Source organism: Vigna umbellata, chromosome 11 (assembly GCF_029865625.1).
Source record: "Vigna umbellata cultivar VRB3 chromosome 11, Vumbellata_1.0, whole genome shotgun sequence".
Classification (NCBI taxonomy): domain Eukaryota; kingdom Viridiplantae; phylum Streptophyta; class Magnoliopsida; order Fabales; family Fabaceae; genus Vigna; species Vigna umbellata.
In genome coordinates, this window is record NC_142175.1 from 21357282 (window position 1) to 21429370 (window position 72089).

Here is a 72089-nt window from a genome sequence, read left to right on the forward strand (position 1 = left end):
CGAGAGCCATCAAATGGTTGACAATGTGTGTGAACCTTTTTTGCACATCATAGATGGTTTCTCTGGCCTTCATCCTGAACATTTCATACTCTTGTACCAATGAATTCTTTCTGGAATGCTTTACTTCATCAGTTCCCTCGTGTGTCACTTCAAGAACCTCCCACATTTCCTTTGCTGTCTTACATTGAGAAAGCCGAAAAAATTCATTCATTGTGAGAGAAGAAGCAATTATATTACGAGCTTTAACATCATACTGTGCTCTCCGGTTTTCCTCTTGAGTCCACTCAGAAAAAAATTTCAAAACAATTTTTCCATTTGTAATGCGAGTGGGTTCAAATGGACCATTGAGTGTTGCATCCCATACACCTTTATCTACTGATTCAAGAAAAATTTGCATTCTTATTTTCCAGAAAGCATAATTTTCACTAGCAAAGAGAGATGGTCTATTTGTTGATGCACCTTCACCAAATGTCTGAGAAACATAAGCAATCACAGGATCAAATAATCGATTTGACAAAAAGTTAATCGATTTATTTTTTAAATATCTTTTGAAAACCAGCTCTGGTGCCAATTGTTAAAAAAGATGTTCTTCTTTTCTCACACCAAGAGGGGGAGGGGGGGGTGAATTGGTGTTGTATAAAAATGATTGCTTTTGAAATCTTTTTCGCAAAACTACAAGTCTTTAAACTTTTCTTGAATCGCAAGTAAAAAATGCATGCAATGTGACAGTATGCGTATTTGAATACAAGTAATATGCAATTGATTAAATGCAAAGAGTTAGGGAGAAGAAGATTCAAACTCTGAGTTTTTATACTGGTTAGGTCAAGCCTACATCCAGTGTCCTTCCGATCAACCTTAGACCGAAAGCCAATTGCACTATAAGATCTGAATTTTTACAACAAGGTTTTTACAGCGACCTCACTCGTCAAAATGTAAACAACCTCTCTAACTCACTAATCTAAAATAGCCAATTACAATAGACTAGCAGCAAGAACAATCCTTTCCTACAATGAACCCCTTTGAAATCCCCCTCCAAGTCAAGAACCACACATTCTTCTTCATGTATACACCATAGGGAAACAACAACACTAAAGTGTTTGCAAGAGCTTCCTAATCCAGTAGTATGCACCTCTGTTTTGAAAAATGATAAGACAATTTGAATCAATCAATCCAGCTTCTCATGAAAACATCAAGTCTTGTTCACCACGGCAGTTCTTGTCTCTTGGAGCGTTTTTCTCTTCTGCAAAAATTCAAAGCATTTATCTGAAACAGATATGAAAGTGTTAAAATCAATTCTTCTTCTTCTTATAGAATTTTAAATCATGCGTTTATATAGCATAAGTCAAATCAGACGCATTTAAACCGATTATGTTATTAATCTAATCAATTTCATCTCACAGTTATAACAGATTAACAATAGTCAAAGTCATTAATTGAATGCAGAATTAATGTAGTTGATTTGCAATTAATGCTTGGTCAACATATTTAAAAATATGACCATTGTGACAATTATGTCAAGTAATGAAATAGTTTTCAAATCTTTAACAAACTTAACTGAATACAAGATGCATGTAATCGATTAAGTTTTAACACTTAGTATACTGTTGAAAACTTTTCTTCTAAAAATCCATCACAGCACACTTGAAAAAGATTTGTGCAAACTCACGAGTTTTAATCGATTTAACCACTAACATAATCGATTTAAAACCTGTTGTTTTGCCATAGTTTAAAGCTTAAGCTGCCTGATGACCTTAATTGATTATCCCATCATTGGAATCGATTAAGTCATGCAGATATGCTTGGTGCATGTGGTTTTTCCATTTCAAAATTATACATACTACTCACATATAATCACATTTCCAACACAGTAGTATGCAAGAATCAACATGATATGTTCACAGTTATGCTTGTACAAATCTCATAGTAAGCATATAAGCATATTACACATAGAACACAATACATATACATGTGTTTTTATTAACTATGTGTTGTCATCATCAAAAACAGATATCACCGAGATTGTGGGTTCAGCTAAACCTGTGCTCCCCCTATTAACAATTTCAACAATTGTGAAATATGATTTAAACCTAGAAATAAAATTGAACACCTAATGGATGGAATTGAGATGTTTGTGAATGCATGAGAATGAAGTGGATGAACTCTAGTCTTAACAAATTGTAAATACTCTATGTTAAATTCCTTGCACACAAACTGTTTGATAAAAATACCAAAAAAAGTTTCTTGTGTTTTTATGCACTTTGATTACTAATTGAGTTATGAAAGGAATAGTTGTCATGTGTTGCACAAGTCCCTTAAGAGAGAACCATATTTATCACTTGTTACATTGCGACCAGTGCACTTGTCGTTGGTTTTGCAGTCAACGCTTACATCTGTGGAAATTGATCCTCCTTTATAGTATGTGATAGTTTCCTTCATATAACAAATATAATACCCACAATCATTGTCGTTGGGTTGTTTTGGAAACTAGAAAACCAAAAGTAGAAAACATCAATATAATTGGTATGAACATCAATTGATCATGGAACCTAAAGGAGTAGATTTTCCTATAAATCAGAGCATCACTTATGACTCTAGCTATAACTTTATCACATAAATTCTACACCACAAAACACAATTTCAAGGAAAAAAAATAGCCCTTCAACCAATCAAAGAGTTTAGGATATTCGCCAAACCAACAAGCAAGATTAACTTATAATTATGGTAATCACACTAGGACAAAACCTCACCAAAGAGGTTAGAAAATCTAAACCAAAAAAGAAGTATTACATGATTGTACTTGTTGATCCAATTTCACAATTAAGAGAAGTATAACACATACAATTGGACAACCAAAATTCACCGCGAGGTCAACCAAACAACATGAAGGAGTGAACAATTTACACCACCAGAAACAGTAGAGAAAAAAGATACTTATCACAACATTATGAGCATGCACATTCACCCATGGATATCACAAAATAAAACACATATACAATGACAAGGAAGGAAAATACACATGCTGCCAAAACCAACAACCAGCAACCAACAAGTAGAAAGAACAAGCGCCCTATTATGCTTCCAAAGTGATGGAAACCTCCTTGGATAGGTTGGGCCAAAGCTAGGAGATGTGCATGGAGGAGTGTTCCTTGGATGATGAGCTAATGTATGAATGGTGTAGAAGCTCAAAGAGTTTAGGAGATATGGTGGTGGTGGTGTAGTGTTTGGTGGCTCCAAGAGAGGTTAGGCCAACTCAAGGAGGAAGGTGACTAAAGGGGCCTATGGGTTGCTCTAGTGTTGATCTAAGATGAGTAGTATGCCCAAAAATGGGCAGCATAACATTACTCAACATCAAAGATGAAATACAAGGGTGGAGACACCTCTATTTATAGGCCAAGGGTGTCTCCTTCTAACCCTAAAAGCATGACCTTCCACCTTTGCTCTCATTGGCAAAAAACGAGGCCTTTTAAGGAGTGGACAAGTGTCCACAAATCCTCTCCAATGATGGGAGGACATGTGGCCACTCACAAAATGAAATCCTCTCCATTCGTAGAGTGCCATGTGGCTACTACTAAAAGAAAAAAACTCTCCACTCCCAAGGTGCCATGTGGGTACCTTTTAAAAAGTAAATCCTCTCTCATGGAAGCATGACACACTTTTCACTTGGTTTGGATGTCTAACTTTTAAGGAAAATCCTATGCTACTTAGGCCTTAATACAAGCCTTAAACAAACCTACACTACATGGCTTAATACAATGGCCTAAATTCCTACACTACTCTTCAATCCATGCTTCATGATGGCTCCAAAGGTGGTCCACAAGGTAGAGTTGACACCATCTTCAAGGATGACTTTAACTTTCTTGAAACAAGGTGCTCAAACAAAAGTTGGTTACATATGATACATGCATGTGCTTTTACTTTTACTTTTTGCTTTTGCTTTTGTACTTTTTGTCTACTTTTCTTTTGTACCTTTTATTTCTTCCTTTTTTTTTTTGAAATTTTTAGCACAAACACATACCAAATCAGATTTCAAATCTAGAATGTTACAAGGAGTTTCAAGTTCATACAAGCTTATAGCACCAAAATGAAGAAAACCTCCTAGAATCAAATATAACATGAAACACAAAAAGTGACATATATGATCTAACAACAAGTATGAACTCAAATATATAAAATAAAAGCACTCAAAGGCACAAATACAAATCAGTTTTTGGACATGACCTCAACATATATTTTTGATGATTTTCAAAGTTTCAACTAGGAAATAGAGACATCAAAAGGACTAAACATGACTCTAGACAACATGGATTGATTTGAAAGTTAAAATGACTCAAGCAAACATATATTGACCAAAAAAACAGTAAGTAATGACTAAAAAAAAGAAAAGACACAAAAACGTAGCTAAAACTACCAAAAACGAACTTGAAAAACGCTAATGACAACATCCTGGCAGCTTTGACCTTTTCTAAATGTTTTACTCATAACTTTCTCCACAGAACTCCAAATGAAATGATTCCTTTTTCGTTGGAAACTAGACTCAAAGGGATTTCGTTTGAATATTTTTACGCATTTTTTGGACAACTGAGGTAGATGCAGTTTAAGTTTGAAAATCGTCACAGTTTGTTGCCAGAACAAATGATAAATGAAAAGAAAAAGCATAACAAGACAAGTAAGGAAATAACATCAACAACATGGAAGAATAAAGGATAGATAAGGACCAAAATACTTAGCTTTTGAAGAACCAAAGCTCTTGATACCAAATGATGGAAAATCCCTTAGCCATGGTCAAGCACTTTCAAGAGAGTTAAAGTCATCCTTGAAGATGGTGTCAACTCTACCTTGTGGACCACCTTTGGAGCCATCATGAAGCATGGATTGAAGAGTAGTGTAGGAATTTAGGCCATTGTATTAAGCCATGTAGTGTAGGTTTGTTTAAGACTTGTATTAAGGCCTAAGTAGCATAGGATTTTCCTTAAAAGTTAGACATCCAAACCAAGTGGAAAGTGTGTCATGCTTCCATTGGAGAGGATGTACTTTTTAAAAGGTAGTCACATGGCACCTTAGGAGTGGAGAGTTTTTGTCTTTTAGTAGTAGCCACATGACACTCTAGGAATGGAGAGGATTGTGTTTTGTGAATGGCCACATGTCCTTCCATCATTGGAGAGGATTTGTGGACACTTGTCCACTCCTTAGAAGGCCTCGTTTTTGGCCAATGAGAGCAAAGGTGGAAGGTCATGCTTTTAGGGTTAGAAGGAGACACCCTTGGCCTATAAATAAAGGTGTCTCCACCCTTGTATTTCATATTTGATGTTGAGTAATGTTATGCTGCCAAAATATGGCCATACTCTTCCTTGACCAAGACTAGAACAACCTTAGAGGTCTTTCTAGTCACCTTCCTCCTTGAGTTGGCCTAACTCTCTTGGAACCACCAAACACTACACCACCACCACCATATCTCCTAGAGGCTTTGAGCTTCTACCCCATCCACATCTTTCCTCATCATACAACTCACCAAAACCATGAACTATCAACACTTTCACCACCACAAAATTCCGCAATCTTCATCCCTGAACTTATGGCTTGATTTGCTTCTAGATTTGGCTTGTCCTAGCTAGAGCATTTCCATCACAAAGGCCACTTCTTACACCAACAACCAGCCAAAACCAAGACTCCAACAGTCCTCAACTCTTTAAATCACATGTTGCAAATTTGTCTAGTCAAAACAACCACTACTAAATGCTAGAAGCAGTTCACAGTTAAGTATTCATAAGAAACCAATTACATGTTTATGACCTTTCTTTATTAATTATATGGATTAGGCTAGACACTTTAGTGCACTCCAATTAATTTTACCCATTAAAACTTGTTTAACACAAACACGTAACTAGGTGGCTAAAATAGTCTTCTAAATGCAAAGTAGAAACAACACTAAATAACAGACCTCTCTTGTTAATACAAATCACTAAATATTTTAGGTAAACATGATTTATGACCAACAACATTGACTTTCCATGTATTAGCACTACAATTAATTTATACTGAAAGAAACTCATTAAGGTTCTTGAGTAAGGTCTTCATAAAGGTGACACGAATTTTTAGAGGTGTCCTTGAGTAAGGTCTTCATAAAGATGTTTTAGACTCTCATTCTAACACACGAAAACATATCTGTTTGCTTTGAACTGTGAAAAGTGTGATCTAGGATTTGTGAAACCCTTGTGCTTTGGGTTTGAGAACTTGGTATTGGTAAGAGCGAGAACTTTCACTAGGAGTGTGACTGAGTGTTGTTGTTGTTGCTAAGTGAAGCCTGTCATCCTTTATGAAAAGATTCAAAGAAAGTGCTTATCCTTCGTGAAACATTCGGAGGAGATGTTCATCCCTTGTGGCCTTTAGGGGAACTAAGCTTCATCTCTTGTGCTAACAAGAGAGGTGTTTTCTAAGCCCTTAAATTTGTCTTTGTGTGTGATTGTATTAGTTTATTAGTTTTGTGATAATGTAATGTTAATCTCCGTTTGCGATTAGGAACTGAACATAGGATCCTTGTGATCTAAACCAGTATAAAATTATCTATGCAATTTGCTCTCTTCCTTACTCTTTATTATTGTTTTAATTATTCTCTAAGGAAATTAAAATTAAGAGAAAAGTATTAAAGACTCTCCTTTGCGATAAGAAATCAATTCACCGTTTTGACAAAACGGACACACACAAGCCAGGTTTAGGTTGTACAACATGCGTAGCGCATTCAACCAATTCGAAATCATATTTTAATAAAGTAGGCTTTCATTTCATCAAACCGGTAAAAATAATTCTGACTTGACAGTAAGAAATAGAGTCAAACAATAATCAAAACACCATACAAGACCTAACTCAATACACATCATAACATGATCAGTTTTATACCAATGTAGTCAGTCATAACATGAACTAAAAGTCACATAATGTCATTTAGCAATTTAATTTTCATAGCTAAGACTATATTACGCATAAAACATACTAGAGTAAAATGAAATAGGAAAAATTGATACCAACCTGCTACCTCTTTTTCGTATAATTGCAAACCCCAAAACAAAATAACGAAAACACCAAATATCCAAAAATTACAAGAATTATAGTTCAAACTACAATTCATTTCTAGAATAAAAGCGAAAAGCGAAAACCTTCCAGTATCCATACCTAGGCATTAATTCAGAATTCATGGGTTATTCAATATGACAGTGTTCACCATATCACGCACATTCAAGAAATAACAATATGTCACATAATGAAAAAGGTTTTAATTCAAGACAACATAATTGGTCACGACCAACAGTCAGTATAGATCACCCACCACCTCAACCAGAAAGGAAAACGACACTTCTTCCAATATCAGAAGCCACACATGTGCACCCAACAAAACTATAGTTACACTAGTACAAAATAGGTTTTTTATGTCTGTTATTTTGAGTTTTTTAAATCTGTTTTAGAACAAACTTAGATTTAGGAGACTTAAATTTTAAATCTGTTATTAAGTAACAGACTTAAATTTTAAATCTCGTATTAAGTAATAGACTTAAATTTCAAATCTGTTGTGAATCAACAAACTTAAACTTTTCACCCAAAATTGCAAAATCTACTCATATATTCCATTGACACGTCTTCAAGAGATTAACCTGTTACCCCAATCAACCACAATAAAACCACAACAAAATTCATCTTTCAGTTCTCCAATTCAATTTATCTTCACAACTAAAGAAATACAACAAGAACCCATAAATCAAATCACATCCTTTATAGAACATAATACAAATCAGAAATAGTGGAAGAGAAATTGCAGCCATTAATAATCACTCCCAAAAGAATCCTAAAATCCCAAAAATTGTTAACCCTAAAAATTACTATAACAAAAAGATTAAAATCTAAAACCTTAAATATAAAGGTAGTGGCGGAGGCGCGAGAGGCAGCGACAATGCGAGTGGCAGTGGTAATGCGAGAGGCAGCGACAATGCGAGAGGAGGTAGTGGCGACACAACGCGAGAGGAGGCAACGACGACACATCGTGAGAGGCAACGATAGCACAACGTGATAGGCGACGCGGAACGTGAGTGGCCATGGCGGCAGCGACAACGTGAGAGGTCATGGTAGTAGTGGCGCGGAAGGGGGTAGCGAGACATGGCCTACGAGGCAGCGACTATGACATATGTGTCCTTGGAAGCAGAGGCAGGGAGATATGTGAAGAAAGTGGAAAAAGAAGTGTTATTTAAAAAAGTATTCTTTTGGGTTAAACATGGATCTGATATAAAACTAAAATCTCTTTTCATTAAAAAAAAACTTAAAATATTAATTTAAGTGGTAGAAAACTCAAGAGATAAAAAATTTAAGTTATAAAACTAAAATCTCTTTTCATTAAAAAAAAAGCTTAAAATATTAATTTAAGTATGGTAGAAAACTCAAGAGATAAAAAATTTAGGTCTGTTTAAATTTTAACAAATGTAAAACTGAAATTTAAGTCTGTTATGAAATTAACAAATTTAAAATATGAACTTTCATTTACAAAATTACCACACACATTTATTAAGTTAATTATTTTGAAAATAACTAAGAGACTTAAAAAAACTCTTTTTGTACTAGTGTTATGAAAACAACTATCAGAACTAGTTACATGCTCATCAAACCATAATTCTATTTCAATAAAAGAATTAATGCATAGATCATGTATTCGCAGCAAGCAAAATTATATTCTAACAACTATAAAACACCCCTTTTTTGTCAACCAAAATTATATTCTAACAACTAAAAAAAATATAGGTTTAATACGTATTTTGGTCCCTCTTTTCGTAGGGTCTGTTCAAATTGGTCCTACTTTTTTTCAAAAGTTCACTAAGATCCCACTTTTCGCAAAAACGATGCACGTTAGTCCTTTTTGGTTACGGCGTTAAAAAGACTAACGGCACAACTGCCCAGCTGGCACAAAACTGATGAGCTGTACATTTTTTTGTTGAGGTGACACTGTGATATGTGTTAAAATTAATTAATTTAAATTAATTTAATTTAAAAGGTAGGGCTAAAAAAATTTGACAATTACATTTGGGGTAAAATCTGCATGCGATTTAGGGGCGATTTAGGGTTCAACAATCTCCTTTCCAAGAGTGCAGATTCTGATTTTTGGTGAAATCAACTTCAAGGTTAGTGATCGCATTACTGTTCTTATGTTGTTGTTATAGTAATTGATGGCATTATTGTTGTTACTATGTTGTTGTCTTGAATGGGTGGATTCTGTTTTTGCTTTTTCTTTAATGGGTGGATTCTGTTTTTGCTTTTTGTTTAATGGGTGGATTCTATATTTGTTGTGTTTAAAATATGATTATATTTGTGGCATAGTGGGGGGTTTATGGAAAAAGTACTGTCGTTGGGTGTTGGAATTGGTCCCATGGTCTGTTAAATTAAGTTAATGAGTGGTCCCCCTTTTCCATTTGCAGTGTAGGGATGTCTAACGATAGTTTTGAGGTAGTGGTCCACCACGGTGGGACCTTGATACAGGAAGTGCCCTTTAAATATATAGGTGGGGAAAAATGTTATTGGGACATTGACCCCGATACATGGAGCTATTTTGGAGTAGTAGGTTCACTTAAGGATTTGGGTTATATTGAAGTACATGAGTTATATTACGATATTGACCATGTTTTATATAAGCTATATGACGATAAAGGTGCTTTGAACATGATGAATGTGGGAAAATTGTTGGGGAAAGTCAACTTGTATGTTGTACATAAAGTGAGCGAAGCAGTGGTTGTAGAAAATGAGGATGAAATTCTTTACCTTTGCCAAGGACCTGCTGTCAACACCCAATTTCGTCCGGATGAATAAATAATATAGGTCTTTCTTTTTTATTGCATCTTATTTTATTTTATGTTTTTTTATGAATTTTATTATTATTTTATTTTGTTTTTTTATTAGTTCATTTGATTTTCCATATAAGTATTTTAAAAATAAAAAAAGAAAAAAAGAAAAAAGAAAAAAGAAAGCAGAACCCGCCACGTACACTGCACCGAATTCAGAAAGAAAAGATTGGGAAAAACGGTTCCTCCCTCACGCACACTGGCAGATGCTCCATAGCTCTCCACTCCTCTGCTCCTCTAACCCGTAACCACCCAACAACATTTCCTTTCACTCCCAATTCCCCACCTCCAAGAGATCCATCACCTCTGACCAATCTCCAACAATGAATACCACGGCCTAACCTCCAAACGGCCCATCAATCTTCATCACTTCATGGCACTGACCCCTCTCTACTCATGATCCCCATCTTCATCTAACCATTCTCCATCACCTCCAACAACCATCATCTTCATAAAACTCTTCATTCATCTCCAACCCCACGGCCACTCCAATAACATCCCAGACACCACGCCTCAGTGCTAAAAAAAAACACCATTCCCCCAATCTTCATCACCTTCATCTCAAACACCATCTCCAACATCATCAACACGTCCACGGCCAAACACCCATCCTCCATACTCACACTCACCGCCCATATCCCTCACATCATCCTTATTACCATACGGCCCATCATTTTGATTTTCTTCTCCTTCATTTTCATCACTCACGGTTATTGGAAATTCCCCAACCATGGCCTAATTTCAAACTCCTCTCTACCCTTCCCCATACTCTGTCAACACCGAAAGAACCCCTTATCACCTCCAATCCCATTATCATCATCAACCCTGACTTCTAATACCAAAATCCCCCAAATACCTTTTTCCTGCAAAGAAAAGAGAATCAATCCAAGCACTCAATCAATACACAGAGCAGAATAGACCCATATGCGCACAACACACCATAATCGTTCCCAATCCAGTAGACAAAATATCAGACAATACTGAACCAATCAATAGTTGATAAAAAAAAAAAGGGATGGGAAGAAAGAATGATGCCGCGACGGCCTGCGGTGGTTGGCCTCACTGAGGGTGGCGTCGAGGGGCGAGAGTCTCTCTCGCACGCGAAGAGGCGGAGAAGAGAAGGAGTTGGCGGAGCGGAGTTTGGGCTGACGCTGGCTCCGGCGTGCGCGTGGTTACCGGCGACGCCACGAAGGCGGTTCACGGTGGTCTGGTTCGAGGAAGCTTGGCGCGACAACTAGTGGAGTCTGTGTCGGCGATCAGCGCACTGGTGGCGTCCTAGTTTGCGGCTGGCGGCGGCCGATTTGGCGGAGGCGGCAGTGTGCGTGCGGAGGTGACGCCCCTTCATCGGAGTTCTTGGCTGGGAGAAGAGAGATTTGGTTCGTAGTGGGCATATGGAAAATGGAAGAATGAAGAAGGTATGAACAGACCCCTAATGGGATTTTGAATAAAGAGTCTTTGGACCTAGCTATTGGGCCGCGTCCTTTTCCTCCTGCCACATGCACAATTCCATTCACACCCCCACTGCCCACTCGCACCCCTGTTCCGTTTTGGGCTTCAGCCTATTCTGTTTCTGCAAACAAAAATAAAAGAAGAATTGGGCCTGTGCACACTATTTCGGGATGCGCCTCCAGTTTCACCCTTACACCCCTGACAGATACAAAGTTGGAGAAAAAGGTTTTGGCCCAAACTAAAGAGCCTCAACTTTACGTCGCACCTCTGGTTTTTAATCTCTACACCCCTATTCTTGTTGGGCTGTTTCTCTTGCTTCATTTTTATGCTTTTGTTTCTTTATTTTTATTAGCATTTGTTTGGTTATTAGTTTTTACTGTATGTAACCCCTTTATATGATAACCCCACTCCTAGATCTTGTCTTTTATTTTTTATTTTGGTTTATTTGCTGCATTTTTAAACACGAAAAAGACGATAATAAAAAATAATAATAAATAATATTAATAACAAAAAAATATGTTTTGAAGGTTAAGCACACGTGTGATCGCTCGCATCGTCCTTGTGCTAAAAACCTTTCCTCTTTCTTAAATAAAAATTACAAAAATCTGTTTCAAAAGTTAAGCACACGTGTGATCGCTCGCATCGTCCTTGTGCTAAAAAAAAAACCTTTTCTTTTCTTAAATAAAAATTACAAAAAGTATGTTTCAAAGGTTAAGCACACGTGTGATCGCTCGCATCGTCCTTGTGCTAAAAACCTTTCTCTCTTATTTAAATAATTAAATAATGATATAAGTACTCGTGCGATCGTTCGCATCAGCCTAGTACTTAATATCTTCAATCTAAAAAATTTAAATAATGATATAAGTACTCGTGCGATCGTCCGCATCAGCCTAGTACTTAATATCTTCAATCTAAAAAATTAAATAATGGTATGAGTGCTCGTGCGATCGTCCGCATCAGCCTAGCACTCAATACTCTTAAGTCTTCCTAAATAAGTAGATAACGGTATGAGTGCTCGTGTGATCGTTCGCATCGTCCTAGTGCTTAATATCGTTATTTCTCTTTTAAAAAATAATTAAAAATATTTAAATACCATTCTAAAGGTATGAGTACTCGTGTGACCGTTCGCGTCGGCCTAGTACTCATTACCTTCTTTTTCTCGAAAATGTCAAAAACAAAGATATAAAATTTTCAAAAACTAAAAACATCAATACTCTCAAACAAACAAACAATCTTTCCGCTAGAACTACGTAACCCTGATTTCTCATTTTGAATGAGAATACGTAGGAGCAAGGTCAATCCTTGTCGGGCCCAAAAAACTAAAAAATATATTTTGTTTATTTATAATTTTATTTTAGGGGATAATTAAACATTTTGAAAAACCACATCATATTCGTGCATTTAGTTAAAGGTACTGCCTTAGGGTAGGCGTTGTGGGGTGCTAACACCTTCCCCACGCGTAACCGACTCCCGAACCCAATCTTTGGTTTTCGTGGACCGTGCTTTATCGTTTTGAGGTTTTTCCATAGTTTTCCATAATAAACTATGGTGGCGACTCCAAATCTCTTTTTAAAACCCGTTTCTTTTTGGATCGTCGTCCCGTCGCGATTCCGGTTGCGACAGATGGCGACTCCACTGGGGACTGCTAGAGAGTCGAGCCATTTAATTAGATGCGCGAATTCGATGTGGTTTTGCTTTGTGTTTTTCTTTCCCTTTTCTCTATCTATGCTCGATATTTGGAATATCTGCAATAACTGTTGAATATTGAACCCTAGGGTAGAAACCATGTTTATATCTGCCTGGGAATTTTTCTGGTTGTTTTGCAGGTGAGGGTTTGGGTATGCATTGCATTCTCCCTTCACACACGCACTTTCGGCATATCATGAGTGGGGCCCTATACCCGGGTCTGAGCGTAACTTAGAATTAGAGGAGTTGTGTAGCGGTGTCACTCTGGGATGTACTTCCTGTTTGGCTATCGTGAGAACTCCAGCTAGAGTCTGTTCTCTTCATATGTGTTTCCACACCTAGTTGATTACTCGACTGTTGTGGAGATACTATAAAGGGGGCCATAGCTCTAGTGGCCGTTGATCTTTAGGTTCAGGTAACCATCCTTGTGAGATTCCATATACTTAACCTTAGATCTTAAGTGTTCGACCTTCATTAGGGCACAAAGGGAGATGTGTGCAGTCTTATAACCCTCATTTTTGCTTAATAAAATCAAGCACCTTGTACATATCTTTATACCGTTTTTATACACCTTTTTCTTTTCTTTCTTTCTTTTTCTCATGCATTTTTATGGTCTTGTCACTGGTTCTAGTCAGGAAATTATAAATTTGTGACTAAGCCTTTGAGATAAAATGGAAATTAACATGAGATCTGAAGTCAAGGGGGGTTCAAGTTCAGACATTTTAAAGGAAATGATAGCCATTGAAGTAAGGGAGGGTAATATGGATGGCCTGAGAGGACTGCTGAAGAAAATGGAGACAACCCAAAAGGATGCATTCAGGAAGGAGTATGGGAATTTGTTGAGCCTGTCAGAGGTGGAAGTTCAAACATCGACCATTACTGCTTTAGCCCAATACTATGAACCACCACTGAGATGTTTCACTTTCTGGGATTTCCAATTGGTGCCTATGGTAGAAGAATTTGAGCAAATCTTAGAATTACTTCTCGAGGGCAAAGCTCTATACAAATACCTTGGGCAGTTTACCCATGTCTTGCAGCTAGCGAGAATTATAAAAGTACACCATGTGAAGTTGGAGAGAGAGAGTTCATGCTTAAGGGTAAAGCGAGGAGCCTTCCTCGGAGTTTACCTGGAGTGGTACTTGTATCGTTCGACTAAGGAGGAAAGGTGGGAAACAATTACGAATGTACTAGCTCTTATCCTCTATGGTGTCATGCTCTTTTCTAATATCATGGATTTTGTCAGCTACGTCGTCATAAATGTATTTGTGGGATACAAAGTTTGCTCTAAAAAAATCCAGTCACTATTGTCCTAACTGAAGTTTCCAAGACCCTTAGTCAAGGTTATGATCCATCTAGAAAGAAGATCTCTCGCATGAGTAAGGCCATTTTGAATGCCACATGTCATGTGGAGGAGTTGTTGCGGTGTAAAACAGAAATTGAAGGAGCAAATGAATGGGTGCAGCTTTGCGCAAGCTTATAAAGAGAACATTAACGGCGTGTCCCTTGGCAGCATAGATCGCAGATTATATATCATTGCAGGAGCTAAAAACGAGCTTGGAAGAGTCTCCAACAAATTATAGAGATGAATCAACCACAAGGCACGCAGAAACGCTCGTCACACATGCAGAAACGTTCGGCGCAAGAGTGACGCCCAGCGAACGTTCGTCTAGCTCTCTGAAGACGACGCTCGTCCTGGAGCAGAAGAGGACGCTCGTTTTGAAGACGACGCTCGTCCTGAAGCAGAAGAGGACGCTCGTTTTGAAGACGCTCGTCATGATGACGTGAGAAGAGGACGTTCGTCCAGGACTCTTAGAGAGGACGATCGTCCAGGCAGAAATGGACGCTCGTCCTGGAGCAGAAGAGGACGCTCGTTTTGAAGACGACGCTCGTCCTGAAGCAGAAGATGACGCTCGTTTTGAAGACGCTCGTCCAGATGACGTGAGAAGAGGACGTTCGTCTAGGACTCTTAGAGAAGACGATCGTCCAGGCAGAAATGGACGCTCGTCCTGGAGCAGAAGAGGACGCTCGTTTTGAAGACGACGCTCGTCCTGGAGCAGAAGAGGACGCTCGTTTTGAAGACGACGCTCGTCCTTGAGCAGAAGAGGATGCTCGTTTTGAAGACGACGCTCGTCCTGAAGCAGAAGAGGACGCTCGTTTTGAAGACGCTCGTCCAGATGACGTGAGAAGAGGACGTTCGTCCAGGACTCTTAGAATGGACGATCGGCCAGTAGAAGAGGACGCTCGTCCAGTGGGATAAGAGGGCGCTCGTCCAAGATTTAGGACGTTCGTCCAAGCCAGAGAATAGGACGCTCGTCCAAATTTCAGTGAACGCTCGTCTGCTTTCGATTTTTCCACGGGCGCAACTTTTTCTGATGTGTCTATTTAATCCAGAAATACGAAGGGCTTACGGTCTTTGGTTCTTTGGAGATGCATCTCACTTAGAGGAGAGCTTGGAAGGCTGCTAGGACTCGTGGGAACACTCCCTTTTCCCTCTTGGTTTCTTCATCTTCTTTCATGGCCATTTTATGTTGTGAGGAATGAACTTTTGCTAAAATGCTTCATCAAGTTAAGAACGCTTGGGGCAATGTTGTTCGCTTCAAGAGAGACCCAAGATCGCGGACTTTTAATAAATAGCCAATGAATCGCAGAGATGGTTAAGACAATCAAGTTGTCATTCAAGTTAATTTCTCCTTACCCAAGCTATGAAAAACAACTTCATAATGCTGAGCAGCGGATGAAAGCAGCAGTTGAGAAACTGGAAAAAGAATGTTAGCATCAAGCTAAAAAGGAGACATCCATAAAAAATGATTCAGATGAAAGAGTATGTCATTGAACAAGGACAAGTTACAAAGAATTGGAAGTGACGTCTCTCACAGCTAGCTTCCCTTGCCGATGAAGCCATTGAAAACGTCCCTAAGTTCTTAGCTGATGCTGAGTCTGTAATGTCAATCATCAACCCGCTTAAGGGGATTGAAACATTCCTCAATTGCTGCAGGGAACTTATCAGAGAAGTGAAGAATGTTATGGCTAAAGCCTGAGATGGTTGACCAATACGTCCTATGTCTCACGTCTTGGGAACTTCTGAATGATGAACCACCTTATTGACTTTGTTTCATGTTAATTTCCAAATTATACCGGGGCAATATTTTCACAGCTTTATAATTTCTGACTAGAGAATTTGAACTATGTTGTCTTTTCTTTTTCTTTTCCTTTTTATTTTCTTAATTTGTTTCGCAAAAAAAAAATATATTTTAAAATACAGCTTAACATCTAAGATACCCTAAAGGACTTGAACCAGTTATCAAATCTTGGAGAACCAAGGGAAAGTTCAAGAAGGGATGAAAGTCAGTGTCCAACAATTGAATGAGCAAATGAGCTGAATCCTAAAGGTCTTGAATGCGTTACAAAACCCTGGAGATTTGCCCACACCACATCCACAACAAAGAGTTTTAGGGGCACCAATTTTCCCTCGATATGTCCTCTTCCGAATTACACTACACCCTTGGGAGTGAACTCGGGACAACTTTGCATTCAAAAGGCCAAAATAATACAGTAAAGGAGGCAACAAGCTTAAGGCAACCACTTTCATGGTTCCTATAGAAGTGATTCAACCCAGTGTAGTGAGCAAGACAATGACGAAGGAACCCAAGTTGAAATCTGCTCCTCATGTTGTTACGCCAATGGATTTTGAGGCTGAGAGGCGTAAATTGGAAATGTTGGAAAAGGGCGAGAGTCAGGAAGTTGGAGGAAGCCTTAAGTTTGAAAATATTGTAGGGCTATGCTTAGTCCCAAGTGGTGATACCTCCGAAAGTATAGATGACAAGGAGAGACCACTTGTCTTAAGGCTCATCTCATAACACATGGGAAGAAAATGTTTGTTCATGCATGTGATGGGAAGTTGCTAATTCATTTGTTCCAAGAATTTGGTTGGCATGGCACCAAACTGGGGCACTCATCTTGAATCTTCGTGCATCCAGTCTTGGGGAGATTTGGTGGATGTTGTCTTGAGGTAGTACAGATATATCAGGGATGTGGCACCTGCTAGATTACAACTGCAGACCTTGGTGAAGGAGTCCAAATTGTTCAAAGAGTATGCCTAAAGGTGGAAAGAGATTGCTGCTCAAGTAGGGTATCCTATGAGTGACAAGGAGATGGTTGTCATGTTCTTAAAAACTCTACAATCACCCTCCTATGAGCATATGGTGAGTAGTGTTTCCTCAAACTTTGCAGACTTGAGGATACTCCAAGAAAGAATTGAAATTGGTGTGAAGACTAAAAAGATCGCACAAGGTCCTACCATAACAACAAATGTGAACAAGTCTGGTCTAAGCCTGGGATAAGGAGAGAAGAAAGAGCTCAATCATATCCCACCGCTCAAATACCGTTGGCCTACCCTTTGAAACCGTTTTGAGGAAGATTGGAGACTAGACCCAAACTCAACTTCCTACCAAGCTGTCAGGTAGAAAAATGTTTGATCAAGAGAAAAGGCCTATGAGTTTCACTCCTATCCATATGACTTATGCAACATTTCTTCCAAGTCTCTGCATAAAAAGGCTTGGTCTCTACTTGTTACATGAAGCCTTTAAAGCCTCAATACCTCAAGACTCATGATACATCATACACAAAAGGTGATTACCATGGAGTGGCTATCGGTCATTCCACCAAAAATGCTGGTGGTTCAAGCGCAAAGGCAAACTTTGATTCATTCAAGATGATTAAATTGTGAAGAAAGTCAATCCAACATTGAGGCAAGGCTTGAGAATGCCTCCACAAATGCCATGAGGAAATGAAGTGGGCTTTAAGACCACACAAGAAATCATAAGTCATTGTACAAGTGAATTTGATGTTGTGGGGTGTCTTGCTACGGGGAAGTATGCTCATTGGTATCACGTCTTCATCCATGACTTTGGATGCGAGCATTCACTACAGGTTTTCTCCAAGTAGTGCTGGAAATCGAGTCCTGAGAGGGTATCGAAAAAAAAAAAAGGAAAACAAAATTGAAAAAAAAAATGAAATAAAGTCAATCTTGAGTCACTTATCTTTCTTGCAAATCGTCAAACTTTTGTTTTTCGAAAATAGAAAAGAGCAAAAAAAATGATGAATAATCAAAAGGAAAATTGGGATGTCAAGTTTTTCGAAGGTCAAGTGTTTAATCAAAAAATAACAATTTGACGCTTTCTCCCGAGACGTTTGTGCGCATTTTGCTTGAAAACCTTCACCCTTCACTGTTCCAAAATAAAGGATGTTCCCCAACAAACACTGTCACTGCCCTTAGTAATGATGTAAGCCTTTACACTGGGGCAGATTGGCCTGGCCAAAATTTTCCTTGCTTGCGCTAGTTGGGTGATCCCTGAACCCATTGAGACAAATAAAAGAATTTTCAAAAGGAGAATAAGTCCACTAGATTGAAAACCCAAAAGGGCGGTCTAGAAAGAAAAGGAAAGGGAAAAATCACTCATGTTGAGGTCATCTAGTCGTAGAATTAATCTTTTGAAAAGAAAGCAATCAGAATTTGAAATGATGTGTGGCCATTTTTTCTTTACCAAAAAACAAAATATATCCATTGTCACCCCGTTTTGAGCCAAAAATAAATCCTTTTTCAAAATTATTCCCAAGCAAGGGTTGTCATCAGTATGAGTCAACTTAGGAAGCAGTTGAAGAGCACTCAATGATCAAACGGAGGAATCCTTCAAAAGGGTAACCAAAAACAAAAAAAACAATAAAAAACAAAAAAAATCACAAAGTGATGATGAAAAAATAAAAATGGAGTTCAAGAAAAGCAAAGTGCTCAAAAGGTCAAATAGTTGACACAATGCCAGATGACAACCCTTGCTTCAAAAAATGTATCCGATAAGCATTCATTTGGGCCTTTAACCCTTTCTTTCGATACCTTCTAGCCCTAGCCACATTACAAGCCTAATAAAGCCCACGCAGATTGAATAATGTTTGCTCAAATTTTCATAAAGCTTAATTTTGCGATAAGACAAAATGACTTGCAATGTGTCCAAAAAGAAAAAAGAACAAAAAAAAAAACAAACAAAAAAACAAAAAAAAACAAAAACAAAAACAAAAACTTTGAAAACGAAAAAAAAAAGAAAAAAAAGTAATGTCTCAGGAATAAGGGATCTCTTTGCCAACTAAGCAAAAGTATGCAAAAGCAAATCAGACCAATTGGGGGCACCCTTTTAGCTTATCTTTTTCATGCCCACTACCTCTTCCAAACATAATCTCGTGCCAAAAACTGGGGTAGCTTTGTGAGTCTCCCAAGAGTTTTTTTATCAACCCATAATTTCAAGACTGGGGCAGCTTTGTGAATCTCATTTGAATTTTTCACCCGAATTTTCAAAGATCCATACCCCATGCTCATTTTCCCAAGCACCAAACTGGGCAACTTTCGGGATATCCCGTTTCACTTTAACATTCACATATCACATCTCCGTCGAGGAGTATATGGGGAATAATGTGCCCACGTGGTTGTCCTAGTCTTCTCCAAACCATCCTAAACATCTGTCATTATTCTTCACTTGCCAGTAAATTCAAGCATGCATGCACTGATGTCACGAAAGAAAAGTCAAAATGTAATCATATCAAACATTAGACCTTGAATGTATGACATTCCTCACTTTCACAAGACATTGAAAATAAAATTTGTTTGATGATGTTTGCAAGAAAGATGACTGACTCAAGCAAAAAAACAGGCGAAACACGAAACAAAGCAAATGTTTTCCATATGTGTGCATTCATCCATCAAAAAAAAAAAAATCTCTCAGATCGAAACCCTCTTCATTGATATGAATGGTTGTCGAATCCTTCTTCAAAAATACAAAAAGAATAACATTATGGTTTTCTCTTTCAAGTCATGTTGTTTCATGTTGATCATTGTTTTTTCTCTCATTTTAGGGTTGACACCCACATCTTTACACTCTATTCACCGCCTTTAAGTTAGTGTTTCAACATTCTACCATGGTCTTTATACTTTGTTTCTCTTATCCTCATATTAGGACCTTCTCTTTGGAAATGGTCACTGATACCTTTTCAAAAATCAAAATTTTGTCAAAGAAAAAAAAAACCATTTCACAAAACTACAACTTTCAAGAATTTCCAAATCCTAAAGCCCATTTTTCACATGGCCCACAAGCCCAGTTTCCACACTGGCCCAAAAGCCCAGTTTTCACACTGGCCCACAAGCCCAGTTTCCACACTGGCCCAAAAGCCCAGTTTTCACACTGGCCCACAAGCCCAGTTTTCACACTGGCCCAAAAGCCCAATTTTCACATTGGCCCCCAAGCCCAGTTTCCACACTGGCCCAAAAGCCCAATTTTCACATTGGCCCCCAAGCCCAGTTTCCACACTAGACCAAAAGCCCAATTTTCACATTGGCCCCCAAGCCCAGTTTTCACACTGGCCCTCAAAGCCCAGTTTTCACACTGGCCCCCAAGCCCAGTTTCTACACTGGCCCCCAAAGCCCAGTTTTCATACTAGCCCCCATAAGCCCAGTTTTGCATGGCACCCTAAACTCAAGTTTTTCTTTTTGTAACGGCCCTCTGCTTGGCAATGGTCGGATTTAAATTTCTGTTCTGTGAGTTTGGCCCTCTGCGAGGCAGTGGTCAAATCCAGGTTTTAGTTTTCTGTTATTGACCCTCTGCATGGCAATGGTCAGATTTTAAATTTCTGTTCTGTGAGTTTGGCCCTCTGCGAGGCAATGGTCAAATCCAGGTTTTAGTTTTCTGTTATCGACCCTCTGCATGGCAATGGTCGGATTTAAATTTCTGTTCTGTGAGTTTGGCCCTCTGCGAGGCAATGGTCAAATCCAGGTTTTAGTTTTCTGTTATCGACCCTCTGCATGGCAATGGTCGGATTTAAATTCCTGTTCTGTGAGTTTGGCCCTCTGCGAGGCAATGGTCAAATCCAGGTTTTAGTTTTCTGTTATCGACCCTCTGCGTGGCAATGGTCGATTTTAAATTTTTGTTCTGTGAGTTTGGCCCTCTGCGAGGCAATGGTCAAATCCAGGTTTTAGTTTTCTGTTATCGGCCCTCTGCATGGCAATGGTCGGATTTAAATTTCCGTTCTGTGAGTTTGGCCCTCTGCGAGGCAATGGTCAAATCCAGGTTTTAATTTTCTGTTATCGGCCCTCTGCATGGCAATGGTCGGATTTAAATTTCCGTTCTGTGAGTTTGGCCCTCTGCGAGGCAATGGTCAAATCCAGGTTTTAATTTTCTGTTATCGGCCCTCTGCATGGCAATGGTCGGATTTAAATTTCCGTTCTGTGAGTTTGGCCCTCTGCGAGGCAATGGTCAAATCCAGGTTTTAATTTTCTGTTATCGGCCCTCTGCATGGCAATGGTCGGATTTAAATTTCTGTTCTGTGAGTTTGGCCCTCTGCGAGGCAATGGTCAAATCCAGTTTATTGTTTCTGCGATATCGGCCTTCTGCCAGACAATGGTCGAATCCAGATTTTCGTTTCGTGTTGTTGGCCCTCTGCTACGCAATGGTCGATTTCTTTTGTTGCAATCTCACCTTTTTTCATGAACTTGGTTATCATATATATTTGAATTAGTTTTTATTTTTCCTCTTTCTCTTTTGAAATCCAGACGAAATTAGTGTTTCTTTCTTTACTTAGCCTTTACTCAGATAATACGAAAATATCAAATTTTCATATTATCTAGTAAAATCTAAGTAAAGAGGGGCAGCTGTCAACACCCAATTTCGTCCGGATGAATAAATAATATAGGTCTTTCTTTTTTATTGCATCTTATTTTATTTTATGTTTTTTTATGAATTTTATTATTATTTTATTTTGTTTTTTTATTAGTTCATTTGATTTTCCATATAAGTATTTAAAAAAAAAAAAAAAAAAAGCAAAAAGAAAAAAGAAAGCAGAACCCGCCACGTACACTGCACCGAATTCAGAAAGAAAAGATTGGGAAAAACGGTTCCTCCCTCACGCACACTGGCAGATGCTCCATAGCTCTCCACTCCTCTGCTCCTCTAACCCGTAACCATCTCCAACATCATCAACACGTCCACGGCCAAACACCCATCCTCCACACTCACACTCACAGCCCATATCCCTCACATCATCCTTATTACCATACGGCCCATCATTTTGATTTTCTTCTCCTTCATTTTCATCACTCACGGTTATTGGAAATTCCCCAACCATGGCCTAATTTCAAACTCCTCTCTACCCTTCCCCATACTCTGTCAACACCGAAAGAACCCCTTATCACCTCCAATCCCATTATCATCATCAACCCTGACTTCTAATACCAAAATCCCCCAAATACCTTTTTCCTGCAAAGAAAAGAGAATCAATCCAAGCACTCAATCAATACACAGAGCAGAATAGACCCATATGCGCACAACACACCATAATCGTTCCCAATCCAGTAGACAAAATATCAGACAATACTGAACCAATCAATAGTTGATAAAAAAAAAGGGATGGGAAGAAAGAATGATGCCGCGACGGCCTGCGGTGGTTGGCCTCACTGAGGGTGGCGTCGAGGGGCGAGAGTCTCTCTCGCACGCGAAGAGGCGGAGAAGAGAAGGAGTTGGCGGAGCGGAGTTTGGGCTGACGCTGGCTCCGGCGTGCGCGTGGTTACCGGCGACGCCACGAAGGCGGTTCACGGTGGTCTGGTTCGAGGAAGCTTGGCGCGGCAACCAGTGGATTCTGTGTCGGCGATCAGCGCACTGGTGGCGTCCTAGTTTGCGGCTGGCGGCGGCCGATTTGGCGGAGGCGGCAGTGTGCGTGCGGAGGTGACGCCCCTTCATCGGAGTTCTTGGCTGGGAGAAGAGAGATTTGGTTCGTAGTGGGCATATGGAAAATGGAAGAATGAAGAAGGTATGAACAGACCCCTAATGGGATTTTGAATAAAGAGTCTTTGGACCTAGCTATTGGGCCGCGTCCTTTTCCTCCTGCCACATGCACAATTCCATTCACACCCCCACTGCCCACTCGCACCCCTGTTCCGTTTTGGGCTTCAGCCTATTCTGTTTCTGCAAACAAAAATAAAAGAAGAATTGGGCCTGTGCACACTATTTCGGGATGCGCCTCCAGTTTCACCCTTACACCCCTGACAGATACAAAGTTGGAGAAAAAGGTTTTGGCCCAAACTAAAGAGCCTCAACTTTACGTCGCACCTCTGGTTTTTAATCTCTACACCCCTATTCTTGTTGGGCTGTTTCTCTTGCTTCATTTTTATGCTTTTGTTTCTTTATTTTTATTAGCATTTGTTTGGTTATTAGTTTTTACTGTATGTAACCCCTTTATATGATAACCCCACTCCTAGATCTTGTCTTTTATTTTTTATTTTGGTTTATTTGCTGCATTTTAAACACGAAAAAGACGATAATAAAAAATAATAATAAATAATATTAATAACAAAAAAATATGTTTTGAAGGTTAAGCACACATGTGATCGCTCGCATCGTCCTTGTGCTAAAAACCTTTCCTCTTTCTTAAATAAAAATTACAAAAATCTGTTTCAAAAGTTAAGCACACGTGTGATCGCTCGCATCGTCCTTGTGCTAAAAAAAAAACCTTTTCTTTTCTTAAATAAAAATTACAAAAAGTATGTTTCAAAGGTTAAGCACACGTGTGATCGCTCGCATCGTCCTTGTGCTAAAAACCTTTCTCTCTTATTTAAATAATTAAATAATGATATAAGTACTCGTGCGATCGTTCGCATCAGCCTAGTACTTAATATCTTCAATCTAAAAAATTTAAATAATGATATAAGTACTCGTGCGATCGTCCGCATCAGCCTAGTACTTAATATCTTCAATCTAAAAAATTAAATAATGGTATGAGTGCTCGTGCGATCGTCCGCATCAGCCTAGCACTCAATACTCTTAAGTCTTCCTAAATAAGTAGATAACGGTATGAGTGCTTGTGTGATCGTTCGCATCGTCCTAGTGCTTAATATCGTTATTTCTCTTTTAAAAAATAATTAAAAATATTTAAATACCATTCTAAAGGTATGAGTACTCGTGTGACCGTTCGCGTCGGCCTAGTACTCATTACCTTCTTTTTCTCGAAAATGTCAAAAACAAAGATATAAAATTTTCAAAAACTAAAAACATCAATACTCTCAAACAAACAAACAATCTTTCCGCTAGAACTACGTAACCCTGATTTCTCATTTTGAATGAGAATACGTAGGAGCAAGGTCAATCCTTGTCGGGCCCAAAAAACTAAAAAAATATATTTTGTTTATTTATAATTTTATTTTAGGGGATAATTAAACATTTTGAAAAACCACATCATATTCGTGCATTTAGTTAAAGGTACTGCCTTAGGGTAGGCGTTGTGGGGTGCTAACACCTTCCCCACGCGTAACCGACTCCCGAACCCAATCTTTGGTTTTCGTGGACCGTGCTTTATCGTTTTGAGGTTTTTCCATAGTTTTCCATAATAAACTATGGTGGCGACTCCAAATCTCTTTTTAAAACCCGTTTCTTTTTGGATCGTCGTCCCGTCGCGATTCCGGTTGCGACACCTGCAGACAGTGGTGAGGGCAGTGGTGTTGAGGTTGGTGTACAAGGTGTTGTTGAAGTGCAACAGGAGGTTGAGGAAGGTCCTCTTAACTGTGGTGGTGACTTGGAGAGAGATGATGGAGTGCAGGTTGACACAGAGGAAGTAGGTAGAGTGGAGGAAGAAGTAGAAATGCATGGCGAGGAAGAAGTGGAAGTGCAGAGTGAGGAAGAAGTGGAAGTGCACAGTGAGGAAGAAGTAGAATTGCACAGGGAGGAGGAAGTGGAAATGCACAGTAAGGAAGAAGTGGAAGTGGACAATGAGGAAGAAGTGGAAGTGGATACTGAGAAGGATGAAGCACATGTTTCTGTTGAAGAGAACTTGGAGGAGGTAGGTAATTTGGATAATAGTGATTCAGAATACAGGATGGAAGACAGTGATAACGAAGCAGAAGGACATGGTAGGGGGTTGTCAGATGATGAATGGGAGTCAGATGTGCTGTTAACTCCAGATAATAGTGCAAGTGAGGAGGATGAAACTGAGGACAGACCAAGTAGAGGTCCCTTTCCTACATTTGGTAAAAAGAAGTCAATGTCAGATTACAAATGGGAACTTGGTACTATATTTACCGATAAGGATGAGTTTAAGGAAGCCATTAGAAGTTATGCTATTCATGCTGGGAGGGCTCTTAAGTTTGTAAAAAATGATAACCGTAGGGTAAGGGTCAGATGCATGGGTGGGCAAAAAAAGTGTCCATGGGTAGCTTACTGTGGATATTTGCCATCACGCAAGATTTGGCAGTTAAGGAAGATTGTGGATGTTCATTCTTGCAGCAGGCAACTGAACATAAAATTGATGAATAGTAAGTGGTTGAGTCATGAAATAGATAAGTCTATGCATGACAATCCTAGTATAATGGTCCAAGACATACGTACCAAAGCATTAAGGAAATGGAACACCAATGTATCAATTTCTAAAGCAAGAAGGGCGAAGTTAATGGCATCAAGTCAACGTGAAGGGGATTTTAAAGAACAATTTCGAAGGATTTATGACTATGCACATGAGGTATTGAGAAGTAACCCTGGGTCAACGGTTAAGGTTAAAGTCAACAGTGATAATGGTCAGTCCATATTCCAGAGATGTTATGTTTGTCTTAAAGCATGTAAGGATAGTTTTATTAGTTGTAGACCCATCATCTGTTTAGATGGGTGTTTTTTGAAAGGTCTTTATAAGGGAGAGCTGCTTACTGCTGTTGGGAGGGATCCAAATGAGCAAATGCTACCCCTTGCATATGCAATAGTTGAAGTCGAAAATAAAGATAGTTGGTCCTGGTTTTTGCAATTATTGGTTGAAGACCTTGGGGGCAATGAAGTTTGTCAGGCATATACGTGGATGTCTGACCAGCAAAAGGTACATGCAGTACTTTAATTATTTTATTTTGCAAACTTTATTAATCATGTGTGTTTGATTAAATAGTTGATGTTGGCAGGGGTTGGTGCCAACTATCCAAGAGCTTTTGCCTAGGGCAGAACAAAGATTCTGCATCAGGCACCTTTATGCTAACTTTAGGAAAAGATTTTCTGGTCAGATATTGAAGAATTTGATGTGGAGGGCTGCCACAAGCACATACCCCCAAGCTTGGGAGAGAGAGATGTTGAATATCAGAGTAGTGAATGAAGAAGCATATAAATACCTCATAGCCATTCCCCCAAGGTACATTCTTTCCATTACATGCACAAAGATTCTGCATTACTCATGTTTGGTAACTCATTTTCTTCATTCTCGTGCAATAAGTATTGGTCAAGAAGTAGGCTCAGAACTCAAGCAATGTGTGATACTCTGGATAACAACATCAGTGAAGGATTCAACAGTGTTCTTGTGCAGTCCAGGGGAAAACCCATAATAACCATGCTGGAGGATATTAGACTGTATTTGATGAAAAGATGGGCCACGAACAGAACGAAGGTGGCAGGTATGGATTTCAATGTCTGTCCAAAGATCAAAAAGAGACTTATGAAGGAATGTAACTTGTCAAGATATTGGATCCCAAGGTAATATTGTTCTTATGCCTTATTTATGTTCATATCCAGTTGTTCTTATGGCTTATTTATGTTCATATCCAACTGTTGATGTGCCTTATTTATGTTCATTTATTCAGCTGGTCTGCAAGAAGGATTTTTGAGGTTAGGCATGTTTCAATCATTGGGAACAAGTTCACAGTGGACCTGGACAATGAAGAATGCAGCTGCAGGAAGTGGATGATCAGTGGCATCCCATGTTGTCATGCAGTTGCATCAATGAACTATTCAAATGTAGATCCAGAAAGTTCTATACCAATTTGTTTCAGGAAATCCACATATGAAGAAGCATATACGTCCATCATCTATCCTGTGAATGGCCACCTCTTTTGGGAAAAAACTAGTTCTCCTGATGTACTGCCACCACCTAAGAGGAACATGCCTGGGAGACCCAAGAAAAAAAGAAGAATGGAGCCATGGGAGCTAACGAAAGATGGGACCCAGATGAGTGTTGGTGGGCAGCGAAAGAGATGTAGTATCTGCCGTGAACTGGGGCACAACAAAAAAATGTGCCCTTTACGTCCAGCCATCATCGAACCAACAGAACCAACACAGGCACAAAGTTCACAACCCATTGCACCTTCACAGCCATCAAGTCCCCAATCTCCTCAACCACCACAACCAAGTCAAGATTCTATCCGAGATTTAAGTGAGCCAATACAAAGGCAAAAGTTAAACATTAGAAGAAAAGATCCATAGATTTAGATGAAAATTTGGATGTATTAATATGTATGACGTACTCTTCTTAACTACTTTAATTGTGTATGTTGAATTCTTATTAAGCACTTTCATTGTCTGTGTTCAATTCTTATCAACCACTTTCATTGTGTATGTTCAATTCTTATTAAGCACTTTAATTAAATATCTTATTATAGTTGTACTGATATTATGTTGTGATATTTGGAAGTAGTGATATTATGTAATTATTTATGTTTTTTTCCAGGTATCCTTAATATGTATTATAGTAATATAGTAAGGGACCACTTTCAACAATTTTTAAAGGAAAAAAGGGACCATCGTGAACAATTTTAAAAGCAAAGGGGGACCACAATTAACATTTGTAAATCAAAGGGGGACCACAATTAACATTTTTAAATCAAACGGGGGACTAAAACGAACTTTATTACACGAACTCAGATTGTTCACTCATATTACAACAACTGATATTCCATGATGCTAAACACCTGAGCCATTACATGAACAAAACATAAATTGCACATTGCACACCTAAGATCAAGCTAAACACAACCACAATGTCATAATGTTCAACACAATAACAGCAAACACAACTCCAAGTAAGAACTTTATCCTTCTCTGCAAGTCTTTGACATTATTTTCCAGATCAAATATCTTGTTGCTTTGTCTCACAATTGTACCATCTCTATCATCAGCATTGTCCTCAGAACACCACTTGAAAAAATTACATGACATCCCACTTGAAATTCCACCCTATTATTCACCAAGAACACAAAAATGTTAAAACAAATAAAATCCAAAACACATAAGTAGTCACTACGGTATTCAAAACACCTTGTAATGGCGACATCCCCAAAATTTCCTCCCAGCATTCCTTGAAGTTCTAGCAACTTTCATTACAGCAATATCACCACAGTGGCAAATAGGGGTTATCCCAACTCCCCTGGAAACAACATCGTGTGAGGATTGCGAAAATCCTTTGGATGTTGCCTTCGAACAGGAAGAACAACTTTGTGATGAAGTCATCCCTAACCCTAAACCTCTGCTTTTAAATTTCAGAACAACAGTACCACGAATGTCCAACAACCCTAACCTTTGCTTTTAGATTTCAGAACAAATGTAGCACGAATCACCAACAACCCTAACTTTGCTTTTTAATTTGGGAAAAACAACCATGAATCCTCTGCTTTCAGGATGAATCACCAATTCACAGTGCCACCTCAACGAAAAATATACAGCTCATCAGTTTTGTGCCAGCTGGGCAGCTGTGCCGTTAGTCTTTTTAACGCCGTAACCAAAAAGGACTAACGTGCATCGTTTTTGCGAAAAGTGGGATCTTAGTGAACTTTTGAAAAAACGTAGGACCAATTTGAACAGACCCTACGAAAAGAGGGACCAAAATACGTATTAAACCAAAAATATAGGTTGTTTGCTCGTACACAGTTCTAGCTTTGAAAATTTCCCGGTTTGCAGGTGCCAATTAATCTCTTAGAGCAGCTGCGGTTGTTTTAACTGGTTTGGTTGGTGCAAACTTTGTGCAAGCAACACTTGATAATCTCAGTTTTCGTGAACCAATTGCTCGGGGAAGCAACTGCGCCTAGGTATATTATGTGATAGATAATTCTGATCAATATGGTGGGGACTTTATATGATTCCCATTGTTGGGTTAAACTTATTATGAAGAAACAATTGCTAATTTTTCCCACCTTCATTAGGGAGTTTCAAAAAGTAATCTATATCATACTTGCAATAACAGTTGGATACAATCTCTTAATACATGGTTATTTACATACTCTTGACTAAGTATTTTTCACAGTGCCCACGGGCTTGGAAAAACAGTTTTGTCTACCAAGGAACCTAAGGCTCTCCCATTTTGTGCCATTGCTTATGTTCTTGATGGTATATTTGGATATCTACTTTGTTCCTGAAAAATTACAAAACACTAATCATTTGAAATAAACAATTATAGTATATCAAGTGACATAAAAAGAATACTTGAACAAAATTAATCACAAATAACTAGGAAACGAGTATTTAGTTAAGCCAACTATAGTTTAAAAAATAATACTTGAAAAAGAATAATTGGTTGAGTTGAATTAAGAATAACTTAGTAAAATAGTACTAAAATGATTAGCCAAAAATAACTACAAAAAAAATACTTGTACTGTACTTTGAAGCATTTTTCTTTTTACGAAAACTCATTCAATTGATTGAGATATGTAATATATAGAATCAAATAAATTAATATAAAGTATTGTGTATACTCTATCTTTTTTACTTTGCATATTATTTATGTACGAAGAATTGTAAAAATAATTAATATAAAAATATTTTTAAACAAATAAAAAGAAAACTTCATATATAATTAAAACTTAAATTAGTTGTCTTCCTCAAAAGTGGCTTAATATATAATATTATGGTTTGAATACCCTCTGTCAAACTATGCTTACAAAAAATATTTAAAAAAATTTAAAACACGATTAAACAATCACTTTTTGTGTTTTTTTTTCGTTTTCTTACAATCTTTTATTTTATTTTTAAGTAAAATTATATTTTATCTTCATTGGTTATTATTATAGTTTTTTAAATTAAAAAATATAATTGTTATTGATATATATATATATATATATATATATATATATATATATATATATATATATATATATATATATATATATATATATATGTGTGTGTGTGTTTTCTTTATACAGCATTACAACACAATTGAAATAATTGGAGAATTACAATATTATATTTTTTTTATAGGAATAGTATGCTTCAGTATTTCAATAAACTTTCAAATGTGGTTTACTAACATTAATAAAATAAATTTATAATGTTGTCTTAAAATTTTAATTAAAAATAAATTGAATTCATTCATATGTAGTTTTTATATTTTTTCTATTTTGTATAACTATTTTAAAATATGAATTTAAACTAATGTAAAAATTTCTTAATTACAAGTGAAAACCGAAAATAAAACTACAAGTGGATGAACTTTATTATATTAAAAAAAAAATCAACCACATATTTTACAATTGTTCTCTTTTTATTTTTATGAAAAGATAAAATAAAATCACACATTTATATTTCGATATAAAAAAACATAAATGTATAGTTTCATTTTACATTTTAGATTTTTACAAGTTGTGATATATATATATATATATATATATTTATATATGTGTGTCATTTTATTTTCTTTTCATAAAAAGAGAACAATTGTAGTAGAATATGTGGTTGATTTTTTTATTAATATAATAAAGTTCATTCACTTCACTTGTATAGTTTTATTTTCTGTTTTCACTTGTAATTAAAAAAGTTCCACATTAGTTATTTTGAAAAAAAGTTGATTGTTTGGAGTTTATTTTTGAGTCATTTTCAACTTATTTAGCCACCTAGATTTCTGAAATCTAGTTTAGAACATGTAAGATTTAAGTTGAGTTTTTGAGTTATTAGTTTTTCGTAGATCTCATTCATGACCAATTCATGACCAACTATGTAAACTGCTACTTAATTTCAATTATAAACATGTTTTTTATTCAATTATAGTGCTAAGGATATTAATTTGGTCATTTGGATATGTTTTGAGTGCATATAGATCAAGTTTCTAAGTTTATGTCTTCTAGTATGACGCTTAGTGGTAGCTCAATGGCACCCAAGCGGTAGAAAGCCGACAGGCTTAACGCTCAGCGGTATAAAGGTGGCGCTCAAGCGCTAACTTTGCATAAAGAACATTGCTTAGCGATAAAGATGTGTTGCTCAGCACCAGGAGCCTTTACCAAGTTTCTCTTTTTACAATTCTTCACTAGTAAAAAATAGGGTTTTTAAATCACGTATTATGCCTCGGTTTTTGAAGACCCGAAACATATAAAAACGCGGTGGCAGAAATGTAATTTTGGAGACACTATATGCCTCGATTCTTTTAAACCCGCTTTTGAAAAAAGTATACTGCACCGGTTCTTTTAAACCCGCTTTTGAAAAAAGTATACTGCACCGGTTGGAAATTAAACACACATTTATGCTGCGGTTTTATTTTAACTGAGGCCTATATTTGCCTCGATGGCTGGGTTTTAGGGTTAAAGTTCAAAACTTTTTTCACTTTCTGATGTGATCATGGATGGGCCAAGTAATGAAGAGAATAAAAGGATGACAAGAAGCATGACTAAAGGGAATCATTTTACTTCTTGTCTTCTTTACACGTTTGTATCAAAAAAAGTAGAATAGGTTCTCTTTGGGCGTGTATTTGCCTTTTGATTTCTTTCTCTTAGTTCTTGTGAATAATGGCTTATAAACTCTTCTTTCTCTTTAAGAGTAAGCAATGTGGGACTTTCCATAGCTTGGTCTTAAAAAGAATAGAAGAGAAAGTGAGCATTTTTAGGCGTATAGCATTAGATAGCATAAATAGTTTTCATATTTTGAACTATAGGAGAACTAGTTGCCTTATAAACCCTTTGGAGTGGAGAGAATTGAGCAATGTGGGACTCAAAAGTCCCTAGCAGCTGCTGGACGGACTACACCCTCAAAAGTCCCACATCTCCTAGATCTTGCATCTTAGCTCACTCCAAAGGTTATATAAGAAGGTTTAGGGGTCTCCTTTTTGTACACCTTACCTTGATTCAATGAATTTGAGTTGATTTGCACTTTTGCAATCTTCTATGAGATAGAATTCTGTCTCTAAAGTCCCAAATTTGGGCAGACCTTATCTTGTTCAAGCAAGTGGCGATCCTCCTCTTGATGCTTATCTTGGAAGCTTGTTCAAGTGGCGCATCTTCAATTCCTAAGTTTCCTTTTCTTTAATCTCTTCCATTTTTAATTTCTTTCCCATTCTCTTAAATGTCATTTAGTATATTCTCTCTAGGTATGCACTTCCCCATCACTTTCACTATTCTTCTTCCCGCAAAACCTCTCTTCCCGCAAAACCTCTCTTCCCGCAAAACCTCTGATGAGTGCATATTTATGCCCACATTTATGTTTGAAAATTAAAATTTTGATGGGATAATTGTGTTTAAATGGTTGATTTGAAGTGAATTTGTGATGATTAGAATTATTGGGTTTGGGAAATAAAGAGACGTAAAAAGTAAGTTTTAGCGCATAAATTATTCTTGGATGTTCTAATGTTTATTTGTGCAGCTGAGAATATAAGTTTTATTGGTCCAAATGGCAATTCAAGGCCCAAAAATCAGATTTTATTTGGAAAATAATGTACAGATGGGCCAAACAGGCAACTTTTACCCTTGCACCACCCAATTTCCTTACATACACCCCTCTTCTCTTAAACAGGCCCAATACTAAGTCAAACAGTGACCCTATTCTAAATACACCTCCTAAACTTTCCTACCCATACCCCTCCTAAGCTAGACTCCACCAGATTATGCCACGTGTCCAAATCCTCCCCACACAGATCTAGCCAACCATGTTCCGCCACGTCAGCCCTAACCCATGGGCATCATCTTCCACCTTCTCCACAGAAATCCTAGCTGCCAATGCCGCCAATGCCGTCAGCCGTCGTTTCGCTTCCGCCGTACCATCCTTTTTCGCCGGACCACCACTCCCGCCACACAACACCGCCTCGGTCTCGCCGTCACCGGACAGCCATTGCCGTGCTACCGCCGCAAGCCCAACGCCACTACCGTGCCGCCGTCACCACCACGCCGCGACCTCCGTTCATCTTCTCCCTTCTCGAAACCAAAGCGCGACATCCATGGTCGCCGCGACACCAACTTCTTCTCCCTCCTTTCTCGCCGGACAGCCACCATCGACCATCACCACCGTTCATCTTCTTCATCCGCTATAACGCCATCATCAAAACCGCAAGTCGCCACCCAAAGTTGCCGTAAGAACGGCCATTATAGCGCGCCATTCTTCTCGCGCACCACGCGCACCTCCTCCACGCCAGCCGCTGCGACACCACAGCTTCTTCATGCCGCCACCACCATCTTCTTCGCATCAATGCCGCATCGGCAATGTCGCGCCACCATCATCAACGAGAGCCATCCGCTTCGTCACCGGATCTGCATCAGATTCGCGGCAGAGGTGGAGGGGGAAGGCTTTCCCAATCTGAAACCCTAATTGGGGAAGGAAGAGGGCAGCCACGTGGCGAGCTCCCATTGGGCGCAACCTCTCTGGTCAAAGCTAGTCAACAGGGGTTTCTGGTGCAATTTTGGAGAAATTTCAGGGCTTATGTGTAATTTTGAAAAGTCAGAAAAAATAAAAGATAAAATTCAGTTGTTGAATTAATTTGGGAATATTAACAGAAAATAACTTCCAAATAATGTTATAATTATCTAAATCTTTTAGTTATTTGGAAGATATAAGATAAAAGATTCTTTCAACTGAATATTCAGAGTCCAAGCCCAAGCAAGCCCTATATTAAGAGACCTAGGAGACTTAACTTAATTCATTCTCTCATACTACTCTCACTTTTCTTTCATCTTGTATTCAACTCCATTCATGGAGAGCTAAGCATCTAGGGCTATTCTGCTGTAATTCCATGACAGATTCTGAGGTTACGTTCAGTTAATGCAATTGTTTACTTTGATTATTGATTTAAGTTGTTCTCTCTATGTCTTTCATCTCTCTATCTTGTTAAAAGCAAAGATTTTTGCATCATAATGTGTTTGAATCTACATGCATATTGATTATATGAGTTCTAGGGTTTCTAGGTTTAAATTGATAATCTACTTTGATTTAATTTAAGGACTTTCATATGATTAAATGGTTTTTACTATCAATTGAGAATGTACTTTGATTGATTAGTAATAATTTCAACTATAATCAATTGAGAATTTACTTTGATTGATTAGCTTTTAATTTGGTTAGGAGATTTAAGAATAGACATGATTAAACACAATAGAATTTGATTGAGAATGTACTTTGGTTGAATTTATTGTTAATAATCTAGAAAGGTTTTGCATTTGATTGAGAATTTACTTTGGTTAAATGCATGATCGCCCTCAAATTAATTAAGAATGTACTTTAATTAATTTGAAACTTAAACAATAATCAATTGAACAATTATCCGTGAATAACCGATGATGAATCTATCTTGGAAAAGCAGTGGAATTAGCCTATTTCATCGTAATTGTTTTTAAGTTTCTTATTTATTCTTTAAACACTCTTCAACCATTACTTTTATTCATAAGCATTGCATAGCATTCGTAAGAGTCACAGATATTCAAAAGCAATTCCGTGTTCGTTGGGACACGACTCAGGGTTACTTCAACCCTGTCTACTTTCTTGAATACTACTTGGCAATACTGAAGTTGCCTTGAAAAGTAGTATTAATTTGATAGCTTCAACGACAGCCTATCAACCTCTCTGCCCCTCGCTGTTCACCACTGCTTTTTGCTTCGGCCGCCACGCCACCGCACCACCGCCCCCGTCGTCTCAGTTCCCCCTGCCAGGTGCCCCACTACCATCGCTGGCTCAACCTCTGGGCGTCGTGGTTTCGCCTGTTCTTCATCGTCGCCACTGGTCCTTGCCTCTCTGCCGTCGCCACTACCAAGTCTACCACTACCGCCGTCGCCACTGGCCCTTGCCTTCATTGTCCACCACTGCCGCATGTTCTTCTCATCAACCACCGCCGCCTGTTCTTCTCATCGACCACCGCCAACCCCTCCTCCACTCCTCCTCCATCGCCCCCCTCCTTTGTTTCTAATTGATGCATGTGGTGGGGTTTGGCTGGACTCTGAATCGATAAAAGTTGGAAGCTTTGGAGAGGGGAAGTATTTTTTGTGTTAGGTTTTTTTGTTTGATCTTGAACTTTTGTTTTTTGCTGCAAGTCTTGGTTGGTCTTGGGTGATTTTCGGTGATGAAGGGATTGAACACACGGTAAAGCTTGGGCTGTTTTCTGGTGTTTTCAGGTGATGAAGGGATGAAGGGATTGAACACACGTTGCGCGTTCTTCCTCCCAGCGTGGCCATTTCTGCTTCGAGGGTTTTCAGGCGAAGCGAGTTCAGGATTTCTATGAGGTCAGGAATGAGGTCGGAGCGGTCCTCGCAGCACAGCGAGGCCTTGAACACCAGCCTCCCATCGCTGCCATAGTCCCCGCCGGTGGAGAGCACCGTGATCTCGTCGGTTTCGGATGGAACCGTCTCCAGCTTCCCACTTCTGCTTCCCTGTGCTCCACTTCTGCATCCCATCGCTGCTTCCCACTTTTGCTTTCCTGTGCTCCACAATGTGGCAAAAAAAAAAATACTTTACTACCTCGGTTCAGGTTTCAACTGAGACAGTATAAGACAAGATACTAACTCGGTTTACAATCGACACATAAGAAGAAGACTTTTTACCTCGTTCGTATATGCCTCGGTTTCTAAACCGGGGCCTATGACAAAAAACAACCGAGGCCATTTGTGTCTGCTGTACTAGTGCTTCTTGCTTCTATGGTCTTCCAATTTTATTTTATTTTGGCACATAAGTTTCTTGTAAATGATTTAGATGTGTTGTTTGGATGTTTACATTGTTTATATTGAAAATTTAGTGAAGATTAAATAGATGTTATATATATATATATATATATATATATATATATATATATGTCTCATTTAAAGTTGATATGAAATGGTTTGTGAGTATGAAATTGTACATGATACTATAAGGATTTCAATCGTTAAGATGATTGTTTATAATGTATAATGTATTGAAGTACGTACTTCGGGATTTAGGGAATGACTTTGACACTCAAATACTCATCCATCCTCAAGTAGAGAGGGATGATTATGTCGTAAGGAGTATCAGGAGGTCTTTAGCCTAAGGTGAGTTTGATCATAGGTGTTTGACAAACTAACCTTGTGTGGTATAGTTTGGATGGTAGGTTGTTTCACCACACATGCACAAGTCTCCCATGACCCCGACATCAGTATATGTATTTGGATGGTCAAGTCTAAAGGAAAGAATTATATGACTTAAGATTGATTGTTTTATTTGTGTTATATATTAAATTCTATAAATGTGATATATAACAATTTTTGATACATTAACTTACTCTTTCTTCTCTGTGTTTGTTGTCTGTTTTGTTTCTTCTTGTTTGTAATAATCACCTTAATGATGGGAGCAGAGGAGGATGCCTCTAATGAACAGGTGTTACAAGGAGAAGGGGTTGAGATATAGTGTAGAAAGTTTTGTTGCTTTTTGTCTCAATTTTTGTAAATATCTATTACACTCTTAATTTAATATAATATCTCTTAGTAATAAGAATGTATTATATATATAATTTGTATTTAAATATTTGTAATAGTATCTTATATCCTTTATTTATTTGAATTACTATTTTTTTTATTAATATTGAAGATGTGATTAATATAATAATAATAGAATACTATAAAAATATAAAAATTGGGATGTTACAAAATTTAGATATTAGACATGAAAAACAATTGATATTTATTATCATAAGACATTCTCGCCACACTTTAATGGTCCATTCAAATTTGTTTTTATGGGCAAGGACCATGTCACGTCCTCATCATGACTATTAAGCGCAGACTTTGTTGATTTATTTGGCTAAACAGATGGAAAAAAATCTCTTATTTTTATAAGCTTTTTTTTTAATGAATATCAAATGCTAATTTGGAGTTTCTGCAACTGACGTGAATAAATATCTTTTCATATTTTATATTTTGAACGAAGTAGAAATGAAATCTTTGTCAAATTTTAAACTAACAAATGTGTTTCCATATATATACTTTGTTGGGAGGAATTAGCCTTTCAATTTTACGATTCTCTTTTCCCGTGTCCACAAGAGAAGCAAAACAATGGAGTACCTTCTTGAACTTCTTCAAATCACCATAGTGTGTGTAACCATTCATTTACTCATCTCAACCTTCAAACCAATGAAAACCTCAAAGTACCCTCCAGGGCCTCACCCTTTTCCCATCATAGGAAATATCTTGGAGCTTGGAAACCTGCCACACCAAGCACTTGCCAAGCTTTCTCAAATTTATGGTCCTATTATGAGTCTCAAGCTTGGTAGCATTACCACCATAGTCATTTCCTCTCCACATGTTGCCAAAGAAGTACTGCAAAAACATGATCAAATCTTTTCCAACAGAAAAATCCCAGATACTCTTCGAGCTCTTGATCATCACATACTTTCAATGGCATGGATGCCACCTTCAGCACTGTGGAGGACCCTTAGGAGAGCGTGTGCCACCAAAGTGTTCTCTTCTCGGCAGCTTGATTCCACACAAGTTGGTCGAGAGAGGAAGGTGCAAGAATTGATGGATTATGTCAAGGAAAAATGTCAGAAAGGTGAAGCCTTAGATATTGGTGAGGCTTCCTTCACAACTGTGCTTAATTCCATATCAAACACTTTCTTCTCAATGGATTTAGCTCATTACGCTTCTGACAAATCTCAAGAGTTCAAGGACATCATTTGGGGCATCATGGAAGAAGCTGGAAGGCCTAATGTTGTTGACTTTTTTCCAATCTTTCGCATGCTTGATCCACAGGGTGCTCGGAGAAGAATGAATGGTTACTTTGAAAAGTTAATAGCGTTTTTTGATGGACTAATAGAAGAAAGATTGCGTTTAAGGGCATTAGAAAATGAAGCCAAGGCATGCAAGGACGTGTTGGATTCTGTGTTGGAACTCATGCTTGAAGACAATTCACAAGTGACTCGCCCTCATGTTCTGCATTTGTTTCTGGTGAGTGTTCGTGTGTGTGTAAAATTTTTATGTGATATATATTATTTTACTAATTGGCCACATATGTCAGGATTTATTTGTGGCTGGAGTAGACACAACATCAAGCTCTATAGAATGGGCTATGGCTGAGTTGCTACGTAACCCAGAAAAGCTAGAAAAAGTGAGGGAAGAGCTTCACCAAGTCCTTGTCAAAGGTGAGCAACTAGAAGAATCACATATCTCAAAGCTTCCTTACCTACAAGCAGTGGTGAAGGAAACTTTCCGCTTGCATCCACCTGTTCCAATGTTAGTGCCACACAAGCCAGAAGTTGATGTTGAACTATGTGACTTCATGGTACCTAAAAGTTCCCAAATTTTCATTAATGTATGGGGCATGGGTAGAGATTCAAATATTTGGACAAACCCAGATGAATTCAAACCTGAAAGATTCTTGGAAAGTGACCTTGATTTTAAAGGCCAAGATTTTGAACTAATACCCTTTGGAGCAGGAAGAAGGATCTGTCCTGGATTGCCATTGGCTTCCAGAACTGTGCATATTGTATTGGCCTCTCTTCTATGTAAGTATAATTGGAAGCTCAAAGATGGACAAAAGCCACAAGACATGGATATATCTGAGAAATATGGGATTACGTTGCATAAGGCACAACCTCTCCTAGTCATTCCAATCCAAGCATGATACCTAAGAAGATTATATGTGTAGTGAAAATACTCTTGAAACCCTCTATTCAGCATGCAGATGGATTAAAATAAGTGAATGATAAAACCTTGTCATTTTTATCCCTTTTACTTTTGCCTAATTTGGTTATACTAAAATTTTTGAAATTCTAGGATGACCACTTCTTTCACCTTATTCTCCTAAGTAGTTATGTGTCCTCTTCTTCATCTTATATTTTACTTGTCACCAAAAACACAAGGTTAAGGTAGGATAGTCGCAAATATTTGATGAAAGTTGATAGTAAGATTCAGAAGTGCATTTTTAACATAATTGGTCACTATTATGGTTGAATATAGTAAAATTGGGTATATGATTAATCTCTATGTCTAAAACACATATACGATAATATATTTATAACGAAGAGTTATATAAGCATGTATGACAACTAAACATAAATATTGTAAATATAAGATATTATTAAAAATAATATCAACAATATTTACCAATATCAAACAATATCAAAAGTCTATGTTTTCTTAATTAACATAAAACGTAATACATCTAACCTCTATGTTTCCCTAATTAACATATAACACAATATTTTTAACATTTTTCCTCAAGTTGGTGCATATAAATCACATATACTAAGCTTGTTACAAATATAATAAATTCTTGGTTCCTTTAAAAACTTAATGAAAATATCTGTTAACTGATCGTTTGAGTTAACAAACTCAGTCTTGATGTCTCCAAATACAATCTTTTCTCGAATGAAATGACATTCAATCTCAATTTGTTTAGTCCTTTCATGAAATACAAGATTATAACTAATGTGAAGAACTGCTTGATCGTCACATATAAGTGTTGTTTGAGTAACATCTCCAAATTATAATTCTCTAAGGAATTGCTTAAGTTAAAGAAGTTTACAAGTGTCTGAAGCCATAGCTCTATATTATGCTTCTGCACTAGATCTTGCCACAAAGTTTCTTGCTCTTCTAAGAACTCAAGTTACCACAAATAGAGATTGATGAATACATATTTATGCCCACATTTTAGATTCACTAGTGCAAATCGAGGATAAGAACACGGGTCATACGTCTCGATTTTTAGAAAACTGAAGCATATGTAAAGGCGGTGGTATTTTTGCAATTTTGACGAACTTATACACCTCGATTGCAAAGGAACCGAAGCATAAAAGCAAAATTAACTCGGTTAAAAGCAAAACCGAGGCCTAATGTTTTGCCACGTCCCACCTAAAATTGGGTAATTTTTTGAAATTGCCCTACTACCTCGGTCTTCTGACCAACCGAGGCATAAAGGTTTCGAAATCCAAAAGGGGTAATTTACCCTAATTTCATTTTGAAGACTTGGGTATCTCCATTTTTTTCTCTCTGATGAGTCAATATTTTCTTGATTTCACTTAACTTATTGTGCTAGATTTAATCAGGGAATTGTGCTTGAATGTCCAGTATTTTCCCATTTTTACTAATTATGCTTAATTTGACTAGAAATTCTTATTTTAATTAATTTGAATTATCTAGGACTAATTATTTGCATTATTAATTGTAAGGAAATTATTGGATAAAATTTAGGGATTAATTTCTTTTGGAGGTGCACATAACACGCTAATTTTACGACCCACAAATTGAAAGATTTTTGGCTTTTTTATTGGCTGCAAGGAGGTGTAGCCCATGAGCACAAAAGGAGAGTCTAGTTGGCTGGAAAAAGAAGCACACGGCCCACAACAGCTTGGGAGGTGCACACGGAAAGAAGCCAGCAGCTATTGAATTTTCAATTGAAAAAGTATGAGAGATGCACACGCGGACAGCAGCAGCAGGTTGCATGCCCAGCGGGACCCATGGACAAATAAAATTTGGAGCGTCCCAGCACATGAAAGAGGATAAGGAGTCGCCACCTAATGTAATGCGAAAGAAGGCTATTACATTCTTCTTGGGCAAGTGGTGTGCACACAGAAAGGAAAGCAGCACACGACCCACACTTGGCACGTCCAAGTCGTCACGGCCTGGACCATTCAAGTCTTCACACGGTCATAGCCATGGGGAGCGTCTAGCAAAGCAGCAAGGCAGGAAGGTGCACACGCAAGGCATGGGCAATTAATTAGGAGGTGCTGGGAGAAAAAAAAATGAAGAAGCTTGGATGGGTTGCACCTTTGTCTTGCATCCAGGAGGCACTCACGACCTTGGTCCAGAAAAGAAGAGAGGAGAAAATGGAGCAACACGTGGAAGGGAGAGCACACAACACATGGTCCTTGAGTATCTCACGGGTCCAACCAGCTGGGAAAAGAATTCCACGGCCCAACTAACGTCTAGCAGATTGGAAGTGGTGTGTGCATGGAGAGAAAGGGTGAAAACGGAAAACAGCAAGCCTTTACACGTCCAACAGGCCTTCACGGTCCAGCGTCCTTCAAGCAGCAGCAACGGACATCCACGCGGGCTAGTAGAAAAGGACCTTCACGCGGAGAAAGGTAGGACATTCATTTTTAGTTTCTGGAGAAGGCAGCAGCTTGGTCACTTCGAAAGCAGCAAGGCAGCATCGGGCATACTAGGCCGTGAAGACTTGTAACTTCTCCATGGACCAAGCTGGAGAGGAAAGAAAGTTGCAATTGAATGAATGGGATGAGATCCTATTGGAGGCCTATGAGAACTCGAAGTTCTACAAGGAAAGGACAAAGAAGTTCCATGACAGTTCTATTGTTAGAAAGGACTTCGAGGTTGGCCAACAAGTTTTATTGTATAACTCTAGGCTTAGACTCATGGGTGGTAAGTTGAGATCAAAGTGGACTGGACCTTTTGTTGTGACTAATGTCTATCCTTATGGTGCAGTAGAGATCCAAGGTCCATCCGTAGTTGAAAGCTTCAAGGTTAATGGGCACAGACTGAAGCCCTTCCTCAGGAATGCTTCTTTGTTGGATGAGTGGTGGAGGAGACGTCTTTGGTCAACCCCGCCTCTTTTTCCCTCTGACTCAGGGGAGTTTATTTTCTCCTTCCCTCCTCACTTTTATTGCACTTGTCTATATCTTCTGACTGTTCTGATTGCTAATCTGATGATCGTGACACACTGAGGGCATTGTGTAGTTTAAGTGTGGTCTATTAGGGGAGATTTTTCTTTGTTTAGGTCTTGTTTTCTAGGTAGTTTTTGTTGTGTCTTGTGTACAGTTTTACCTATTTCTCTTGATTTTTGGACTTTGTTTAGCTTGTAGATGTGTCTTTCACTTCATTGATACTCTTATGGTTTGAATTCCTTGTTTTCTTTGCTTGGGAAGATGATTATGATGTTTGAGAGGTTGAATTGATTGTGATACAATTACCCTATGTGAGATTTGAGCCACTTTATGTTCTTTCTTGTGTGATATGTCTCTTGATTGCTTGCACATATGCCTTGGCTTGACTCTTGTTGATAATTCTTGATTGATATGCATGTTTGGAAGTGATAAAGGCAGTTTTGTTCTTGAGCCTCTCTAGCCAAATAAGCCTACCTTGGTCTAATCCTTTGATAACCCCTATTGAGCCTATATTTTCCCCATTTCTTTTTTTTGAAGCTCATACACTATCCCTAAGTGAAAAACCATGATTACATTAACCTTAGGGAATTTTGGAGCTTTGGAAGTGTTTTGGGAACAAGTGTGGTCTCCTGGCGGTTTTTGATGAATTGGCTGGTTGGTTCCTCTTCTTGTTTTGTGTTTGTAAATATGTTGTGTATCTTGTCTCTTACAGTTGTGTCCTAAAGAGTGAGAAAAGAAAAAAGAGACAAGATGAGAAAAAAAAATAGAGACAAAAGAGAAAATAAAAAAAAAATTGAATAATGGAGTCAAGAAGTGGATTGACATAGAGGTTTTGGGTGTGATTTGACTGTGTTTACACTTGTTCCCCATTGCTCCTCTATTTCTTTTGATTTGTAGCTTCTCATCCATATTTATCCTCCCTTGTCCTTGGCCCCATTACATCCATTAAAGACCTTTTTATTTGAACATGCATATGTTTGGAGTGTTAATTTTAGAGGCCCCCCAAGTCTGTTGTTGTTTGCTTTCTTGAGTGCATTGAGTTGACACTGTTTACCCTAGACACTTGAGAGAAACACTGATAGTGCATCTATGAGGTTTTGTTACTTTTGATTCACCTCTTGAACTGATTGATTATTTTGTCATGCTTGGAAGTGCTTGGATAATTTCATGAGTATCTGCTTTCTTTGCTTTTGTGTTGGATATTGTCTACTTCCTTTCTTTGTCCAGATTCCTGGAGAACTGTGTAATTCTGTTTCTGTCCTTGTTTGTCTTTGTTTTCTGTGTGTTGAGTTTGTGTCACTTCCCTAATGTTCTTTGAACTATTCCTTGATTCGCGTCTTGATTTTGCCCAGGAGTGCAAAAGACTAAGTGTGGTCTATTTTGATGAGTCAATATTTTCTTGACTTCACCTAGTTTATTGTGCTAGAATTAATCAGGGAATTGTGCTTAAATGTCCGATATTTTTCCGTTTTTGCTAACTGTGCTTAATTTGACCAGAAATTCTTATTTTAATGAATTTGAATTATCTGAGCTTATTATGTTCATTATTGATTGCAGGAAAACTTTTGGAGATACATTTTGGGACCTCAAGAAGAATGCAAATAAATTCAAGACTCTCCACATAGACATTTTAGAATTAATTAAATTGTAATTTAGTAGTTTAGAATTTTTGAATCAACTCTCACATTTTGGGTCAATTTTTGGTAAAGTAGACTAGACCCAAAAGTGGAGGTGAATGACTTGGCACCTTAGGATTTTTTGTGTGGACCCCTCCCTTATTAAAAGGTGACACACGACCTTTAGGGCAGCCGCCACCCTCACCGAATTTTTTGCTCTCTTTGGGAACGTTGTTTTAAGTTTGGGGAAGCAATGAAAAAAGGAGGCACGCTGTTACGTTTTGAATTTGCCATTTAATTTCATTTTGATCATAAAATTTTTGAGTGAAGCTTCGGTCCAGTAATTCTTCATTATTGGACTGCATAGTGATTTTTAATTTGGAAAGAAGATGCGCTGATTCCAGGAGCTTTGAGGTGCACTCGGTGAATCATTTTCATCTTGGCTGGTGATTGGAGTTTTATTTTCTTTGTTGGAGAGAAGAAAGCTGCTGAACCCGTCCAGCATAGAAGTGGTAGACGCTGATTCTTTGCGAAAGGAGGATGGTGATTTTATCTTTGGAGAAGAGCAGCACGGTCACGTGAAGAACCAAAGAAGCACACGGACCTTTTCAGTTTTGCTATAGAAGCTTTGTACTTGGAGCATTGGGAGACGCGAAGTTGAATTATGTGTAGCATATTCATTGAGTGTGTGAGGTGCTGTCACGGCTTGGGAGGATGCACACATTCTAACCTTTGATTAAACCCTTTTATTGCTTCTTTGCTGGAACGGAAAAAGCACCGTGATTAATACTTGGAGAATAAAGTCTAGATGATGGGACATTTGGCAGCAGCAGGACGTTAGAGGAGTAGGTGTCACGGGTTGCTGGAAGAGAAGCGAAGCAGCGTTGGGGAGAGAGCTAGGATGTGTTGGAGCAGCCACCGAGAAGGAGAGAGTGGTGTCACGGCTGGAATGGTGAGCACATTGTTGCAGCCAATTGTTTGAAAATGAAGAAGTATATTAGGTGGGAGTAGGTGTTGTCAAGTCCAAATAGGCTTCCTTTTTCTTTTAGAAATCAAACACGGTGATAATTTTCTTCTAAAGCATTAGGATTTAGTCCAGCAGGTGGGACCTTTTCTTTGCACTTCTTTTGTCTTTTCATTATTTTTCTTGGAGTAGAATGGAGAGGCACGAATCCCATGGTTGAAGGGTGTGCACGTTGCATATGTGGAGAGCACAATTTCAATTACTTTTCATTTAGGAAAAAGAAAAGTAGTGTTAATTCATAAGGTAGGAGTACGGTGATTGGGCTAGAAAGCATATGATTTCCTTGGAGAATGAAGTGGATATGGATGTTGGAAAGACACGTTGCTGGAAGAGGGAACCGATTCCCATTTCTATTTTCCTTTGAATGAAACACGTGGAAGCTCAACATGTCACGGCTTAAGAGGATTTTTAGAAGCAATTGCAATTTCAAATTCTTCTGGTAGATGCACATGGGTCACGGTTAATGGTAAAAAAATTTTATTTTCTTTCATTTATTTTGCCTTAGAATATTTTACATTATGGGTTGAAATGCTTTTCTTCTCTTTTGTGGTGAATGTGTGGGATAGATGACAATATTGTGCATTTAATGTTTTAGTTTAAGCGTGCACTTTTACAGTTTGAATTGTGTTTGGATATTTATCTGTTGCATTGTTCAGTTTAATGTTTTCATGCACTTTAATGCCTTCGATTTTATTCGGTTGTGTTTAATTTTCATTTTTAATTTCGTCATTTGCATTCACAAAAACACTTTCAAAACTTCCCCCCCACTACGTGTTTGACCTAAGTCTCAAACCACATTTGGTCCTTGAGAGACGACCTAGGAGTCATTTCCTAGCACTATACTGCATTCTTTAATGCACATCAAATTTGATGGGCTGCGACAGCCGCATCACTCTCCTCTGCGAAATCCAGAAGCAGCTTAAAGCTTATGCATTTTTTCTTCACCGCAGTAGACTCAACGTTGGCGACGAGTGTGGCGAGGTGGCGGCGAGGTCACAACGAGGTCGCGACGAGGTCGCAGCGAGGTCGCGGCGTGGTCGTAGTGAGACTGCAGTGAGGTCGCGGCGAGGTGGCAATGCGGTGGCAGCGAGGTTGCGGCGAGGGCGTTCTGCAGCGGTGGCGTTTCTACAGCGGTTGCGTTTCTGAAAGGGTTCAAACTCCATCTTCTTTCTTCTCTCTTTCTTCACCACGACAAACTCAATGTTGGCGGCAAGCGCGGAGAGGCACGACGAGGTGGCGGCGAGGTCGTGGCGAGGTGGCGGCGAGGTCGTGGCGAGGTCGCGGCGAGGTCGTGGCGAGGTCGCGGCGAGGATTCAACCTTCGTCATTTCTTCTCTCTGTTCTGGGTCGCGAGTGTAGGTGGTTTTCGAAAACTTCAGGCGGTGTGACTGTTTGCCGAGGTTCAAATCGAGGTCCGAGAGGGAGTGGTTTCTTCGAGACGGGTCGGGTGGTTGCATGCGGAAGAGCAATGTGTCCATGTATGGAAGTAGAGAGGGGTTTGTGGAGGTGGCACATGTGAAGGTTCCAGACACTTCGAAGGCACGTGTAGTGGCGATGATCGGAATGAGAGAGTGCAGAGAAGATGCTTGAAAGATTGCACGTGTGCGGCTTACACGAGTGCGAACGAGAGCTCGGAGAGTGGACGCTCCTGAATTGGGTATGTTAATTTTAAAATCAGTTATTTGTTCTGGATTGCTCCTTCTGATCAATTACAAACGATGGAGTGACTGATTGATGATGATTTTGAACCAAGTATACAAAAGAAGAAAAAGAATAAAAAAAAAAGAACCTACGGCCTCGGTTAACTTTGAACCTCTGTCAAAATCCTATCTTTTCATGGCTTAGTTTGGAACCGAGGCAAATAGTCCACCACTTTTTGTCTCGCCTAGATATGCCTCGGTTCATAAACCGCTGCCTATGGGCCAAAAGAACCGGTATCGTTTCCCCTTACTGTACTAGTGATTTAATTTCAAAATTTTAATTGAATGATTGTTCTTAAATGATTGATTTGAATAAGATTTGTGACAATTGACTTTATTGAGTTTGGGAATTAAAGAGGTTTAAAATTTGATTTTTAGTTACATAAATTATTTTGGATAGTCTAATGTTTGTTGATGTAGAATTAAAGTTTAATTGATTCAAAACATGAAAATAAGTGGTTCAAGTTGCAAAATAAAATTTATTCATGAAAAGGTTAACGGAGCATAATGCATCCCTATTTTTACAAACATGCACCTCTTTTTCAGTTAATGGGTCAAACAATCAGTTTTTACTTCTACAGCCCTAAGTTTTTACAAGTAAACCTCTCTTTTATAAAACAAGCCAAACAATTAGCCTTTTTTGCTACACCTCATAAATTCCTATTCCTACCCTTCCTACACTCTTAAGTCTGGTACTCTAAGATGTTGCCTTGTGTCCCAATCCTCCATACACTACATGTTGCTACATCATCACCCCGTGACACGTCATCATCATCTTCAACCTCTAGCAGAAACCCTAGCCACTATATTCCTCCTCTATCAAGCCACCACGTGCCACCGTGAAACCCTAAATCGTGTCGTTGTCCACCATTCTCCACCAGCACCATGTCACGCCACCATTAGCCACCGTGAACCTCCATTGTCCACCGTAATCAAAGTGAATCGCGCCTCCCTCGTTCTCTTCAACTTCCTTCGTCCTCCATGGAAGCCATCACCACCTGAATCTACTAAAACAAAAAAACCCAGAAAACGCAGAACCTTGTTGAACCTCTCGCACCACCCTAATCGCGACCTCTTCGAATTCGAATCAACATCGTGCCTCAACATCTTGATTCACCTACACTCAGAAAAACCTAGAAATCATGCATCAACCTTGTTCATCCTCTTCGCACATAGAAGCTTTTCCTTGCGCAACCATGATAGCCTTCTCCTCCATCATCCTTCTCTGCGAAAGCCACCGTGAAAACCTGTAGGGAAAGCAGATTCAAAACCAAGAAACCCTCGCGCTAAACCTATTCACATCGCGAGAACCAAATCACAACTCCATCGTGAACCATATGCACGACCTCCCTCGCAATGTCATCGCGTTCTCGTCAACCATCCAACGAACCACCATCTTCGTTTCCTTCATCGCGATAGAGTGCACTACCTCCATTCAATCCCATAATCAGAAAATAATAGCCATATTCGTGAGCAGCATCCATGGCCACTAACTTGAAAATTGCAAAACGCGAAGCCATCTCCATCACCAACCTGCAAAAAACCAAATTCATGCAACACAAAATCCAATCGCAGAAGTTCTATCCTTCATCATCGCGCCATAGCCACTACTGTTTGGGAATGAGATTCAACACCACCGTAGGATCGTCTCTTCTCATAGCGTAGAAACACTCCTTAGATTGCCAATCTGAAACCCTAATTTTGATTTTGGGACGGGAAAGGCTGCCACGTTGCAGTCCTTAATTGGCAGATCTCATCTAATCAAAATCTGGTCAAAACCTGGTCAAACAGTCACTAATCAACTAAAGGGCTAAAGTGCAATTTTGAAAAAGAACTAAAGGGATAAAGTGCAAATATTGAGATTTTTTAGGCTTCTACACAATTTTGGAAAATTAAGAAGTACTTAAAGGGAATTTTAGAAACCACTTAGTTCTTGATCTTTTAAAAAATAATTAATTTAATTATACGTGAAAATATTAACATGAGATATTTACCAAATATTCTAATAACATATATAAGATAAAAGATTATATCAAACAAAATATTCAAAATCCAAACCCAATCAAGTCCTATATAAAGAGACTCAAGACGACTTATCACTCATTCATCCACTCAGACTCCTGCATTGGGAAGTAATCATTCTCCACTCCTCTCACTTTACTTTTACCATGTATTTCACTTCATTAATGGAGGGTTAAGCCTCTAGGATTATTCCACTATAATTTCATTATAGATTCCGAGGTTAAGTTGAATTAATGTATTTGTTTCTTTTGATTATTGATTTAAGTTATCCTTTTTCTATGTCTTTCATCTCTCAATCACATTAAAAGTAATGATTTTTGCATCATAAGGTGTTGAATCTACATGCATATTAATCATATGTGTTAGAATTGATGAGCTTTGTTTTTCAACACCAAGAATGGGGGGGGGGGGGGTGAATTGGTGTTTTATAAAAATTGCACTTTTGAAATCTTTTTCGCAAATGATATTGTTCTTGAAAACTTTCTTGTGCCGTAAGCAATGTGCGTGCAACATAACAGTATGCGTAATCAATTAATGACAATATATAATTGATTTTGTAAAGAGATAGGGAGAAGAAAATCAAACCCAGTTTTCATACTAGTTTAGCCTCAATGCCTACATCTAGTGTCCTTTAGATTAACTTGAGATTGAAAGCCAATTGCACTATAAAGATTTGAGTTTTTATAACAAAGGCTTTATAGCGACCAATCTGTCAAAGTGTAAACCACCTCTCTAACTCACTAATCTAATATAGCCAATACCAAGACCCTACAACAAGAACAATCCTCTCCTGCAGTCACCCCTTTGAGACACCTCTCAAAGTACAAAGAACTTTCCGCTCTTTCTTCCTGGCCGCACGCACAAGGAACCGCAAATCAAAGATTGCGAATCTTCTTCTCCTGATCACATAGAAAGCACCTCAGTTGTGCAGAACGATCAGTCTCTTCAATCCAGTCAAGTTTGCTACTCAAGAATTATTCAAGTTTTGTACACCACTTTCTTTCTTGATTCTTGGAGCTTTTGTATCATTCTGTAAGACTTCTCAAACAAATATCAATCAGATATGAAAGTTTAATTCTCAATTTTCTTACAAAAAATCAATCAATGCGTCAATATATAGTTTTTGTCGATTAGCCAACTTACGTAATCGGTTAGCCAACTTGACGCTATGAAATCGATTAGCCAACTTACATAATCGGTTACATTAAACAATTGTAACAAAATTTCAACCAATTTGGCTCCTTAATTGAATACACAATTAATACAATCGATTTCCATTAAATGTTGGTCAAACATATTTAAAAATATGACCGTTATAGTAGTTATGACCATATGAAATCAGTTTCCAAATCTTAACGGACTTAATTGAATACGTAGTCAACATAATCGATTAAGCTTTAACACTTAGAAGATTTTTGAAAACTTTTCTTTCCAAAACACATCACAACACATTTTGCAAAAGATATATGCAAACACACGAGTTTTAATCGATTCAACAACTAATGTAATCGATTCAAAGCTAGTTGTTTTGCCACAATTTAAAACTCAAGCTTTCTGATGACCTTAATTAATTATCATTCCACTGTAATTGATTTAGTCATGCAGATATGCTTTTGTGCTTGTGGTTTTTGTATCACCAAAACATATATTATGCATACACAAATATAATCCCTTCATAAACACAATAGTATGCATCAATCAATATAATATGTTCAACAAATGTGACAGACACAATATACGTGCACATTACAAAGTAAGCATGTACACATTCAACATATATATCACATAGTACTCACACATGTGTTTTTATTAACAATGTGTTGTCATCATCAACAACTAACATTACAGGGATTGGGTTTAGCTAACATTGTGCTCCCCTTATCAACAATATGAATTCAAAGGTTTCTAGGTCTGATTGAGAATGTACTTTGATTGAATTTAGGAACTTTCATATGATTAAACGATTTTTGCTACTAATTGAGAATCTACATTGGTTGGTGGTAAGAATTTCAACTATAATTAATTAAGAATTTACTTTGATTAATGAACTTTTAATTTGGTTAGGAAATTTAAGGATAGATATGATTGAACACAATAGGATTTGATTGAGAATGTACTTTGGTTGAATTCATTGTGAATAATCTAGAAATGTCTTGCTTTTGATTGAGAATCTACTTTGATTAATTGTAAGATCGCCCTCAAGTTAATTAATAATGTACTTTAATTAATTTGAAACCCGAACAATAATAAATGAAGCAATAATCTGTGGATTACCGATGATGAATTTATCTTGAAAAAGTAGTGAAATTAACCTATTTCATTATAATTGTTTCTAAATTTCTTATTTGTTCTTCAATTAAACTCAAACATTCTTCACACATTAATTTCATTAGCATAACTTTACACTTTTATTTTTAAGCATTGCATAACATTTACTAATCTTTTAGAGTCTCCATAAGAATCAAGTATTGAAGAACAATGCCATATTCGTTGGGAAATGACTCATGATTACTTTAACCATATCTATTTTTTTGACTACTAACTTGGCAATAGTGAAGTTGCCTTGTATAGTAGTATTAATTTAATAACTTCAACGATAGTGTATCAAATAGAGACACAATACCCAGAAGTAGATCTTTTATCAGAAGGAGATCTTGCCCAATTAGCATCTGAATAGAAAACATTTGTATGGTTATTGGAACCTTATAATAAACCTTTTCCAGGATATCCTTTAATGTACTTTATGTCAGAGCGGCTGCAGCGAAATGGTTAGCGTGGAATAACAAACCAAGAGGTCTTTAATACGAATGTGTGCCTTTTAATTTCTACTCAATTAAACTTACCAAACAAATAATAAAGACAAATAAAGAGAGTAAGGTTGAGAGAAATTTGCACAGATGATTTTATCCTGGTTCGGATCTTACCAATGCTACGTCTAGTCGCTTATCTCAAAACAAGATAAACAATTTACTACTCACAAAACAATTACAAATTACAATCACGAAGAAACAATTTGTAAAAGTTTAGAAACCACATCTCTTGATACCACAAGAGATGAACCTATTTGTAGAGGTTTTGATAAAATTGTCAGCATCCGTAAGGGTTTGCAAAAATCGTTAGAACTAATTGGGGTTTTGACCATCAAATCCTACAGGGATTTATGAAACTGTCCAAACTTACAAGGGTTTGGAAAACTGCGGATACTATCAGAATTCTAAACCCGCCAGAAATGTAAAGAATTGTTTTTATTTTTTTTATTATTTATAATCTATTTGATTATAATAAAAATGTTTTAATATATGAAATACACAATCAAATAATTTAAAATTAAAATTAAAAATCATAAAATAAATAGTACAACAAATTGTTCAACATAAAATAATAATATTATTCAATGATAAACAGGGAAAAAACATCATTGTACATTGGTAAAAAAACTATTTCCAAGACCATTTGGTCGCTGTACCATGTTGAAGACTTTTAGGTCCCGTTTTATCCACCTTCTAGCACTCCAAAACCAGTCTTTCAAACCAGTGCTTTTAAAACCACACTGCCACCAATATGTACCAGAAAAATAGCAACCAAAAAAATATTTTGGACTAGCTTCAAACAACATTTTTAGTGAACCAAACACACCAAAATTCATGTTCCTGCGCCACACTTTCATCCAGCATCCAATGAACCTTGCACCAACTTTCTAGCATGATTCCAAGCACTCACTCAAAAACAACCTAGGAACCATTTGACAGTGAAAAATGACTGCACCAAACCCAACTTTGCACAAAATTTTTATTAACCAAACCAAAAAGACACTTAGACAATTCCTAATCCAACCAAAACAGTCCATTCATATACTATTAAATCAAGCACATAAACAGATTTAAAACACACATGAGATCAACCAAAAAGTCTCAAAATACATCATGCAATTAACTATAAAATTACCACTATAGTTTAGCATTTGGACATTTACAGCATTAACATAGAAATAACATAGAAAGATGATAGTTAGTTACATAGTTAAGACTAGAAAGGTATTATAGTTACATAGTTTATCCATTTTCTTCATTGTGTTTTGGGTTTGGCATTGGGTTTTCGTTGTTGTGTTTAACTTTTTTTTTTACGTTTTTGGGATTTGGCCTTTTCTTCTTTTGGTCTCTTTGATGTAGTTGTGTGTTCGTCATTCTTTTTCAACAAAGTTATGTGCTTTGAAGAGAAGAATAAAAGGAGAAATGTACAAAGTACGCCTCGTGCAGAATCCGACATGAACACGGCCTTTGTAAACCCGGGAGGCATGTACTACAACCAACCCAGTGTGCAGAGGTTTGTGAGGGTCGGATCGCGAAAGCGTTACAAGAACAAGGCGCTTAGAACCCCATACACAGGAAATATAGCGAAACACGAGTGATTTTTGTATTGAATTGTTATAAAAAGGAATACAAAATTGTACATAGATGAACAAATAAGTTTATTGTACCCAATTTTATTAATGAAATAAAAGATGAAACTTTACTTCAGTTGGTTATTGTTAATGTTAATTGAAGTTTTAATGTCTTTATTATTGTCATTGTCAGATGTGTTGTTGTTTGGAATGTGAATAAACAAAGTGGCCAATGCAATTGACTACCATCCATATATAATGATATCACCAATTTTCATTGCATCTATGGAATGCGTTGCCTTTTTTGCCTCTTGTAATTGATTATAATGAGCCTGTAAACGATTACACGAACAAAATTATGGTTTTTTACAAAAACCTGTAGGAGCCAATTGTGGCCACACAGGTAGCCAAAGACATTTTACGTTATTTTTCATAATTCTTCACTGGATGAGAGTTGTTTTTAGTGTTTAAGTGTGACTAGAGGGAGAAAAGTGAGGTTTGCGCTGTCCATGGTGAAGGAAAGACCCAATGTTGGTGTCAAGGCCAAGTTGGTTCAAGTCCTGAAACAAGTGTAGGCCATTTTTTGCCTTGTAATCGATTACAAGGGCCTTGTAAACGATTACACGAAAAGAAATCCGATTTTGTACAAAAACTTGTGCTGCAGGAGCCAGCTTTGGGCACATAAGTAACCAAAGGCAATTTGAGTGAGATAACATGCTGTCAACTTTGATCTTTGCTGACTATTTTAATCATAACTTTTCCCACACACCTCCAAAGGATGTGATTCATTTTTTATTAGAAAATAGACTCAAAACTCTTTCCAATGACTACTAATTTGTGATTTTTGGACATCTGAGTAGGTGCAGTTAATTCCTTAAAGTTAACATTTTACACATTCCTGCCACCTCTGACCTTTGCTGATTGTTTTCCTCATAACTTTCTTCACAAAACTTCAAATGAGTTGATTCTTGTTTTGTTCGAATCTAGACCAAAGAGCCTTCAAGTGACTATCAACCCATAATTTTTAGACCACTGTACTAGATGCAGTTAATTTCCCAAAAACAACATTTTTCTAAGCTTCTTAAATGAGTTTACTTTCAAGTTATTGTTTCATGTTTCTTAGTTTAGATGGGAAAATTACAAATTAGTAGTCATTGGAATATTTTTTAGTCTATTTTGTAATGAAAAATGAATCAACTCATTTGAAGTTTAGTGGAGAAAGTTAAAAGCAAAACAACCAGCAAAGGTTAGACGTGGTAAGAATATATAAAACTTTAACTTTAGGGAATTAACTGTACCTACTCAGATGTCCAAAAATTACAAATTTGTAGTCATTGGAAAGATTTTTGAGTCTATTTTCTAATAAAAAAGAATCACATAATTTGGAGGTCTGTGGGAAAAGGTCAAAGCCATATATGTTTTTGAACCAAGGTAGGTGAACTGCAGGAGTCAACTGTGGGCACATATGTAGCCAAAGACATTTTACGTAATTTTTTCATATTTCTTGAATGGATGAGAGTTATTTTTAATGTTTAAGTGTGAGTAGAGCCTGAAAACTGGGTTTTGGACATTCTTTGATGGAGGAAAGACCCAATGTTGGTGTCATGACCAAGTTAAGATGTTGTCAACTTTGACCTCTGCTGGCTATTTTAATGATAACTTTTCCCACCGACCTCCAAATGATGTGATCCTTTTTTTATTAGAAACTAGACTAAAAAACTTTTAAAATGACTACTAATTTGTAATTTTTGGACTTCTGAATAGGTACAGCTTATTCCTTAAAGTTAATGCTTTATATATTCCTGCCAACTCTGACCTTTGCTGGTTGTTTTGCTCATAACATTCTCCACCGAACTCCAAATGAGTTGATTTTTGTTTTGTTGGAATCTAGACTCAAAGACCTTTCAAATTATTCCCTGGTAATCAAGTGTAGGCCTTTTTGGCCATTGTAATCGATTCCAAGGACCCTGTAAACGATTACACGAACAAAAATCTAGTTTTGTACAAAAACTTGTCCTGCAGGAGCCAATTGTGAGCACATAAGTAGCCAAAAAACCTTTACGTTATTTTTCATATTTCTTGAATGGATGAGAGTTCTTTTTAATGTTTAAGTGTGAGTAGAGCCCGAAAACTGGGTTTTGGGCAATCTTTGGGGAAGGAAAGACCCAGTGTTGGTGTCATGGCCAAGTTAACATGCTTTCAACTTTGACCTTTGCTGGCTATTTTAATGTTAACTTTTCCCACCGACCTCCAAATAATGTGATTCTTTTTTTATTAGAAACTAGACTCAAAAATCTTTCCAATGATTACTAATTTGTAATTTTTCGACATCTGAGTAGGTACAGTTTATTCCTTAAATTTAACGCTTTATATATTCATGCCAACGTTGACCTTTGCTGGTTGTTTTGCTATGAGAAATATATTAGGCACTCCAAAATGAGTGTCGTGTTCATAGTTGACCTTCTTGTACAAAACATGGGCTTGAAGTACCTATTATGGTACCTTTGCTACCACTGTTGTTTCTGCACCATGAGTTTTACTAAATATGGTTCCTGGGTCACGAAATTCTTTGTAAATGGCATAGTAATTGGTTCCGCGTGACTTTTAAGTTGGAAAAAGAATGAGAAAAAATTTAGGAACTCCAAAATGAGTGTTATGTTCGTAGTTGACCTTCTTGTGCAAAACCTTGGCCTGAAGTACCCACTTATTTTGTTTTTTGTTCCACTCTTGATTCTTCACCATGAGTTTGAATCAATATGGTTTTTGGATCAAGAAATTCTTCATAAAAGGCATAGTAATTGGTTTCACGTCACTTTTAATTTGGAAAAAGGATGAGAAATAAATTAGGCACTCCAAAATGAGTATCATGTTCGTAGTTGACCTTCCTGTGCAAAATCATGGCATGAAATACCCCTTTATTTCGCCTTTGCTACTTCTTCTGTTTCTACACCATTTGTTTAACAAATTATCGCTCCTAGGTCACGAAATTCTTCGTAAATGGCTTAATATTTTGTTCCACAAGACTTTGAAGTTAAAAAAGGGATTAGAAATAAATTAGGCACTCCAAAATGAGTGTCATGTTCGTAGTTGACCTTCCTATGCGACCCCTTGTCCTAAAGTAGCCACTTATTTTGCCTTTGCTATAACTCTTGTTTCTGCACCATGAGTTTGACTTAATTTGGTTCGTGGGTCACGAAATTCTTCGTAAATTTCATAGAAATTGGTTCCACATGACTTTTAAGTTGAAAAATGATGAGAAATAAATTAGGCACTCCGAAATGAGTATCATGTTCGTAGTTGACCTTCCTCTGCGAAACCTTGGCTAGAAGTACCCACTTACTTTGCCTTTGCTACCACTCTTGTTTCTACACCATGAGTTTGACTAAGTATGGTTCCTGGGTCACGAAATTCTTTGTAAATGGCATAGTAATTGGTTCTGCGTGACTTTTAAGTTGAAAAGATGATGAAAAATATATTAGGCACTCCAAAATGAGTGTAACGTTCGTAGTTGATTGTCCTATGTAAAACGATGGCCTAAAGTACCCACTTATTTGTTCTTTGCTATTACTATTGTTTGTGCACCATGAGTTATACTAAATATTGTTTCTAGGTCACGAAATTCTTTGTAAATGGCATAGTAATTGGTTCCACATGACTTTTAAGTTGAAAAAAGGATGAGAAATATATTAGGCACTCCAAAATGAGTGTCGCGTTCGTAGTTGAACTTCCTGTACAAAACCTTGGCTTGAAGTACCTACTATGTTGCCTTTGCTACCACTTCTGTTTCTGGACCATGAGTTTAACTAAATATCGTTCCTGGGTCACGAAATTCTTCGTAAATAGCATAATAATTGGTTCCACGTGACTTTTAAGTTAAAACAAGATGAGAAATAAATTAGGCACTCTGAAATGAGTGTCATGTTCGTAGTTGACCTTCCTCTGCAAAAGCTTGGCTTGAAGTACCCACTTACTTTGTCTTTGCTACCACTCTTGTTTCTGCACCATGAGTTTGACTAAATACGGTTCCTGGGTCAAGAAATTCTTTGTAAATGGCATAGTAATTGGTTTCGCGTGACTTTTAAGTTGAAAAAAGGATGAGAAATATATTAGGCACTCCAAAGAGAGTGTCATGTTCGTAGGTGACCTTCCTGTACAAAACCTTGGCTTAAGTACCCATTATGTTTCCTTTGCTACCACTTCTGTTTCTACACCATGAGTTTGACTAAATATGGTTCATAGGTCACGAAATTCGTTGTAAATGGCATAATAATTAGTTCCACGTGACTTTTAAGTTGAAAAATGATGAGAAATAAATTAGGCCCTCCGAAATGAGTGTCATATTCGTAGTTGACCTTCCTCTGCAAAACCTTGGCATGAAGTACCCACTCACTTTGCCTTTGCTATCACTCCTCTTTCTGCACCATGAGTTTGACTAAATAGAGTTCCTGGGTCACAAAACTCTTCATAAACGACATAATAATTGGTTCCACGTGACTTTTAAGTTGGAAAAAGGATGTGAAATAAATTAGGAACTCCAAAATGAGTGTCATAATCGTAGTTGACCTTCTTGCGCAAAACCTTGGACAAAAGTACCCTCTTATTTTGTTTTTTGTACCACTCTTGTTTTTTCACCATAAGTTTGAATCAATATGGATCTTGGGTCAAGAAATTCTTCTTAAAAGTCATAGTAATGTGTTTCACGTCACTTTTAAGTTGGAAAAAGGATGAGAAATAAATTAGGCACCCCAAAATGAGTATCATGTTCGTAGTTGACTTTCCTGTACCCTTGTTAGTTTGCTTTGTTGTTGGGTTGGACTGTAAATTTGTTTTCTATACCTATCAGTTTTACCTGGGCTCTAAATTTTTTTGCACCTCTAATTTTCGAAAATAACTATAAGTGAGGTTACATTTATCTTTATGAAAAAATGTGCATGAAACCTATAACACAGGCTTCTATGGATTTCAAAATCTATTGAAAACTTCGATGGATTTCGAAATATGTTTAAGACTTGGACGAATTTTAAAATTTATTTAGGTTCTCAACGGATTTCAAAATTTATTGAAGTATTCGAAAAATCATTCAACAGATTTTGAAATACATTGGAAAAATAATTCAATGAATTTCAAAATCCATTGAAACCTTCAAAAAATAAATTCAATGAATTTTGAAATCTATTGAAGTCTTCTAAAAATCATTCAACTAATTTTGAAATTCGTTGAAGCATAAAAGATAAGGGTGTAGAATTTTTTGAATTGTATAGAAAAAAAAAATTTAAAAGTTATTTTAAGTTTAAAAAAATTACAAAGGATAATTGATGGAATAGTGCCTGAAGTACCTTTCTCTATGTCCTCTTTTCATATATTTTACATTTTATTATAAACGGATTTTAGCTTTCTTGGAGCATGGTTACTATAAATACTCGTCTCCATCATTTTATTTTTCACTTTTGAGAATGAGAATTTGATTTCTGTTAAGGGCACTCCAGATACAATTCTCCTTTAAAGTCAGGCTAGAGAGTCCTAGAGATCCGCTTGTAGCCACCTTCCAAGCACACTCATCCTTTCTTTCATTTTCCATTTTCTCCATGGTGCTTCCATAGCTTTCTCTCTCCTCCAGCTAAACCATTCCTCTGTTGCCACATCTTCAGCTTCTCGCGCATGTGTAAGAAGCCATTTCCACATCATTAGCGCTTCATTTCCTTCGCGCAAACCCACATTTCATTTTCACTCTCGCATCATCTTCCTCGAGTTCATTCTCTTGAGAGGTCTCCTCATCCTTCAACCATATATGAAGATTTCATCTTATCACAAAATATTCATTTTATTTGCTGCCTCGTTACTTTTCCTCTCCCCAAAAGCTAGCCTCTTCGCATATCCTCTGCTAGGGTTTCTCACCAGATCTTTATCCTTTTCACCATTTCTTCATTTTTTCCGTTTGATCTAGCGTTTTGACCGATTAAACACCTCTCCTCGCATTATTTTCCATATTTCACCGATTAAAACCATGTTTGCTCCGATTAAACACTTTTACACCGTTTATTCTTCAATTTGAACCGATTAATCGAACAGGATTACGGTTCCATCTCCCTTTTAGGGTTTCCTTCATGTTTTTAGGTATTTCCATCGATTAAACCTATGTCTAGGGTTTTGTTGTGTTCGCTCTCAGTTTCCTAAGATTTCATTCTAGTTATTCTTCAATCTCAAGTTCCTCATCATTTTGCTGCGTCTTTGTTCATCGGAGAATCTTCGAGCAAGTCCGAATCTCCCTTGCGTAGCTTTAATAGGTCTCCTCCTTAGGAGTCTTCCATCAATAATTTTAGAATTTTAAAAATATTGGGAAGTTCATGAAGAAATGGTTGGAGATGCAGAGAGAAATGTCCAATTCACTATTGGTACAACACCTTTTGCACATGCGCCATCTTTTATTAAAAATAAAAAAAAATAATGTAAAAATTAGTAAACGTAAAAATAGTTTTGACACTTATTTTTAATCTCCCGCTCAAATTTTTATTGAATTCGCTAACCTTTTGACGTCGAATTTAAAAGTCATTGGACGTTTTATATCCTTTTACGTTGAATTACAATTCTAAACGACGTTTAATGATTGCATTTATTTACAAAAATGTCACTGCTCGTTTTTAACGTAAGTGGTTCGACGTTGAACGCGTGATGTTATACGCTGTTTTTGTACTAGTGGCAAAACTAACTATCACCATTCTTCTTCATCCACCTTAAACCATACACTCAACAACCTCACATTTCCACCTTCATCATCATCCGTTCATACAAAGAGCACAACAAAAAAAAAGAAAAGAAAGAGCTCAAAAAGAGAATAAGGAAAAGAACACATTCTATCTAATTTTTTTTGGATTTCCTCTCTTCAAGAGTTGTGTATCTCCATTTCAATACCTAATCATTTATTTTGATCACATGGGTGTTGTCCTTCTCTCAATTAATCCTATAATATATTCACGGAACAAACATTTTGAGTTTGATCATCACTTTGTCGAAGATCATGTTTATCAAAAGCAAATTTGTCTTATTCATCTATCTAGAATATTTCATGTACCAGATATGTTAACCAACCTATCGTTGTCACCTCTCCATTAAGTTTTAGACATAAATTTAAGGTGTTCGAAAATCTCACCTTAAGCTTAAAGGAGATGTTAAGTTGTAATATAAACTGAAAATTTTTTTAGTCTGTTATCCTTTAATTTTAATTTCCTATACATAAGCTCTACCTATTCTTTGTAATATGCGATACATTCTTCTTTCAATAATATTTATCTTTTCTTTTTCTTTCTTCTATACTCTCTTCTCTTATAATATATAATAAAGTTTTGATCAAGAATTTAAAATTAAGTTTTAAATCACTACAAAAAAGAAGGGCATTACCGAAGGCCAGAAGCCCTCGGAAACAGCCCAAAACCGTCGGTAAAAGGTAATTACCGAAGGCTTATCGACGGCCAAAGAGCCCTCGGTAAATCCCTTGTCGCTAACATTTACCGAGGGCTTTTGCCCTTCGGTAATTACCGAGGGCCAAAAGCCTTCGGTAATTACCGAGGGCCAAAAGCCTTCGGTAATTTCCGAAGGGCGAAAAAAAAAACAGGGCGCTGGCCTGCTGCAGAATGTGATGCTAGAGTGTTAAACATATGATTGTAAATTAAGAGATATTATACAATAAAATTAAGAGATATAAACCTCAATCTGGATTATGTATTTTACTACTGCAACTTGAAGAGAACTAAAACCAACATCAACATAGGTATATTACCTTCTTACATCATGAATTGGTGTAATGAAATTGACTGTACTTAAATGTTAAAAGGTTGGGTTGTTGTTATACCTTGTTTACATTCACGTGTTGCCCTCACTATGTCTACAGGAATGTTTGAACCAGAAGCAAAAACACCAATCATAACAAATAATTAAAATTCAACCTCAATAGTCAAGAACGATCAAGTTCAATAATGCAGAGCTAGAATGGTAGGAAATTCATTATGGATGACATGAATAAAAAAACTCACAGATTGTATATTTTTGAACTAAAGTTAGCACTTACAGCTGCCATAACCTCTTCTATCTCCTTTCTCTTTTTATTCACACACCATTACTCTACAGTTTCACAACCACACACTCTTGTCTATTCTTCTTCTGTTTTCTTCACATCACCACCACACTGTGGCTCTTCTATTGAAACACATCACCCACACCTTACAGAAATAAAATAAGAAATCCTTCCACATGCATGCTCTTCCCACATGGTCAAATAGCCAAGGATTTTTATGCAGAGTATACCATCAAAACAACCAGATTTTTATGCAGGTTATACAGCAAAATAGTAAGCTATTTTTGCAGAATTTTACACCAAAACAGCAAAGATTTTATGCAGAATTTACAGCAATACAGCAATGCAGAATTTTATGCAGAATTTTACAGCAATACAGCAATGCAGAATTTTACAACAATACAGCAATACAGCAATGCAGCAATGCAGAATTTTATCATCATTTTAAAGATATTTAAACACTCAAACAGTTTGAAAATAGATTGTAATGTGAATTCACTGGTTCACTTCCATTTTAAAGCCAATTTTGATGGTTTAAGACATGATTGTACATATAGGCATAAAAATGATCATTTCAACAGTGCACACAACTTTAAAATGGCAAAATAAACTTGCTCAAACATTGTATATGCACAAACACAGCAAGATTCAGTTAAAAAATCATAGTTACTATAGACAAATATGTATGAAAATGTCACCAAAACTGCATCAGAATTTTGTTGTGTCTTAGGCCATTTAAAATCTCCTAGCTAAGATTTTGTACCTAGATCTGGTGAATTAGGACTTCCTTTAGCTTTGTTTATGCTGTACAGTTTGATTCCAGTGTGTGTTTTCAATTCTAGTGCTAATTTTGGGTTTAAAATGCTGCATAATTGGCTATAGCAAGTGTGATTTGAAGCATCTGGTTGTTTCTGTCCATTGTGAATGTTTGAACAAGTTTATTTTACCATTTCAAACCTGTGTGCACTGTTCATTTCGTCAAATTTGAGCCTACATGCAAAATCACTTCCTAAACCATCAATTTTGCTTAAATTTGGAAGTGAATTAGTGATTTTTGAGTGTAGTGTGATTCCTTGTTGTTTCAATGTTTAAACACCTTTAAATTGATGATATAAAGTTGCTTGAATCATCACTTGAGCTTTAGAAACACTGCCACTCATTTTTGGATTTGAAAGCACACTTTTAAAACCATTTTTCTGGTGCAGTTTTCATTTTTAGTGTGTTTAATTTTGTACATTCTTTAAATTTCAATTATGGGTTGGCAAGAGCTGGTTACATGTTTGAAAATGGAATTATATGATCAAAAAAGTATAATCCAATCATAAAAATCATTTGAAAACCAAGCAATCCAGTTTTGAACCCCAAAAACCGAAAATCACAAAATCTGCACTTCTTTGGAGACTTTCATCAAACAGTTGCATTTTTATCAAACACCTCACTGCACTACTTTTGGCTCTTCGTTTTTTACTTTTCTTGCGTGCTTAATCTGATCTAATGCCTCTCCTAGGTTCCTTTTGTGTCCCTCTATTGATTCAAGGCTTAAAATCATTTGAAATCCACTTGTTTGGCCTTCAAATTATGCTACAAAGTCTGTTACTTGAAATTAAAATCTGGTGCAATGTAGATTTTTGCTGTGACTGGTTTAGTGTGTGGTGGGGTGTTGTGACGTTTTGGTGAGGCGTCCAAGGTCCAGAATTCTTGCTCCAAGGGGGTAGCATACTAGGTAATGGAAGGGTTGCTGAATTGGACAAAGAAGTAGCTCTAAAAGTATCAATTTGGCTTGATTTTCAACAGCATTTCACCAACTTGGAACCACTTTTTTAGGTTCTAACAACTCAAACTTTGAGTTTTACCTAATCCTTTGCTTTTGACTAGTTTCTTAGGTTCATTTCACTACTTTATACTTGTTATGATGTTGACTATATTAGGTGAATTGACAATTTCTCACCTTATAAGTACACTTTTTATAATCTAAATACTCAAACTTTGAGTTTTAGGTTATTCTTTGCTTTTCACCAATTCAACAACTTTGTTTGATGAATTGAAACTTGTTAGAACTCAAATTTAACTCAAAACCAAACTGCTACTCAAAATCACCTTTCTACTTCCCAAAATTGACTTAAAATTGGTGGTTTTGAAAGTGATTTTGTGCCTAAGCCATTCTAACACTTTGCTAATCATTTTAACAGTTTTAAGTCATCAAAATACACTTATTTGAACTCTAATTATGCATAAAACAGAAATGCAACTCAGATTCACTTTGCAAGTTCCAAAAATGGCTCAAATATGATGGTTTGACATACTAAATTGCATATAGGTCATTCTAACTTCATATCAATGGTTCTAACAGCTTTAATACATCAATTTGGACTTGTTTAAACTTCCAAATATCACAAAATCACAACAGAACGAAATTTGACCTGTAATGACTCAATTAGGTACTTTTTACTACATTTTTTAAGGTTTTAAGTAGTGTCATTTTGAGTTTTAGGGAATTTTTTGCTTATGACCACTTTCCTACCATCATTTCACTACTTTAGACTTGTTAGGATGTTAACATTACTTAAAATTACTCTACTTTTGGTGAATTGGCAATTTGTCACCTTTTAAGTGAACTTTTTAGGTTGAAACTACTCAAACTTTGAGTTTTAGGTACTTGTTTGCTTTTGAGTAGTTTCCTATCTTCACTTGACTAATTTAGACTTATTAAGATATTAACATTAGTTAAAATTAGTCTACTTTAGGTGAATTGCAAATTTCTCACCTTTTTAGTAGACTTTTTTAGGTTCTAACTACTCAAAATTTCAGTTTTAGGTACTTGTTTGCTTTTGAGTAGTTTCCTAGTGTCATTTCATTACTTTAGACTTGTTAGAATATTAACATTAGTTATTCTTAGTCTACTTTAGGTGAATTGCCATTTTCTCACCCTTTTAGTACACTTTTTTGGGTTCTAACTACTCAAACTTTGAGTTTTAGGTAGTTTATTGCTTTTGAGTATTTTCCTAGCTTCATTTCACAACTTTATACTTGTTAGGATGTGTAGAATACACATTCTTAGGTTACCATAGGTGAATTCCGAATTTCTCACCTTTTTAGTACACTTTTTTAGGTTTTAAGTACCCAAATTTTGATATTTAGCTACTTCATACAATTTGACATCTTTCTTAGCTTCATTTAAGTTCTTTAAACTTGTTAGACTAAGAACATTACACATTGTTAGGTTAGTTTAGGTCAATTTCGAAATTGTCACCTATTTACAACACTTTTTAGGTTTTAAGTACTTTAATTTTGAGATTTGTGTACTACTTTGAAATTGACATGTTTCTTAGTTTCATTTAAGTACTTTAAAGTTGTTAGGATATGAAGATTGTACATTCTTAGGTTACTTTAGGTGAATTCCCATTTTTTCACCTATTTAGTACACTTTTTAGGTTTTAAGTAGCCAAATTTTGATATTTAGCTACTTGATACAATTTGACATCTTTCTTAGCTTCATTTGACTACTTTACTCTTGTTAGGATAAGAACATTGCACATTCTTAGGTTACTTTAGTGCAATTTGCAACTTTTGACCTTTCTAGTGCATCTTTCCGATTTTCATAAGCAGATTTTGATTTCTTTCCTATTTTCATTAGTTACCATAGTTTTCAATAGTCTTGTACCATTTAAAACATGTTTAGATAGTTACATTACAACTTCATCTGTTAGTTTAGAGAATTTTTCATGATTTGAGATTTCTAGCATAGTTTTAGGTTCTCAATAGTCAATTTTTGAGTTTTTGTAGAGAGGTAGGTTTTAGGTTGTTTCTTAACTTGCTTTTAACATTTAAAACTTGTTTACAAAGCTGCAGTGCATTTTACTGCACTGCAATTAATGTAGTCCTCATTTCTATACTAGTTTGAGTGTACTTTTAGGCTTTCTTTAGTGAGTTTTAGAATCTCTTAGAATTAGTGACTTTTGAAGTGCTCTTAGTTTTCTTTAGACATTTAAGACTTTATTAGGAAGTTTCTTTACAAGTTTGTTTCTGTTTTAGTTTAGTTCTTACTTTTACCTTGTTTAGCCTAGTTTTAGAGTGCTTTGGTAGGTTTTGAGTATTGAATTCTTGAAGATTTTAATTTTTAAGTTGATTTATAGCTTTCTTTAGTCATTCAAAATTTGTTTAAATGGATTTTACCTCTGTTTTTGAATGATTTTTATAGATTTATTTTTGAATTGATCTTAATAGCAGTTAAGTATCTCAAAATAAACTTTCATTCTCTTATTAAATAGTCCAAACAAATTAACAAATAGCTTTAACCCCATTACCCAAATATGATACATTCATGCATCAGTATTTAACATTCCTACATATTAACTTAGTCCTCAAAATCACATGCTCATGACCATATTACAAAAACTTCTCTGCATCTTTATTTCCTAAATATCCCTTGCAACTACAACATTTGCACTACTTGGTTACATTTAATCTTATCAGCACAATAACTAAGAGTATAACTAAATTCAATAATCACCAGCCATCATACAATATTCTAAACTCAAAAGATACAAATTTGATTTTTAGTTTCGTCCAACTCAAACCAGATTTCATCCATTACGTTTAATCCAAACAAGAAATTAAGAGCTCTCCATACCTGGAAAATGTGTTTGCCCTCTCCGCAAAATGTTTCCTCCAAACTCCGTAACCTTACCCGTCTCGCACTCAACCCGAAATGCTTCCTAGCTTGCACTCGCACCTTTCTTTACTCTTTAGTTTCTACAATCACTTGCATTAGTCTATTTCTAACCCTCTCTTCATGATTGAACTCCAATAGAGCCTCCCAACCCACCACGTTGCGATATACAGCCCAAAACCACACTGGCAGCTGGGACAGGGATGACTGCAAATCACTCCTCCAAGGTTTCGTGCTTAGGATTGATGCAAAGGACAAGGGTTTTGTGGGCGAAGGGTTTCGAGCAAAGGGGGAAGGGGGTTTTCGTGGCCAGCTTTGATAGGAGACGAAGATTATTACTTTGGTGCGAAATGAATTTGAGAATGGGAATATCTTATTTTTGGCCCTAATTAATCGAACACATTACCGGCGGCTCACAAGCCTTCGGAAAACGTTATTTACCGACGGTCTAAAGGCCTTCGGTAGTAAGCCTTCGGTAATTAACGCATTTCTTGTAGTGAATAAATATAAGAAAAATTATTTATTATGTTAAAAAAACTGATAAACTCATTATATTAAAAAATTTTAATTAGTAGTGTTAATGTTTTATGAAAATTACACTCTTATTTTCTCGAAAAATTCATCAATTATATAAGACATTTACCTTTTAAGAATTTTAATAAATATGTTTATTATTACTTATGCATGTATTTTAGAGTATCTTAACATTTTTTTTACCACATTCATGGAATTTTATTTAATAATACAAATTTTAACATTATTTGTTTATATTTTATTTACATGCCAAATTTGTAACGTCCCAATTTAGTAATATTAAAATATTAAAATGAACATTATATGTATAATGATAGAAAAAGAACTATAAATTTGATGAATAAAATTTTTCACCTGAAGAATTAAAAGTAACTACCTATACTGCAAGCTTCACTCCCAACCTCCCGCTGAGTCAACTGAAAAGACTGTATCCCTAAGCTTACACCATTAAAGTGATCACCGCAAAAGAGAAACAACATACAAAGATAGACCGCAGAAAAGCAAGGGTAAGCTAGAGTATCAAAAGATTTTACATACCATTTAAAACAATAACAATATGCATGCATGTTATGAATCAAACAACACAGCAATTAGTCCACTCCACTTGAAACCCTTTTTACTATCCGGATAGATGCATTGATGTCGGACTCATGGGAAATATGCACTTGTGTATGGTGGAGCAACCTAGCTCAGAAATAATAATAATAATAACCACATTTTAATCCACCAACAACAATATCATACACCAAGGTTAATCCTTCAAACATCTATGGCCCTAACCAGTGACCATAGATTAGGACCTCCTACTACTCTCCACGACATAATCACCCATCTCTACATGAAATGGGGTTATTGTGTCAGGATCATTCCTCAATCCAGGAGGCCCTACTTCAATGCATAACACAACATAACCTACTTAGGATATCCCTCCTTGGAATTCCTTTCTCACATGATACTTGAACATCATCATTACATCATCATCACATCACATCCATAATCATATTCATAACTTTATTTCCATACCACACTACATACTCTCACATTGAATTCCCACATATAACATCATTGATCATATAATCTCATAAATACTTATACGTCATCCACCAAGAATCAAAACATAACTCAAAGTTATCAAGATACAAGAATGAAAAGAATAAAACAAAACTTGAACTAGTCGCTCAGCGAGCGTGGTCGCTCAGCGACTATAGAGACAATGTTCCCAGACCCCAACTTCTCGCTCAACGACCCAACTCACTGTGTGAACAAACAAACAGTGGTCCAGACCCCTCAACCACTCGCTCAGCGACCAAACTCGCTAGGCAAATCCAGAGACAGTGTTCCAGACTTCTCAACCACTCACTCAACGACCCAACTTGCTAGGCGAAAGCACAAAAAGTGGTCTAGAATTTTAACCTCTCGCTGAGCGAGTGGAGTCGCGAGTCTGCATAATTTTGCAGCACGAAAACTGCATAATTATCACCTCAAACTGCCATTGACCAATTTTGATATATACTTCCCAACTTCTAACCCTCCTAGATTGTGTTATACATTCAATTATACTAAACTAATTGTGTCTAACTCATCCTAAACTCATTTTAAAGGTGTTTACTAACAAGATTTAACTTCACAATCTACCAAACCTCAACTTATGGACCCAAATTGAATTCTACCATTTGTGGCACAATTTCAAGCAACTTAGGGACTCCAACAAGCCCCATAGGACTTTCCAAGACTCCCTAAACTGACCATTTGCACACAAAACCCCTAACTCTAGTTTTCACTATCTCGCTTCCTCAAAAACTAACCCTAAACAAGCTAGACACTACCTAACCATCCTTACATACTCATATCTCATATTTTCCTCCCTTTCAAGTGCTTAAACAACTCATAAGGCAACTTATAACAGACTCTAAATATCTCAAACCAGATCATAACACTTCTCTTACAGTTTCAACAATACTTAAGACCTCATTTTTAGACCAAAATAACATACAACCAATAGTAACCATTTCTCCCAATAATTCAATCATCACAATTCACTTTATCAACACCAAATTTAACATCAAAATACATACAAACAACTTCAACATATTATACACCATTCATCATCACAAAAAGCATCAAACACCTAATTGATTATAATACATCCAACCATATAATAGAATTTTACATCCGTACATCCTCTAACATGCACAATTAGCATTAATTAAAGAAAACTCTAGCTTCTCTTACCTTACACCAACGATACGAAGCTCTAAGAACACCCTAATTACTTCTCGCATAAGGAATTTCTAGACAAACCTACGAATCACCAAATTGAGAAAAGGAAAAGTCCTTAAGACCTTAGATTTACCAAGAAGCTCAAGGAACAACACAAAACACACATGCAATGGACCCTTTCATGCATTGACTCGATTAAAGAGCGAAGAGCAAAAATGAGCTAAAACTTACTTGCTCTATTATAGAAACCAATCAAATAGAATGGTAGACCTTCACGCCGTGATCGTGTAGGCACCTCCTGATCGTCAAATAGATAACTTGAGATTAAGAACTCTTAGAGAGAAGTGAGAGAGCACGAAGAGAAAAAGTTTTAGAAAAATATAGTGTTCTTATAAAGTAATGAGACGATTTTAGAAAATTCTATTTATATCATAAAGTTATTTTATACTATAATACTCGGTCTTATTATTTTAATACACCTACCAACTTTAATACTTTATTTTCTAGGTTCTTACAAAATTTATCTCTGAAATATGTCAATTTTTTATAATTATTATTTAGAAGGACAATGCGATACAAATGATGCATGCCAACCTAGTGTTATGAAGTGTATACATATATCTATGACTTTTACTTCCTCAATCCCAAATTTCTAGTTGTACCTTCACAGGGAAAAATAGACAAGGAGAAAGAGAAAGAGAGAAAATGGAGAAAAAAACTACGGAAAGTCTTTTCTTATGTTCTGGAAACTCTTTCCAATACGTTAAATGTACGGATATTATTCATTTTGGAAAATATTTTATAAGTTTTGAAAAGTCTTTTAACAAAATATCATTTTGAAAATTTATTTCAGAATACATTTTATAAATTTTGTTTTAGAAATTATATTTTAAATATTTTATTTTGGAAATTTTATTCTGAAAATTTTGTTCCAAAATTATTATTTTAGAAGTTTCAGAAAACTTTGTTTTGGAATATGTTATCCAGAAGTCACTTCTCTAAAGGCTAAAATGGTTATTTCAAAATGTGCAAAGAAATTGTGAAGGTGCTGAAAGTAAAAGTCTATTTCATTTGCTTCGCTAGTCCGCACGTGTAAATGTTTTGCATAGACTTGCATGAGTTAAAGAGCATCTTACCCACACGAGTAAATAATTTTGTTTATTATTAATATTATAATAGTATACTTTCCATTGAATGATTAAGATTTTTCTTAAAACATTAATCAATTCATATGCAAGTTCAGTTATTATTGAGTTATAGTGTCATCATTTCAGGGTTGTGACTGAATAAACTGTATTTGCCATACAAGAAGCATTGATAGGAAATTCTGGCTATTTTGGAGAATATTGTAGAGATAATTTAAGAGTTTGGGAAGTGTAAAATAAGCTTAAACTATTTTTATAATAATTTTATTTAAAACTGATTTTTTGAATTTTTTAAAATCGTTTTTCAGAGACCTTATTTTGTCTTTATGGATAAGCTCTGGCTAACGACAATGTCACATTATCAAAAATAGTTCAGATCCTACTGTTTCCGTGACAGGCATTGCTTTGGATAGGATACGATCAAAGGTAAGAAAACTACAAATAAATTGTCTAATTATATAAATAAAAGTAAAAATAAAATGAATATATTTATTTATTGTTAATATTTTATTTTATTTTATATTTTAAAAATTATATCAACAGTATTAGAGTACGCTATTATTATTTAGATAAGGTCCTATTATTATTTATCTTTTAACTAAAAATATAATTTTAGTATAATCAAGACTAATATTTGAGTTTCAACATGAGTTTCAAATTTTAAATTGATGTGTTTTCATTATTTTGTTGGAAGAAGTTATATCAGAATCGTGTCTCCTCTCATAGTATTGTGACAGTATAAACAATGATTTGGTGTTCAATCATGAGAATATATGATAAGAAGGAAAAAGAAGGAAAAAGAAGGAAAATATAAAAATAACAATAAAGCAAATATATGCGAAACACTTCGTTATCACATGAGAAAAGTAAACGCTATTTTTTTTTAAAAGTCTCTCTCGAATAAAGAATATATTTCTCTAATTCTCAATAGAGATTGTGAAATCGGAATGACAAGAGAGTTTATAAATAGATTATTCATGAATCTTCTCTCTCTAATAATAGATTATTTATTTAAACGTAATTGTTTTTTAATGTTATTCATGACATAAGTTGAGTGTGATGTAGACTTAAGTAATTAAGGAGATATTTTATTCATTGTAACTCACTGTTGAATTTAAAACTATATTATCAAGATTTATTAAGTCTTTTATATATTAAGTTACTTTTTTTTTCTCCTTATTTATGGAGGTAGCTATATTTTCTTATTATATATAAATTCTTTTTTATATGTATTCTGTAATACACTAAATGATAAGTTATAGAATAATATTTTAGGAAGGTTTCTTCTATATTTCATGTTTTCGTGAATTGAAATTTTATTGAGGTATTAATTACAAGTCATAGTCATGTGAGAAACTCTTTAGATTAGAAAAGGTTTATCATAGAACTCAATCACAAGTAGAAAAATTATTGTGTTTAATATCATCAGAGTATCTTGCGCATCATAAAAAATATTGTATTTCATTCCATGACAAAAACACATAGGTATACATTATAAGAGAAGTGACAAAGGAAAGAAATTATTAGTAAAAGAAAGTCTTTTAACGCGTTATATACGTCTCGGTTTTATAGAAACCGAAGACTATTAAAGTGCGATGGTATTTTCGTAGTTTTAGCAAAATATATGTCTCGATTGTTCAATAACCGATGTCTAAAGGAGTTACTGCCTCGGTTCTATGAACAACCAAAGTAGAAAACCCTGCTATCCACCTGCAAAGAGGACTTTTCACTTGTCAGACTTTTTGAAATAGGGTTATTGCCTCGGTTCTCTGACCAACCAAGGTAGAAAACTCTACTACACTTCTACAAATAGCACTTTTGACTTGACAACCTTTCTGATATAGGGTTATTGTAAGACCCTTGAAAATAGTTGTAATTAAAATGCTAGATTTTTTTAAAATATAGAAAAAATTTATGTATAAATGCTATAGTAAAATGCTACAGTAAAATACATATAGTGCTACAGTGAAATATGTACACTGCTACAGTAAGACTACCTCCTGAATCATGTGTTGCTACAGTACTACTACAGGAAAAATGTAGTACAAGATACAGTACTGCTATAGTGAAATGTAGTACAGCTACAGTACTACTACAGTGAAATGTAGTACAATTACAGTACTGTTACAGTAATCCTAACTTCAACTATAAATAGGGGTGAGGAAATGAAGTTTTGGGGAAAGGAGAGTGAAATTGAGCAAGACTTTCATCGAAAATAAGGAAATATTAGGACTAGAATCTGAGTTGTAGAGAAGGTAGCAAGAGCTTCTAAAGATGTGTTCTTCATCTCGGAAGGAACGAGAATCAGATAAGGGGAGCTAACCTTGAGTCTTTTGTTTTTGTATGATCTGAAATCTTGAATATGTTTAGAATTTTGATTCTCTTTGTGGATTTAGAATGGTATTTTGCTTTTCTTGCATCTTTCTAGAAGGATAAGAAGATGTCTAACCAACTATGCCAAATTCAACTTCTTGGTTCCCCATGTCAAAGCGGCTGTAGTGGAATGGTTAGCGTGGAATAACAAACCAAGAGGGTTTTTAATACGAACGTGTGCCTTTTAATTTCTACTCAATTAAACTTACTAAGCAAATAATAACAACAATAAAGAGAGTAAGGATGAGAGAAATTTGCACAGATAGTTTTATCCTGGTTCGAATCTTACCAATCCTACATTCAATCGCTTATCTCAAATCAAGATAAACAGTTTACTACTAACAAAACAATTACAAATTACAATCGCAAAGAAACAATTTGTAAAAGTTTAGAAATCACCTCTCTTGTTACCTCCAAGAGATGAAAGTCACTTCCCCTGTAACCCACAAGGGATGAACACCTCCTTCGAATGCTTCACGAAGGATGATAGGCTTTTAACTCAGCAACAGCAACAACACTCAATCACACTCCCTGTGAAAGTTCTCGCTCTATGCCAACACGCCAAGTTCTCAAAGCCACAGCACAAGGGTTCAACAAACCCTAGAACACTTATCATCGCACATTGCAGATAAGATTGTTCAAAAAACACTTATTTCGTATTTTGTATTTTGTATTTTAGAATGAGAGTCTCAATCTAATTTATAGAGATCTCACCCAAGGATACTTCCAAATATACGTTGTCAAGTAATTAACATTTGATAATCC

General features: G+C 36.6%; 2 protein-coding genes across 2 annotated transcripts; both read left to right on the forward strand.

Annotated features, from left to right (window-relative positions):
• The first annotated feature begins 24767 nt into the window (after window positions 1-24767).
• On the forward strand, window positions 24768-27256 carry LOC148191168 (uncharacterized). Its single transcript, XM_088101315.1, has 5 exons — window positions 24768-25599; window positions 25702-25889; window positions 25969-26192; window positions 26285-26530; window positions 26638-27256. The coding sequence occupies exons 1-5, from the start codon at window positions 24768-24770 to the stop codon at window positions 27254-27256; spliced, it is 2109 nt and encodes a 702-aa protein (XP_087957441.1).
• A 9637-nt stretch (window positions 27257-36893) lies between these two features.
• On the forward strand, window positions 36894-38685 carry LOC124831381 (cytochrome P450 76T24-like). Its single transcript, XM_047305347.2, has 2 exons — window positions 36894-37899; window positions 37970-38685. Exons 1-2 carry the CDS (start codon window positions 37009-37011, stop codon window positions 38573-38575), a joined length of 1497 nt encoding a protein of 498 aa, XP_047161303.2. The 5' UTR covers window positions 36894-37008; the 3' UTR covers window positions 38576-38685.
• The last annotated feature ends 33404 nt before the right edge of the window (window positions 38686-72089 follow it).

Coding starts and splice junctions, on each gene's coding strand:
- LOC148191168 (XM_088101315.1), top strand. CDS start 24,768: ATGCACAGTAAGGAAGAAGTGGAAGTGGACAATGAGGAAGAAGTGGAA. Junction 25,600..25,701: donor TAAAGTCAACAGTGATAATG/GTCAGTCCATAT, acceptor GTTTTTTGAAAG/GTCTTTATAAGGGAGAGCTG. Junction 25,890..25,968: donor GGATGTCTGACCAGCAAAAG/GTACATGCAGTA, acceptor TGATGTTGGCAG/GGGTTGGTGCCAACTATCCA.
- LOC124831381 (XM_047305347.2), top strand. CDS start 37,009: ATGGAGTACCTTCTTGAACTTCTTCAAATCACCATAGTGTGTGTAACC. Junction 37,900..37,969: donor ATGTTCTGCATTTGTTTCTG/GTGAGTGTTCGT, acceptor CACATATGTCAG/GATTTATTTGTGGCTGGAGT.